At 59.7% G+C, this 69,561-nt stretch overlaps 1 protein-coding gene across 1 annotated transcript; it reads left to right on the plus strand.

Moving 5' to 3' along the window:
* The first annotated feature begins 722 nt into the window (after positions 1-722).
* ZFAT (zinc finger and AT-hook domain containing) lies at positions 723-41,126 on the plus strand. The gene is made up of 16 exons (XM_036437524.2): positions 723-1,104; positions 9,920-10,096; positions 14,244-14,495; positions 17,986-18,174; positions 20,137-20,287; positions 23,460-24,874; positions 25,586-25,818; positions 30,651-30,738; positions 30,842-30,991; positions 32,188-32,361; positions 32,578-32,666; positions 34,767-34,905; positions 37,875-37,993; positions 38,280-38,406; positions 39,363-39,493; positions 40,214-41,126. Exons 1-16 carry the CDS (start codon positions 930-932, stop codon positions 40,451-40,453), a joined length of 3,849 nt encoding a protein of 1,282 aa, XP_036293417.1. The 5' UTR covers positions 723-929; the 3' UTR covers positions 40,454-41,126.
* The last annotated feature ends 28,435 nt before the right edge of the window (positions 41,127-69,561 follow it).

Consider the following 69,561-nt stretch of genomic DNA (forward strand, 5'->3'; position numbering starts at 1 on the left):
GCAGGCTCAGCTCGTTTCTGGGACTAACGGGTGGCCAAAGGCGAGCCACTGAGAAAAGCCAGTGGGAGGCAGTGATGGACACGATGTAGAAAAGTCCAAGTGACTGAGGTTCCTAGAGGGGTGATGGGGGACCCCCTTGGAGATGTCATGTGAGCAGATCTGAAAGGTGGCAGAGCCAACCACCACCTTGGATTTGGCGCTTTGCGGGGAGGGTGTGTGGGTAACTTGGGTGACATTAAAAAACAAAACAAAACAAAAAAACAACCATGAAAACAAGGTGATTGCATCTCAACTAGATACCACTGCTTGCAGAAGGCGTGTGTGAGCCCAAGGAGGGAAGGACAGAGGTGCACTCACACCCAGCTGAGCCTTTTTGCAAGGCAGCCAGGAGGGTGGCGAGAAGGCGCCCCAAGGTGGTGCAGCCTGGTCCTGTCTGCATGGACTCCATTAAGCCCGGTCCCTCCAGCCCAAAGCATCCACCTGGGGAACCACTGACTTGGGTTTATGGTTCCCTTGTTCACCCATTGGCACATTGGTGAACTGGGACCAAGAAGAGTTGCCCGCTGCCCCAGGTTAGTTGGTAAAGGGCAGAACGGGGGCACCAGCTCTGAACTATGTCCAGGCCTCGGCCCCGCACTAGCCGGTGGAGGCACAGGCTGGCAGGGAGCAGAGCTGGGGAGGCTCCGAATCCGGGGATCCGCCCGCCAGGCCTCCGGACAGCCGCCTCCCTGGAGCGCTTCAAAACGCGGAGGGCGGAACCTGCGGGACCGGATGCCCAGCGCGGCCCCAGGCGTGAGCATGCGCAGTGGCCCGCGCCGGCCTCGCCGCGCCCGGCGCTGGGGGCGGGTCCTCGGAGGCGGACGTCCGCCGCCACGCCGGCGTCAGCCACGCCGGGAGGAGGAGGGCGACGACCCCAGCCGCCATGTTGGATGCCGCAGATTCGCCATAACCTCGCGGGCTCTTTTCCTAAAAAAATAAAAATAACCACCGAAGCGTCAGCGGGGCGCCCCGCTTGGTCGGTGGGTGCGGGACGGGGCCCGGAAGAGCCCCAGGCTTTTTTTTTCCTCCGCGGCGGGGGCGTTGCCATGGAGACGCGGGCGGCAGGTGAGCGGGGCTGGGGGCGGGGGTGGGGGCGGAGGGGCGCGGGGAGGGGCGCGGCGCGGGCGCCGGCCGCCGGGGCCCGGAAGGAGCGCGGCGGCGGCGGGCGGCGGAGGGATCCGCGTCCGGGCGGGGAGCGCACGCAGCGGCGCCCATCGGCCGCACGCGCCGTCGCTGGCAGTATCCCGCCGCCTGGAGCTTTTTTTTATTAAAAAAAAAGAAAAAAAAAAGAATATGGAACCAGGGTGCTGGCGGAAGCGGGGAGGCCGCGTCTGCGCGTGCGCGAGCCGTTTCCAGGGCGACGGGTGGGGCCGGGGCGCGCGCCAGCGAGGGATCCACCCGGTGGCGGCCACGTGGACGGGAGGTTCGAATCCGGGCTCTGCCAGCTCTTTGGCCTCCTGGTGGGACCTCGACCTTGCCTGGCCTCAGTGTCCTCCTCCGTGAAATGGGTAGCCACGTAGGGAAGTGCCCACGTGAGGGGCACTGACCGGGGGGGTGGACAGACAGCCCGAGGTAGGGACATGATGGTTGGATGTGGTGACTGCTTCCTGGCTCCTGTTTAGAGTCAGGGTCAAGGTGATGCCGGTGGAAATAGGGGTCCTCCACGGAGTCAAAAGACCCAGGCATGGGAGGATGAGGTGTAGTGGTGAGATTTATTGGGGCAGAGCCCTGGCCGGTGTGGCTCAGTGGATGGAGTGTCGGCCTGCGGACTGGAAGGTTCCTGGGTTCAATTTCTGTCAAGGGCACATGCCTGCGTTGCAGGCTCGATCCCCAGTGGGGAGGTGCAGGAGGCAGCCGATCAGTGATTCTCTCTCATCAGTGTTTCTCTCTCACCCTCTCTTTTCCTCTCTGAAGTCAATAAAATACATCTATATCTGTATCTATGTCTGTATCTATATCTCTATCCACAAAAGATTCTTTGGGCAGAAATGGAAGACTGCCCGCAGGGCCCGGAGGCGGTGTCTCAGGGCGCAGGGGGCTCAGCTCCCCCCTGGGGTAGAGGCTGGCCTCCGTTGTCTTCCTCAGCCAGCAGCAGGGCCCGGGCCAGAGCTCAGTCCAGCCCGACTATTCTCACACACACACACACACACACACACACACACACACACACACACTCACACACACACACACACACACAGACACTCACACACACACACACACACTCACACACAATCACACCCCCCCAATCACACACACACACACACACACACACTCACACACACTCACACACACACACACACTCACACACACACACACACTCACACACACACTCACACACACACTCACACACACACACACACACACACACACTCACACACACACACACACACACTCACACACACACACACTCACACACACACCCGGCTGGCTTAGTCCGTGCTCCCCGCCGCCCCCGGCCGCCGCTGTCTCCCACACCCAGGCCTGTGCCGGGCCCACGCGCGGAGCCGTGCCCGGGCCCAGCCCTGCCAGGCCTGCGAGGCGGCTGCGGAGGAAAACCGGGGGACGAAGGGGCCGGTGCACACGCATCGTGGAGAGGGCCCTGTTAGCTTTATGACCTGACCTTGGGCTTGGGGAGGACCAGACCAGCTCTTTCCTAATCCTTTGTGGCTTGTGCCGCCCTCCCCCTAACCAGGCCGGTCTTTCCCCGATGAGGCTGCCCCTTGGCTCCTGCACATGTGCCTGGCAGAGGGATTTCCCCTTTATTTTCTTTCTCTCCCTGGCCCAGTGGTCGGCAAACTCATTGGTCAGCAGAGCCAAATAGCAACAGGACAACGATTGAAATTTCTTTGGAGAGCCACATTTTTTAAACTTAAACTTCTTCTAACGCCACTTCTTCAACATAGACTCGCCCAGGCCGTGGTATTTTGTGGAAGAGCCACACTCAAGGGGCCAAAGAGCCGCAGGTGGCTCCAGAGCCGCAGTTTGGTGGCCACGGCCCTAGGTAATCCCAACTGCCTCCTACACGCTCGCAACTGGGGCGTGTGCCCTGACCAGGAATCGAACCCGTGACCTCTTGGTTCGTGAGTGGTCACTCAATCACCGGGCCACATCGGCCGGGCTAGAGCTTAATAGGTAATTACAACAGTCCCCCGCTTACCCGCGGTTTCCATTTCCATGGTTTCCATGGCCATCTCACCGTGACCCAAAAATATTGAAGGGAAAATTCCAGAAATAAACAGCTCGTGAAATTTAAAGGGTGCACCGTTCTGAGGAGCGTGATGGAAGTTCTCGCTGGGTCTGTGAGTGACCCCTTGGTCCACCCACGTCTCCCTGCTGTAGACTCCCGCCTGCTCCTCACTCAGCAGCACCTCGGGGACCAGATCCCCTGTCGGGGTGTCCCAGTGGGTGTTCATAAGAACGGCCCCAAAGGGCACAGACTGGCCCAGGTGAAGCTGGCCATTCGGATGCCACAGGGAAGCCGCAGAGCGCTTCCTTTAAGGAAGAGGAGAAAGCTCAGCTCTGACGCCAGCACAGGGAATGTACCGTATTTTTCGGACCATAAGACGCACTTTTTTCCCCCCCAGAAGTGGGGGGAAAAAAGTCCCTGCGTCTTATGGTCCAAATATAGCCTACACATATACTTTAAAAAAAAAGTTTTTTTACTTGCCCGGCTCTGTGTGGTCTCTGTGTGCTTGCCCGGCTCTAAAATGGTTCTAAATGCTGCTGTTTACTTTACAGGGTTGATTACATGTGTTTATGACTGTGATGTTGGGTTTTAATGCATATAAAATATTTTAGGACACTATTTGTTTCAGAATCTTTTTTTCTTCATTTCCCTTCTCTAAAAACTGGTGCGTCTTATGGTCCGAAATATACGGTAGTCAGTGATGCGGCAGGAACTGTGGTGCCAGGAGGGTGCCAGACTTATCGGGGAGTACGCTTCCTAAGTTATATAAATGTCCGGCCGTATGCTGCGTTCCCGAAACGAAAATGAAGTCATACTGAATGTCAACTGTAATTGAAACATAAAAAAATTAAAATCCTATAGGAAACATATTTGTTGGTGACACAATGAAAGCTTTCTTTTTGAAATGAAGAATAGAATAGGAATGCTTTTTATTGTCACTTCTCTTTCACCTTTAAAAATGAATTTATTAAAAAATAAGTTTTTATTGATTTCAGAGAGAGGAAGGGAGAGGGATAGAAACATCACTGAAGAGAGAGAATCATGGATCAGCGGCCTCCTGAATGCTCCCTACTGGGGATTGAACCCACAACTCAGACACATGCCCTGGCCAGGAATCGAACCGTGACTTCCTGGTTCATGGGTTGATGCTCAACCACTGAGCCACACTGGCCAGGCTGTATTTCATCTTTTATTGAAGATGTTAGCCAATGAGAAAAATATACCAAAGACATAAAAATGGGAATAAACAGATACAGTTTTAGTATTCACAGAGAATATGACTGTATATGGGGGAGGGGGAAAATAATAAAACTCATTTAAAAAATATCTCCAAAAAAAAGTAAATAAAAAAATAACTGCATTAGGAAAGAACAGTTGTATGGGGGCCGTGGGGAGCCCTGCCCTCCCCGGGCTCCCTGAACCCTGGGCTGAGGCTGTGGGTTGCGGTCAGCGGGAACCTCCCGGGCGGGGACGGTCAGCGGGGACGGTCAGCGGGAACGGTCAGCGGGAATCGTCCGGGCGGGGACGGTCAGCGGGGACGGTCAGCGGGGATCGCCCAGGCGGGGACGGTCAATGGGGACGGTCAGTGGGAATCGCCCGGGCGGGGACGGTCAGTGGGGACGGTCAGCGGGAATCGCCCGGGCGGGGACGGTCAGCGGGGACGGTCAGCGGGAATCGCCCGGGCGGGGACGGTCAGCGGGGACGGTCAGCGGGGACGGTCAGCGGGGATCGCCCGGGAGGTTGAGGAGGAGGAACATGGGTGCTCCCTCGCCGTCGCCCCCACACTGCAGGTGGCAGAGTGGCCAGTGCGTGGTTAGCGTGGAAAGGGCGTTGCAGCTGTGGGCGGGGGGCGGGAGGCGGGAAGGGAACACGTGTCCCGATGATGGCAGGGTGTGCAGGAAGCTTGGGGCCTCTTGAGCCTTCCGCAAGGGGTCCCCCGACAGAAGAGATCCGCGTCCCTGGCTGCGGTGAGGGATGTCTGCACACACCCGGGTGGGCTGTCACTGCCTCATCGCGTCATCGCAAGACGAAGCGGGGTACGGGACAGCGGGACATGGAGCACGACCCCATTTCCCAACTCCTCCCTGGTTGTGAGTGTCGTCCGCCTCCCCCCAGCCCATGTACAGGGGCCCGCGTCTGCGTGTGCGGGACAGACAGCGTCCGTGTGTGCGGAGCAGACAGGGTCTGTGTGTGCAGGACAGACGGTCCGCGTGTGCAGGACAGACGGTCTGCGTGTGCGGGACAGACAGCGTCTGCGTGTGCGGGACAGACGGGGTCCGCGTGTACGGGACAGACGGGGTCCGCGTGTGCGGGACAGACGGTCCGCGTGTGCGGGACAGACGGTCTGCGTGTGCGGGACAGACAGCGTCTGCGTGTGCGGGACAGACGGGGTCCGCGTGTACGGGACAGACGGGGTCCGCGTGTGCGGGACAGACGGGGTCCGCGTGTGCGGGACAGACAGCGTCCGCGTGTGCGGAACAGACGGACTGCGTGTGCGGGACAGACTGTCTGCGTGTGCGGGACAGACTGTCTGCGTGTGCGGGACAGACTGTCTGCATGTGCGGGACAGACAGTATCGGTGGGTCTGGCGCAGACACCCGCTCCCCGGGGGCTGGGCTCGTCCCCCCTCATTGCCTGCAGTGGGGGTGCTCATTGGGACAGGGCTCCCTTCATCTGTTCCCGTTGGGTTTTTTTTAGGCTCCCCCAGACTTGTCTGTTTCTTACGTTTTGAAGTATGAATTTCTAGAGTGAGAGTGTGTCTTGTGTTTTAGGTAAAGGAATGAGCTCTGCTTCTCTTTTTGTGGGGGAGGCTGGTGTGAGCTTCCGGGGAGGCGCATGGTCCTGGGGAGTCTCGGGGGTCCAGAGGAGGCTGGGGAGGGGGTCCTGGGGAGATGCAGGGACGGTCCTGGGGAGGCTGTGGGGATCCAGAGGAGGCTTGGGAGGGGGTCCTGGGGAGATGCAGGGACGGTCCTGGGGAGGCTGTGGGGGTCCAGAGGAGGCTGGGGAGGGGATCCTCCTGGGGAGATGCAGGGACGGTCCTGGGGAGGCTGTGTGGGTCCAGAGGAGGCTGGGGAGGGGATCCTCCTGGGAGATGCAGGGATGGTCCTGGGGAGGCTGTGGGGGTCCAGAGGAGGCTGGGGAGGGGGTCCTGGGGAGACGTGAGGGCGGGGTGGGGGCTGGTCCTGGGGAGACGCGGGATTGAAGTGGGGCTTGCCCTCTGGCCGAGCCCCTGCTCCCTCCTGGACTGTGAACGTCCTGAGCGTCCCTCCTGCAGGCCGCTGGCTGGCCTGCTCTCCCTCCCGGGGTGACTCCACTGCACAGACAGGGGGCGCTGGACCGGAGGGTTACATGCTCCCACTCCCTCCGCTGGGCCCGGGCCGCCCCTTCCCTCCCCGCACTGCCGGGCTGTGCGGCCAGGAGGCCCGAGTTACCGCGGGGCTGACCCTTTCCCAGGCAGCTCCGTGGCCTCTGCTCCTGACCTCGTGCGGAGCACACGCGTGTCTCTGTTTACGGCGGATGTCCTTACTGCCGTCGTCATCCAGCTCTTTGAGCCTTGCCTGTATTTTCAGTTAAGTGGTACTGATGGCTTTGGAGCTTCTCATCTCTTCGGGCAGATCAAACCCGTTAGTACGGCGTTTGCTTCCCGCACCCTCAGAGCTAAGCGCTCACCCGCGGGGTCCTGCTGGCACTGAGCGAATGGGGCTGCTCCTGCTTACAGGGGGGTTTGGGGGGTTCCCCGGGGGTGGCAGGGTTCCCTGTGGGCTGCTCCCCGCCAGGGCCCTCCCGGGAGCGCTGGGAATAAGGTGGAGAGAGTGATGCACGTGCAGCTCGGAGGAAGTGTGGTGCGGAGAGAAAGCGCCAGGGGGCCCGGCCTGGTCCCAGAGTGTCTCCGTGACTGTTAATCCAGGCTCAGCAAAGGAGCGCTCACAGGATTTTTCTCTCATTTTTATTCTTTTATTTTTTATTTTTTTTTGACTTCTCAATAGATGCATTTTATTTTATGTTTTTTTAATCAATCTTTATTGTTCATATTTATTACAAAGGTTCCTCATTTCTTCCCCCCTCCACCAGGTTCCCACCCCACCCTCCGCCCCCTCCCCATCCCCCATTGTCCTCATCCATAGGTGCACAGTTTATGTTCAGTCTCTTCCTCCTTCCCTTTCCCCGATAGTAAATCCCTTTTCAGATAGTAAATCAGTTACTTAGCATTTTCTCATATCAATAATACCTCCACATGCCCAAAGATACACTTCACACAAAAGACATTTCCAAATAGGTCAACCAGCCTCATCCAGGCCCCACCCAAGTCACTCACAGATCAACACCCTAGCGCTATACTAACTCAACACATCCAGATCTAAGCCTTCATCACTTGATTCAGCAGACCCTCAAGTTCCCACAAAAGTTTCCAGCCATGTCTGAGAGGCAGCCGTGGGGCAGGGGCAGACGAGGAGCGAGCTGTTCCGGGCCTGGATGCTCCGGGACTGGCCTCTGTTGCTCTGGTTCGTATCTCTCTCATTTTCAATAAAATGTTAACTCGGGAGCCGTGGAAGCCAGCACACTTGTCGGCATTTATGAGAGGCGTGTTGATAATGCCATGTATTGGGGCAGTGTTTCCCAAACTTCTCTCATGATGAGAATCACCCGGTGGAGTTGTTAAACTACAGATTCCTGAATCCCAACCAAGAAGTGCTAAACTAGAGTTTTTGAGAACATACAGGTAAAATTGTATACTTAAAATTTGTATAACTAAGCTTAGAGCACTAGTTAAGTATACAATTTTACCTCTATGTTCCCCAAAATTCTAGTGTAGCACTTCTTAGTTGGGACTCAGGAATCTGTAGTTTAACAACTCCACCGGGTGATTCTCATCATGAGAGAAGTTTGGGAAACCCTGCATTAGGGCATGCACTTATTGGGACCGCTGCCCTGAGCCTCCCAGCTGGGGGCACCATGGGGATTATTGGGGGTGGGGTGGGGGTGGGAGGTGGGGGGACAGGTGCAGAGGGGCCCCTCCAGGCTGGAGGGAGGAGGGTGCTGGGTCGGGCTGCCCCGCGTCCTGGTGTTGGTCCAGGTGACTGACCATCTGTCCACACACTAGCCTCTGGACGAGGCCGGAAGACCAGCTCCACGTTAAAACATTCGAAGGCCACTTCTGTCAGGGCCCCTCATCTTCCAGAGGGAAAAGGGAGGCCGAAGGATGCCCAGAGGCTCACTCAGTATCCCCGACACTGGAGGCGAGCCTGTCGGGGGTTGGGAGCCCGGGGCCCTGACTCAGGCAGGTGCCTGTCCAGCTGATTCTGGGAGGTCCCTGAGTGACACATAGTACCCCGCGCTGTGCCGACGCGGACACGGAAGCTGCAAGGGCCAAGTGGCTGTGTCGGGGACTCAGCTGCTGGGCCTCAGGGCCTCTCACTCACCATGTCTTTAAATACGATTCACCTGCGAGTCCTGACCAGTTTGGCTCAGTGGACGGAGCGTCGGCCTGGGAATTGAAGGGTCCCGGGTTCGAATCCAGTCAGGGGCATGTACCTTGGTTGCGGGCACATCCCCAGTGGGCAGCTGATGGATGTTTTTCTCTCATCAGTGTTTCTGACTCTCTATCCCTCTCCCTTCCTCTCTGTAAAAAGACAACAAAAAACAAAAACAAACACACACACACACACACACAAACAATAAAATCTATTTAAAAAAAAAAAGGTTCATCTATTAATCAGAATCTGTTCCCCCAATAACTTCTACTTCAAATGTCCCCCTGTACTTTTTTTTATTACCTGATATGACTGCCCTAGCTGGTGCTGCTCAGTGAATAGAGCATCAGCTTGCAGACTGGAGGGTCCTGGGTCTGATTCCTGTTCGGGGCACGCGCAGGAGGCACCCGGTCGATGTGTTTCTCTCACATCGGTGTTTCTGTCTTTCCCTCTCTCTCTCCCACTCTCCCTAAAAGATCAATGGGAAGATATCCTTGGATGAAGAGTAACAAAAGTAAAAATTAAGAAATTGATGACTTACATGCAGAGAAGTGTGTGCTTCTCCAGTGAGTGCAGGGTGTAGTGCCCCGGTCGGCCACCAGAGGGCACCACCAGCACGTGTATCATGCCCGCCCATGAATGAATGAGGGCTCTGTGCTTCTGGTGTTGGTGTTTTGTTTGTATTTTCCCTAGAAAAGCTGTTTGCTGTGGGTGAGTGGGTAGCGTCCCCTTCCGGCACTTCCGTTCTCCGGCTCCCTGCTGCCTGCGGCGAATGGCTGCAGTAAATCTAACAGGCGGGGAGCAAAGGCCCCCTTTGCAGTAGCTTCCCTTCTCGGTGTAACTGACTGATGTGTCTCTGTAACCATGCTGCCAGCTACAGATCGGGGGCCAAGGCTTGCACTCCTCACAGGGATCTGCTCGCCTATTACAGGAAATAGGCATTTTTCCCTGGCACGGTGCTGGCCGCCGGTGGGTGAGTGGGCAGAGATGCGGTCACCTGGGTGAAGTGTGGACTTCTATCAGGCGGGGCTCCTTGGCAGCCCAGGGACGTCTCTGAGCCCACGTTCTTCTCTCTGAAATGGGGAGACGGGGTGGTGCTGGGTGTGGGGGTGGGGTGATGATGGCGATGGCTCAGAGGGGCAGCCTTCCGGGTTCCTCTTAGGTGGGGGGGTGGGGTCACTGTTTCTGGGAAGGTGAGAAACGTGTGCACTTCTTCTTGCAGAAAGCCCGGCCATCTTCATGTGCAAATGCTGTAACCTCTTCTCGCCAAGCCAGTCGGAGCTCCTCTCCCACGTGTCTGAGAAGCACGCGGAGGAAGGGGTGAATGTGGACGAGATCATCATCCTGCTCCGGCCTCTGAGCACCCCCGAGCCCCCCCAGCCCAGCAAAGCCGGAGACGGTAAGGGGGCCGGGGCCGGGCGGGGCGCCGCACCCGGGTGTGTGTGTCTGTGACGGCGGTGCTGAGTTGCTCTCAAATCCTCTGATTCTGGGTTTCTGTCTGGCATCTGGTTTTTGTCTGATGGGCACAGACACGTGGAAAATCTAAGTCTCTAACCCAGAAGCCACGGTAACGGTCTAGTTGTAGATCTGCCCAAATAGGATGGTGTTTGAATCCCCTGAGCCTGAGGTACCTGGTCAGTAGATGGATGACCGATGGAATGAATGAATGAATGAATGATTGAATGAATGAATGAATGAACGAACGTTTGACTAAACAAATGAACGATTGAATAACGAATGAGCGAGTGAACGAATGAATGAATGAATGATGGCATGAATGAATGAATGATTGAATGAGTAGATGGATGGATGGAGGTGGTGCCATCCAGCAGAGTAAAAAGCACGCACGGATGTCAGACAGGCTCCGGCACCATGAGCTGCGGTCCCTGGAGCCCCCTCGGCCTGCCTTCGCTCCCTGGAAGGGGAGGGCCGGTGGGCCCGGCACAGGCGGCCGGAGGGGACGCAGAGAACACGGTGCAGCCCCCGGCGGCGCCCGGCACCGAGCGGTCACGAAGGGGAGCTGTTCTGGGAACACACGTGATGCGTCACATGCTCGCTGCACAGTAAAAACAGATTCACATCGCCCAAAGCTTCGGTCCGCACAGACCCCTGTGGGCGGGCCGGTGTGCGGGGCGGGCACCCCGGGTGCCTGTCCGGATGTCCCAGCCGGAAGGAGGGTGGTCAGAGGAAGCGTGCAGGCCGGGTAACCACGTCCCCACAGGCAGAGCCGGCGGTACGGGAGGCGCAGCTGCAAACTGGCGTTGGCCAAAGGCCCCCCCAAAACCGCTTTTATGTGGGGGACAGTGAACAACCAGTCCCCCCGGCAGCGGGGTTCATGGCCTCACTAATGAGCGGCTGCTCTTTCCTGGGAGTCATTCAGACGCGTTTCCAATCAGCAGGCTGGCTGATTGACCGCCTGTCTGACTCAGGCCGAGGGGTTAATGAGTCCCCGGGCGGGCGTTCCCGGGCTCAGAGCCGCGCACCCGATGGAGCGGGAAGTCGCCGAGACAATCGGAGAGCTGTTCTGGCCACGGTCAGCGCGTCGGGTGGGCGCTGGGAGCCCAGCGCTGACCAGTCAGGGCACTTGAGGAGGATGAGCCGTTTCCATCACCGTCACCGTCCCTCAGCCCCCTGGCCTGAGGTCCGTCCTCCCCACCGGGAACGCCACCGAGCGGTCACACGGGATGCTGTGCTTTGGGGAAGGCACGCGGGCAGAGGTCTGTGCTGGGCACTAAAACTCTACCCAATAACCCGATGACAAATGCAGGCCAGGACCGGAACGGACCTTTTCCCAAGGATGATGTCCACATGGCGACAGGTATATAAACGGTGCCCATTACTGGTCATCAGGGCGGTGAGAGCCAGTGCCACCGAGAGACAGCGCCCGGCACCGGGGAGAACGGCCATCAGCAGCCGGGCGGGCGATGGGGGGCCGGCGAGGGCGTGGGGGGTCCCTGTGCCCGTGGAGGTAGGGTCCTTGGTGCAGCCGCTGCGGGGAAGACGGTGTGGAGGGTCCTCGGAAAATGAAAGACAGGCCGCCGTGTGGTCCCGTCCCTCCGCTGGGCTTGTGTCCACTGGAAATGGAATCATCCTGTGTCCACTGTGTGTGAGGCACAGTAGACGAGCTATGGAAACTGCCCAAGTGTCAATGGCGAGATGAGTGGGTCTGGAAGATCACACACACACACACACGCACGCACGCACGCACACACACACACACACACACACACACACACACACGGTATTCAGCCATTAAAACACAAGGACCGTCTTCCTTTTGCCACATGGACGAACCTGGGGGACATGATGTCAAGCAGAATGAGCCAGACGCCGAGAGACAGAGCCCGTGTGGTCACACACACACACACACACACACACACACACACACACACGGATGTAAGCTCGCATGTCCATGGGACCACAGAGCGGGACGCTGGGGGCCAGGGGGCGGGGAGGGGAGGTGCTGACCAGGTGTACAGGTTTTCAGCCCTGCTGGTGTGCCCAGTGGCTGAGCATCCACCTAGGAACCAGGAGGTCACCGCACCATTCCGTCAGGGCACAGGCCCGGGCTGTGGGCTTGGCCCCCGGTAGGGGGCGTGCAGGAGGCAACCGATCCATGATTCTTTCTCATCACAGATGCTTCTATCTTTCTGTCCCTCTCCCTCCCTCTCTGAAAAAAAAAAAAAAATTTAAAATATATGTGTGTGTGTGTGTGTGTGTGTGTGTAAAAGATAAAAGCACTTCAGAGTGTGCAATACCTGCCTTGGGTAGAACATCTGTAAACTCAGGGACACGCATCATCTCTCTGTAAGATTCATAGCAGAGAGCAGTCTTCAAGATTCCCATGGAAAGAACTTTGCGAAATCCCGTTACAAAGCTGCTGGTTCTCCTCGTATCCAGCTCTGCCGATTAAGATTTTCTTCCTGCTAAAGTGGGATGTGAGTCAGAGAGAAGGCAGTGTGAATTCTTCATTCCGTTTGTAGATCATAAGTGAATAAGGGACAATAGGGAAGATGCGTGTCACGGGGGATGCTGTGTGTGGGTGTCCTATAAGGCACACGTGTCCTGACGCCCCCTCCCGCTCCTCACTGATGTTGGTCAGGGTCAGCCCTGCACCCCGGCCTTGGTCCTGGACCCTCCTCCTCCTGGGGGCCCACCTCCCCCATCTCTCCCACTGTGAGCCCCCCGAGCCCAGGGCCTCCCAGTCCCATCCTGCAGGCTCTGGCCCGTGGCTGCCTGGGGGCCTGGCAGGGTGTGCCGGGTTCCCTCTCTGGGAACTGGGCCTGAGGCCTGAGGCGGGGGTAGGAGGTCTCTCTGGGCTCCTGCAGCCCCACGGCCGCCACAGTTCTGTCCCCGCGGGCGCCTTCCGTCCCTGCCCGTCCTCCGCTCGGCGGGAAGGCTGTTGCCGCTCTCTGGCCCCAGGTGTGATCCCGTTCTCACCGATGAGCTACTTCCACGATTTATTTTCCTTATGAACTAATCTGCTTCTGACTTAATTCTCCGGGAATGCATTTTCTGTACGAAGCGTGGCTGCCTGTGTCGCTTTTTAAAAAAGGTGTTTCTTGTGCCCCGAATGGCTCAGACTCTTTAATGCGAGAAAACGTCTTCCAAGGCTTCTGGTCAGAACCCCGCCCGCCGCCTCTCCCCGCGCGGGTCCGAGAAGCGTGAGGCTGCGAGGCCTCGCTCCTCTCCCTCGATTTCCACTCCGCTCTAACCTTCGCCGGAGAGATACCTAATTACCCTCTCACTGAGCGGTAATTGATTGATCATCCTGGTCTCCCGTTACAACGCAGAGGGCCCTAAGTCCTCGGTTTATTTTATAGCCTTTTAATCTGATCGGGCTGCCTGAGAGCTTTCTTCTTCCGCTTCCTAATCAGTCTGGCCCAAGGCCCAGAAAAACGGCCTCACGGGCCACACGCTCTCCCTCCTGTGCATGGTGTGTGTGAGTGCACGGGCGGGTGTGAGTGTGTATGAGCGAGTGTGTGATTGTGTATATGGGGGTGTGTGTGTGAGTGTGTATATGGGTGAGTGTGTGTGAGTGTGTGTGTGGGTGAGTGTGTATGTGTGCGTATATGGGGGTGTGTGAGGGTGTGTGAGTGTGCATATGGGTGAGTGTGTGTGAGTGTGTATATGGGTGAGTGTGTGTGTGTATATGGGTATGTGTGAGTGTGTATATGGGTGAGTGTGTGTGAGTGTGTATATGGGTGAGTGTGTGAGGGTGTGTGATTGTGTATATGGGTGAGTGTGTGTGTGTATATGGGTGTGTGTAAGTGTGTATATGAGTGTGTGTGTGTGTGTGTGTGAGTGTACACATTTGTTTGTCCCGATGGGGCCGGGCGCTGGGCTTGCTCCAGGAGGAGTGTCTGTGGGTCTCGGAGAGCCAGCCCTGTGTGGCTCCCATCCACCTGCTCCTCTCAGGGGCTTCAGTTCAGGGTCGGACACTGGAGGCAGGAGCCGGGTGCCCCCCCCCCCACCTCTCTGCAGGGCTCAGAGTCAGGCTTTGTGCCCGGCATAGTGCCCGCATGACCACAGCGTCTCTCCCGCAGAGCTGTCCGTCACCAAGAGGAAGCGGGGCCGGCCCAAGGGGTCCACGAAGAAGCCCAGCGCGGAGGAGGAGCCGGCGGGGGGCACCATGGGGGTGAGCGTGGCCCCCCCGCGGGCCCCGGAGGAGGCCGGCAGCCCGGCCCCCGGCTGCCTGGAGTGCCCCAAGTGCGCCCGCAAGTTCTCCAACCTGCGCCAGCTGCACAAGCACATCTGCATCATCGTGCTGAGCCTGGGCGAGGCCGAGGGCGACGCAGGTAACGCGGCCGTTAGGCGGGGCGGGCGCCCTGGGCTCTCCCCGCCCGGGCGGCTCTCCCCAGCCCCCCGTTCCCTGGGAAGAGCACGTGTTTATACCCTCTCCCCTTGGGGAAGGGGCTGGTTTTGTCACCATCGGGGGGATGACCGAGCGGAAGCTTGGATTGGACGTGCCCTCGGGTGGTGGGTGCCCCGGGAGCCCAGGTCACAGGGTGACTCAGCAGGTGGGCTGGGGGAACAGAGGGTAAGACTGGCTCCACCCTTAGTGAGGTGAGGGAAGTGCATATCCCGTCAGCAGATTCCGGCAAAGGAGTGATCTTCATGCCTGCAGTTTGGTCGATAAATATACTGAGTGGCCAGATTATGATGATCTCTGAAAGCATAATAATCTGGCCATCAGTGTGTGTGTGTGTGTGTGTGTGTGTGTGTGTGTGTGTGTGTATCTTAGAGGCCCGGTGCATGAATTTGTGCAGGGGTGTGGTCCGACCAGCCTGGCCAGGGGGAAGAAGGGACATGGGCGATTGGCCGGCCTGTCTGCTGGTCGCACTCCTGGTCGAGGGGACCATTTGCATATTAGCCTTTTATTCTATAGGACACACACTGGGTGGCCAGGTTATTATGCGTTCAGAAATCATCATCATCTGGCCACTCCGTGTATTTCCAATCGTGGGGTCCACAGAGAAAAGAGAGCAGCCTGGGTCAGGGTCTGAGAAACCCTTTCCGAGGAGAGCTTTGTGCTTTGCAAAGAGCTCATAGGAAGCGGGGAAGACCGGAAGGAGGCCTCATGTACATGCCCCCCCCCCCCCCCCCCCCCCCCCGTGACTGCATCTCACATCACCAGGCGCAAAACCAGGGCCTGGCCAGGGAGTTGTGCCTGCACGGCCCTGTCATCCTCACATGTGTAGCCACCCCTGCCGGGAGGAGACACAGGGTCCCGTCACCCCAAAATCTCCCTGCGCTCCCGCTCATAGTCACCCGCCCCCAACCCCATCCCCATCCCCATGCCCAGCGGCCATTGATGTTCTTCAATTTGCTCATTTTGCCATTTCCAGATCAGCTGAATCCCACATCACGTGACCTTCTAAGATTGGCTTAGAAAACCCCCTTTTCAGACCCGGTTTCAGGATTTTATCATTGAGGAAGTCGGGGTCCCCATGGGCGATCGGCCAGAGCCACACTCCGTCTCCTCCACCTGCCCCGCGGCCAGCCGCCCTCCACCCACTCATGTCATAACACCAGGCCCCTTCCCACGTCGAGGACCAGATGGCGTTCATTGTCGGGCGCCCCTCGGCAGGGGTGGAAATCGCGCTCCCGGCGGCTCCGATGTGGTTTCCCGCGCTGTAGTCAGTGAGGCAGGGTCTGGGGCCCTGGCAGGCACGGCCCTGCCTAATGAGGTGATCAGCCTCCTGTGGTAACGCCCTGTCTGGAACACCGGCCTCCAGTTGCATTGATTTGAGCGACTAAATAGATGGGAACAAACACCGGCTGGAAACGTGGAAGCGCTGGGTGCCTCTCCCTCCCGGCCGCTGCCGACCCTCTCTCGTACGCAGAGACGGCCTGAGGCTCCCTCCACCCGCCCTCTCCTGACGCCCTCCCCTCACCTGAGTGCGGGTTCCCTCCGCCTGACCCTGAGGCCCACAGCGGCTGCTCTTGCTGCTCTCCGTGTGCCAAGCACCATATCGCACTCGGGGGGACTCTCACCTCATTGTTTTCATTGTGCTCTGCAGAGAGCCGCTCAGCGACAGTTCGCACAGCCGGCCTTGGCTCTCGAGCTTGTTGAAACAGTTAGAGGAATACCTTAATCAATCAGGAAAGAAGGGAAGAAAAATAAAACAACGGTGAGAGGAAAACAAAATACACTTCCCCCCTGCCCCGAGCCATGGCGAGCTCAAATGATGCTGTGCTGTGCACTCGGCCTTCACTTTGTTCTGCCTTTGAGTAGGAACCAGGAGAGCAGGTTCCTTCTGAGGCCCTTCTGTGCGGCAGCTGGTGCTTCTGAAAAGCATTGTGCAGCCCCAGAAGCCGGCATGTGGGGCTTGTACAGGGGCCCCTGACCCTCCCCGGCTTGTCCTGCCGGGGGTCACGTGTGCAGCATGGCAGAGGGCTTCCTCTCGTTGAGTCCTCCTTAAAGAAGAAGGCACCCAGGGGAAGATTTTACCTGAGATGCACTTGCAGCCTTCATGATGATTCTTTTTTAAATGTTTTTGTTGAAGTCAGAGAGGAAGGGAGAGGGAGAGATAGAAAAATCTATCTATATATATATATATAAAAGCCTAATCTGCAAAGTGTCGCCTCGGGAGTTTGATCAACGGGAGTTTGATTGCTCGCTATGACTTATGTCGACCACCAGGGGGCGACGTGGGGTGAAGCAAGGGAGGCCCTGGCCGGCAGCTGCTACGGCCCCTTCCGGTGCATGAATTTCATGCACTGGGCCTCTAGTCAATGATGAGAGAGAATCAGTGACCAGCTGCCTCCTGCACGCTCCTCACTGGGGATGGAGCCACAACCCAGGCCTGTGCCCTGACCCAGAATCGAACTGTGACCTCCTGTTTCATAGGTGGACACTCAACCGCCGAGCCCCTGGCTGGGTGAGGGGAGACCTTCTTGTCCGGCTTCTTGGAGGCCTGCCTGGGGCTGCATTGCTCAGTGACCACGTGGGGGAAGCTGCCCCATGGGCCTGGGAGGCAGAGGGAGCGACCTCTTGCATTGGCTGTCCGAGACCCAGTGGGTGCCTGCTGTGTCCTGCGTGGCGGGACCTGGTGGCAGGTGACGGAGCTTGAGACACAGTGGCTTTTAAGGGACGGTTCTCCCCAAGACACGTGGTCGCTGGTTATAACCCCGGTTTGAAGAGGAACGCTCTCTCCCGTGACAACCGATTGCTGAGAGTGCTGAGTGATGGCCCTGGCGGCAGCCGGTAAAGCCGGGCGGCATGCCGCTCCGCCTGGTGCTCCCGGGCGCAGGAGCTGGCGCAGCAGATGCCAGGGAGGTCCTCGCCGCCTCCTCTCCCTCCTGCTCCTGAGTGTCTGCGGGGGAGGACAGAGAGGGGAGCAGATGACAGATGTGAGGGCAGGGCGGGCCCATGTCTGCAGGGGGAATCGGGGAGGGCTCCCAGCCTGGCATTGTGGGGGCGGGAGGGTGGGGAGGGGAGGGAGGCATTTTCCCCTCCTGTCAGTTCACCAGGAGCCTGCAGCCTGGGGCACGGGTGCCCTTGGGAATGCTGGGGTTCTCTGCAGTCAGGGTGCAGGGAGACAGGGTCACGTGGAAGACAGAGGCCGTGCCCGCCTCTGCTGGTTTCCCTGCCTCTCTCTGTGGGGTCATCCTCAGCGCCAGGGCGCGCAGGGTGTGAGCAGGCCTGGGGTGGCTCGGGCAGGGTGACTTGGATGAGAATGAGGAACCAGAGACGATGCCGGAGCTGACGCAGGGGAGGGTCACCGGCGCCTCCCACTCCCTTGAGCTGTGATCACCTGATCCCTCTTGCTGCTTGCTCGTTAGGGAACGAGTCTGACCTTGAGCTGGAAAAGAAGTTTAAGGAAGAAGACCGAGAAAAGGCCCCGCGGCGACCCCGGACGCAGAGGACCGAGAAGGCCCAGAAGGTCTCTTCCGGAAAGGAGGCGGCGCCGGGGCCCAAAGCCAAGAAGCCCATCGTCAGCGTGGTGCTGACCGCCCACGAGGCCATCCCAGGTGACTGCCCCGGGACCCGTCCCGGGTGACCTACCCCAGGTGAACCATCTCAGGTGACCTGCCCCAGGTGACCCGCCCCAGGTGACCGTCCCCGGGTGATCTACCCCAGGTGACCTACCCCAGGGACCAGTCCCAGGTGACCCGTGATCCGCCCCAGGTGACCCGCCCCAGGTGACCCGTCCCAGGTGACCGTCCCTGGGTGACCTACCCCAGGTGACCCGTGATCCGCCCCAGGTGACCTACCCCAGGTGACCCGCCCCAGGTGACCGTCCCCGGGTGACCTACCCCAGGTGACCTGCCCCAGGTGACCCAGGTGACCGTCCCCGGTGACCTACCCCAGGTGACCCGCCCCAGGTGACCTACCCCAGGTGACCCGCCCCAGGTGACCGTCCCCGGGTGACCTGCCCCAGGTGACCTGCCCCAGGTGAACCATCTCAGGTGACCTGCCCCAGGTGACTGTGACAGTTGGGGAGTGACACCCCCAGAGTCTCTGGGCAAGGCTGTGCCAGGCTGCCTGGGATCCTGAGCTACAACCACCTCTCTCCCTCCCTCTCCCCTCCCCATCAGGAGCAGTGCCAACCGCAGGCTTCTCTTTGCACCACCCGCCCTCTCCGGACGCCCTCCCCTCACCTGAGTGCGGGCTCCCTCCGCCTGACCCGGGCGCCTTTTAGCGGCTCACCCAGTGCTTACAGCCAGCTGGCCATTTCCGTCTCCTCTCCTCTCCCAGAACGTAGCAAGGGGACACACTTCACTGCTTTTTCCGAAAGGGTCTCTTCCAGGAAGGGCTGGAGCAGAAACAGTGTGTGATCGTAGATTCCGAAGTAAAATAACGGTGTGTGTTTTTGGAGTGATCGGTGTGAAATAAAAATTAAGTTGAGGGTTTTAAGAACAGCTGCGGCCTTTTAAGCACCCATTTTCAGTGCTAACAGTGACTCCTCATTTAACGTGAAAGTGCTGAGTAAATGCCTCCTAAGACCTCAGAGCTGAGGACAGGGGACAAGGAGAGAGTGACCCTGATAAAGCTGGCGACTGGAACTTTCTGGAAAGCCGTGTTACCTGCCTCTCCCCCCTCCAAAGAGGTGTGGGTCTGGGAACACGGTCCCCGCACAGAGGCTCCTGCCTCCGGCCTCTGCAGGGAGTCTCTGCGGTGACGTCTGAGGAGCTGACCCTGGTTCCTGTGAGCAAGTGGAAGGGGCGCTTCGTCTCCTTCGCTGTCACAGAACCGGGGCAGACCGGACGGAGCCTTCCTTTACTGCATGGATACAGGCATGTGCGTGTGTGCACATGCATGCACATGCGAACGAAGTGCCTGCTGCTCTCAATGGCCTTTGGCCGTTTCCCATGTAGAACTGCAGGGCAGCCACCTCTGCGTGATTCCTGGGCTGAAGCAGAGGCCCCGCGTGGGGGGGAGGTCCTTTGGGGGGATGGACTCCAGGCTGACCAGCTGGTCCCACTCCTTACACTGTCTCAATGCCAGGTTACTTCCACGCAGAGTCCCACACGAGATTTCATGTATCGCCCGCGGGTATACACACGCGTGTATCTATCGAAGTGTTTGTGTTTTTAGTTAATAGATCAAGTGAAGATGGACCTCCGCACGCTTGGAAAGACTATTAGAAAAAGTGCCAACCCCAAACACACGCACACATGTTACATGTATGAACTGAAGGGAAACTGACGCAGGGTACAGGGCAGTAAGGAACCCTGCTCCCCAGGCTCTGCTCCTGCAGGGGGCCGAGGCATTGGGAGGCATTTACTCAGCGCTTTCACGTTAAATAAGGAGTCACTGTTAGCACTGAAAATGGGTGCTTAAAAGGCCGCAGCTGTTCTTAAAACCCTCAACTTAATTTTTATTTCACACCGATCACTCCAAATGGACTGGGGAAAACACACCATTATTTTACTTTGGAATCTACGATCACAAACCTCTTTAACACGCGGTGCCCTGTGCCTCCACCTCAGGTGCCACCAAGATCATCCCAGTGGAGGCGGGGCCCCCAGAAACAGGAGCCACGAACCCCGAGGCCACCTCCGTGGACCTGGCGCCCCGGAGAGGGTACCAGGAGTACGCCATCCAGCAGACACCATACGAGCAGCCCATGAAGTCCAGCAGGTACCGTGCCAGTTCTGTGTGACCCAGGGAGGCTGGGCACCAGTGTGCCCACTGAGGGCGGGAGCACAGCACGCTAGGTTGGCAGGGCCCTGCTTTGTTTGGGACGTGTTTTTTGTTTGTTTTGTTTTTAATGGTTATTGATACTTAGAGAGGGGAGTGTGAGAGTGAGAGAAACATCTGTGGGAGACTAGAACAAACATGTCAAAGTCGCAGCTGGCTGGCTGCATGCCTTAGCCGTACGGCCCACTGGCCGCGAGTTTGACATGCTTGGAATGGAACATCGAACAACTGCCTCCTGCACGCCCCCTACCGGGGATTGATCCTGCACCCTGAGCACGTGCCCTGACCTGCAACCTCCTGGCCATGGGATGATGCTTAACCAACTGAGCCACACCGGCCAAGCAAAGACATCGGTTTCTTTCTTAAAAAATACATATTTTTACTGATATCGAAGAGGAAGAGAGATGATGAGAGAGAATCATGGAATGGCTGCCTCTTGCATGAACCCTACTGGGGATCTCCCTGCAACCCAGGCCTGTGCCCTTGACTGGAATGGAACCTGGGACCCTTCAGTTTGCAGGCCAACGCTCCGTCCACGGAGCCAAGTCGGCAGGGCAAGGCGCCTTCATTGGCTTCTCGACGTAACGTAAAAGTCAAGCCCGCTGTGGGGCCGGTCTGCCGCACAGGGAGGGAGTGTGGAGTGTGGTCTGCCCAGGCCCGGCCCGCCGGCTGTGTGTGGGCCTGCGGGGCAGCACGCCGGCTGTGTGTGGGCCTGCGGGGCAGCACGCCGGCTGTGTGTGGTCTGCCCAGGCCCGGCCCGCCGGCTGTGTGTGGGCCTGCGGGGCAGCACGCCGGCTGTGTGTGATCTGCTCAGGCCCGGCCCGCCGGCTGTGTGTGGGCCTGCGGGGCAGCACGCCGAGCTCCCAGCGGTGCTCCCGTGCCTGCGGGAGGGGCAGGAGGCGTGCTTGCAGAGAGGACGAGCGTTAGTGCCACTTGGACCTGGCGGCTCTGGACTCTCTCCTCGAGGCCAGCACAGCGGAGGGAACGCCTGTGACGTGTCAGGGTCGGGGGGTGAGGATCTGCGGCTGCGGATGCGGCGTTTGCTCTCCTGTGACCGAGGCCGGGGCTCGCCTCCGAGCCCGCGGCACCAGCCGTCAGCGCGTCCAGGAGCCTGGCTCAGCGCAGGGGGGGATGGGGGATGAACGACGTGGCGCGTCTGGCGTGTGCGGTGCTCTCGCTGCACCAGAACGTGCTGCGCGGCTGCTGCCTTCACCTCCAGCCTCAGTCCACCCTCTCGCGGGCGTGAACATTTATCCATTTATCGATGGCGTGGCGGCCATACCCATTCCTGCGGCAAAGCTGTAATGGGGTTCAGTTGGAAGGCCATTCTGGTCTCAGCTCGGGGTGATTTGCAGACCTGAGCTAATTACCTCCATCATATTTCAAGGTCTGTTGTGAGGGCTTCAGCTAAACGCTAGCTCAATTTCAGGGAGGTGTACTCAGTATCTAATTAACGGGTCGAGGCTGTGTTTCTACTGCCACGTGATTATAGTTACGAACGGCTTTTGTGTAAGGTAGGGGTGTCGAACTCAATCAGAGAAGGGGCCAAAATCTAAAATCCAGCCTAAATCGAGGGCCGAATGGTTTACTGAACAGTCATAAACTGTCATTGTGATGGAAACGCAGCGGAGTGCAGTGATGACAGCGCGGTGCGGGCCACATTGCAAGGCCTGGCGGGACGGATTTGGCCCGCGGGCCTTGTGTTTGACACATGTGGTGTAAGGTGACCAGACGTCTGCTTTTTAATAATTTGTAAAAAATCAGGACTTTTTTAAAACGCCGTGGGACGTGGGACAAATTGTTATAAAGCGGGACTGTGCCGCCAAAAGCGGGATGTCTGGTCACCTTACTTTTGTATGATGATTTCGCTTTATAAAATACAAACACTTTTAGGGTACAGCAGCATGTCCATTAGGTGTGTCAGTTAGGTTCTCATACAGATAGGGTACAGATTCATTATTATATAGAAAACTTTGGAAGTCCAGAAAAGTATTTAAAAGAATCATTTGCAATCTCACTACCCTAACATGAGCACTGTTAACATTTTTAATGTATTTCCGTCCAGCCCTTTTTCAGGCCACATATTTGATTATTACTTTTAAAATAACAAACATGTATTGGTATCACTTGTAGGCCATATGTTTTATAACATTGAGGCTATATTTTATGGGGAACCTTGTATCTTGGTTTTTAATTTGTTATTTATTGTTTTTTAGAGAGACAGAGGAAGGGAGAGGGAGAGAGAGAACCATGGATGTGAGAGTGACACACTGATGGTCTGCCTCCTGCACCACCCCCGTGGGGGATTGAGCCCACCACCCAGGCCTGTGCCCTGACCAGGAATCGGTCCAGTGACCGTTCAGCTCTTGCATCACAGGAGGAAACTCCGTGGTGTGTAACTCAGTCAGCGCCATGAACCCAGGACCCCTGCCTCCGGGGCGCTCTGCGCCGAACCCAACGCCACCTCCGGGATGCCTCTGCCTTTGAGGAAGGCCCGAATGAGTCCGCTTCCGTTAGTCTTGTGTGCGGGCGGCCAGCGGCGTTCCCATCTGAGTGTTTCCATTACACCTGTGAGTGGTGCCCTCCGGCACCTGCAGGCCATTTACATGTGTTTAACGTAAGGACAAGGCAGCCTGTGTGGGTCACACTCGGCTGGTCATGGTGCACGCAGTGAGCAGCACGTTCCCCTCCCGCCTCCCGCCTCCTTGTTCTGGGCCTGGACGCAGACCTCTCTGCTCCAGCACCTCCTCATCTACCTCACCTAGGTTAGCTGTCTCTCTCTCTCTCTCTCTCTCTCTCTCTCTCAATCTCTCTCTCATTCTCTCCACCTGCTCCCATTGCTATCAACACACCCAGTGAGTGCTGATCTCCTTTTAAACCCCCCACCCCCCAGCCAGCCCCTAGGAACAGCGCCCCCTCCCTCCTGTCCCCAGAAGTGCTGCTCCCTCTCTGCTCCTCCAGTCCTGCCAGCTCATGAGCGTGTGCTGTGTGCGCGTGTGCGTGCCACACCCATCCACGCTCCGTCCCGCGTGGCTTCCCTCCGAGCCCTCGCCGTCCGCTTCAGGGGGGCCCCAGGCCCCGGCGGTCACGGTGCTGCCGTGTCTGTCCGCAGGCTCGGGCCCACGCAGCTCAAGATCTTCACCTGCGAGTACTGCAACAAGGTGTTCAAGTTCAAGCACTCGCTGCAGGCGCACCTGCGCATCCACACCAAGGAGAAGCCCTACGCCTGCGCGCACTGCAGCTACGCCAGCGCCATCAAGGCCAACCTCAACGTGCACCTGCGCAAGCACACGGGCGAGAAGTTCGCCTGCGACTGCTGCGCCTTCACCTGCCTGAGCAAGGGCCACCTCAAGGTGCACGTGGAGCGCGTGCACAAGAAGGTCAAGCAGCACTGCCGCTTCTGCAAGAAGAAGTACTCGGACGTCAAGAACCTCATCAAGCACGTGCGCGACGCCCACGACCCGCAGGACCCGCAGGTGCGCGCGGCGCTGGACGGGCTGCGCCTGCGGACGCGCGAGGGCAAGCGGCAGCTGCTCTACGACTGCCACGTGTGCGAGCGCAAGTTCAAGAACGAGCTGGACCGCGACCGCCACATGCTGGTGCACGGCGACCAGTGGCCCTTCGCCTGCGAGCTGTGCGGCCACGGCGCCACCCGGTACCAGGCGCTGGAGCTGCACGTGCGGAAGCACCCCTTCGTGTACGTGTGCGCCCTGTGCCGCCGCAAGTTCGTCAGCTCCATCCGGCTGCGCGCCCACCTCCGGGAGGCCCACGGCGCCGAGGACGAGGCCGAGGCCGCCGCCTTCACCAGCTCCATCAACCAGAGCTTCTGCCTGCTGGAGCCCGGCGGGGACCTCCAGCCAGAGGCGCTGGGCGGCCGGCCGCCGCTCGCCGCCGCCGCGGGGGAGGGCTGTGCCTTCCCGGGGGCCGGCGCCCCCCAGGAGGAGGCGGAGCCCCAGCCTGAGCAGAGGGATCCAGAGGCTCCGGCGCTGCAGGTGCCTGAGCCGCAGCCCGGGCCCTCAGAGCCCGCCCCCCAGGCCGGGGACATGGCCCTGCCCCCCTGCCAGCTGGGAGCCGCGGGGGTCCCCTCAGACCCCCCCTCCCCAGGGGCGGTGTCGGATGAGCTGCTGTTGAAAAGCGGGCCCTCCGAGGAGGAGGCTCAGCCTGATCTCCGAAGGACCCTGCACCCCCAGCCCGGAGGCCCCGCCCAGGCTCAGGGCACAGAAGGCACCCCCCTGCTGCCCACGGCCACCCAGGACGCCCAGGGCGCCCCAAGCCCCGGGACCCACGGGCCAGAGCCCAGCGGGTGCCTCGGGTCAGACGCAGCGGAGGCCCCGGAGCCCTCTGGGGTCCCCGGCGAGGAGGCCGAGGCCCTGGGCCCGCCTGACCTGGGCGGCCCCGGCCCCGAGCGCCGGGCCAACATGAACGCGTTCCTGCGCATCCTGGACGGCCTGGCCAAGAGGCGCATGGACCCCGGGCTGTGCGAGCGGATCCGCAAGGTGTACGGGGACCTGGAGTGCGAATACTGCGGTAAGAGGGGCGCAGGGCGCGGGGGGCCTCCCGCCACCTGCTCACCCACCTCGCCGGGGTCACCTGTCTCTCCCGAGAGCCCACCCTCCTCTCCAGAGCGATGGTGGCCCCCGTGGTGAGGTCCCTGTGCAGGCGGCAGGAGGCAGCCAGGTTGACGGGACAGCGAAGTGTGGGCTCAGACAGAAGCCCTGCCCGCCTCTGCCAGGGGGTTACCCAAGGAGAGCATTGTGCTGGCGTGGGCCACGGGTCACCCAGGGCTGTCCATGTGGCTGAGGTCCAGAGGAGCAGAGGACACGGGCATGGCTGCAGCGCTGTGCAGGGAGGCCCCCGTAGAACCTTCCAGGCACAGAGCAGGCTCGGCCTCAGCCGAGAGCTGGCAGGGCAGGAGCAGGCGGTCCAGCTGTGGACCTGGCCCCCGAGGCCCTGGCCCTCAGAGACCCTTGGAGATACGCATGTGCATCTAGTGGTCGGCACCCACTGGCCCTCCTCTCCTGGCTCTGAGCTCAGGCAAGAAGCTAGCAGCGTGAGTGTTCACAGGGTCCCGCCCGTGGAAAGTGAACGCAGACAGAAACGTGGCGGAGAGCGCAGAGGGTCGCTGGGACTAGCAGGAGACAGATAAATACAGAGGTTCCTCAGGAGTAGGCAGGTGGAAAAGAATCAAGCTCAGTGTAAAAGACACTTCCTTGTTCTCACGTGAACATGTTTTTTTAGGCAAACTTTTTTGGTACCAAGTGCACTTTGACATGCATGTCCGCACCCACACCCGGGAACATCTGTATTATTGCTCCCAGTGTCATTATTCCTCCATCACCAAAAACTGCCTTAAACGCCATGTCATTCAGAAACACAGTAACATCCTGCTGAAGTGCCCCACTGATGGCTGTGACTACTCGACTCCAGATAAATATAAGCTGCAGGCCCACCTTAAAGTGCACACAGAGCTGGTAAGTAGAAGCGGGGGGCAGCCCGTCTCCCCTGGGTGCTCCTGGCTTGCTCACTCGCCTTCGTGCCTATGGAGGTGTCCCCGCTTGGTGCCCATCCGGTGCGTCAGCGCCCACCCTGAGCCCAGAGAGGCCTGCTCACCACGCCGGCTCTCTGCCTCCCCGGAGCCTTCCCGGGAGAGTCTCCCGTGGATGAAAAAGAAAAAAGAAGAAAGATGAGAGGGAGGAAACTTGCTTTCTGTGCAGAACGTTCAGCAGGGGGGAGAGTCTGCAGAGGGAGCTCTGCGGAACAGAAGTAAGGAATACTAATGACAGGAGTGAGGGAGCCCCCGGAGCTGCCGCCGGAAGATGTGGTGGGATCTGGTCCGGTGACGCCTGCCCAGTGAGGATAAGGCGTGGGGGTCATAGCAAGAGCCCAGTGAACCGTGACGGCCACGACTGTCTGTGTTATTTGTAGGAAATCGAGACTATCGGTGAAGCAATTTTATTTTGTTTTTTAACATTTTCATATGGATTGCAGAGAGGGAGGGAGAGAGAGAGAGAGAGAGAGAGAGATCAATGAGGAGAGAGAATCATTGATCGGTTGTCTCCTGTATCCCCACTGGGGATTGAGACATCACCCAGGCCCGTGCCTGACCAGGAATCGAACCGTGACCTCCTGATTCCTAGGCCCACGCTCAATCACTGAGCAAAACCGGCCGGGCAAGCAATTTTATTTTTAAAAAAGCGATGTGTTTATTCCAGGTGCGGTTCCTACTCACGGCGGTGAATTGTTTACTTCTGTGGTGGGGGATGATGTAACAGCGCAGGACGGTTTATTTTTGCGCTCGCTCATCGAGCTGGAGAGGCTGACAGTGGGGAGTGGTTTGAGACTGTGAGACGGGTGTCAGGGGCGCAGCCGCCCGGGTGGGGCTCGTTTCCATGGCAACCTTCCTGTGCCTCAGGCGGCACAAAGCGGGGCTTCGGAGGCTGGGTGTCATGCCACCGTTTCCTGGCACCACCGTCAGTGACACTGGCATGTGGCCGCTAAGGCTGAAGTCAGGGTTCCCAGGTTTTGAGGGGAGGGGATAGCATGCCCTGTGGGGTTAGAAACCTGGGTCCGAGTCCCGTCTCCCGCGCTGCACCGGCTGTGTGGCCTTGGGTGAGTCCCTGTCCTTGCGGAGTGGCGTGACGGCGCTGCCCCTTCCTCCGAGGTGCACGCGAGCTTCGTGGTGGAACACGGCGTGCAGGCAGACGCCGGGCGGCGGGCAGGCTGCGTGGGGAGGGTGCCGTCCTGAGGGGGTGAGTCCTCCAGTCAGCCCGGGACGCGGTTCTCACTGTGACCCTCGGCGCTGAGGCCGGGCGTGCGGGGACCCCCCCTTCGATGCAGGACTGGCCTGTTTTCAACATCGAGTCCCACGCAGGGCGAAGTCTGAAAGGAGCCCTGCCCCCCTAGGACCTGTACCCCGTCTGTTCCCGCTGTGGGGGGCTCCGGGGGGCTCGGTTTCCTTCCCGGGGGACTCGGCTGTTTCTCAGCTCAGGGTCCACCCGGGGAAGGAAGGTGTGTACCCCTTCACGCGGTTCCCGCCTGGCACCCCGCCCTCCCGTTAGGCTGCCTTGGAGTCAGGAGGTGGGGAGGCCTGCTCAGGGTCATGGTCGGGGACATGCCTGGGCCGCTGTGCCCAGGGGAGGAAGGGGAGTTTGAGGAGGTCTCTGTTTGTACGGGAGAGGGGCGTTGGGGTGTGGCAGGCTGGAGTCAGACCCCGCGTCCACGTCTGGGTCTAGGGCGACAGTGCAGCCTCCTTGAGCCTTCCTTTTCTCATCTGTGAAATGGACACAACGCCTCTGTCCTGTTCTCAGGGCGGTGAGGGTGAAGCTAGGGAATGTGTAGAACAGCCAGGTCAGCGTGTGTTCCGGCCTGGGGCCGACCCCTTCCGGTCCAGTCCGGGGCGCTCGCTGAGTTCGGTGGAGCCCGGCCGCTCGACCTTACACAGGGGAGGGAATAGAACAGAACAGAAATTCTCAGCATTACCGCCCCCACCGAGGTCGTGTTATTTCTGAGACCTTTGTTTCCGTACGTGTACATGTCCGTGTGTGTACATGTATATGCGGGGAGGCGAAGGGACATGTCCGTGAGTCCCTGACCTGTAAGTGCGCTCATTTGGCTATAAAGGCAAACGCATGTAAAAAACCTCACCAGGGATGTGTGCCCGCCGGGCGCCGAGGAAGGAAGGGGCTGCCCAGTGCCCCTCTGGGCGTAGTGCCCGTCCCCGGGGCCTCCTTTCTCTAAGTGGGGGAGAAGCTTCCAGAGCCTGAGTGGCGGGAGACACTGTTCCTTTCCCGGCTGCGGCTGAGCCTTTCTTACCGGGTCACAGGCCGGTTTGTCCCCGGGCCCCAGAGTGTCCCCTGCACAGAGCAGCTTCCTGGCAGCCGCCCGGGCCTGGACCCCAGGGGGCGGCCTGGGAAAGCAGAAATGGAGCTGAAATGGAAACCCAAACGGAGCCCGATTCCAGCTCCTTCCTCACGGCTCAGTCCCAGCGCCGCTGTCCCTGTGGAGCGTCCGGGGTGATGGCCGGGCCCAGGTGGCGCTCTCCCTGCCGTGGCTCCGCGTCTCCCGCCTTTGTCCTCGCGGTGAAGCTGGGCACAGCGCGGCCCCCCGGGAGGGCTGAGCCCCCCGAGGACGGCGGTGCCGTAGACACAGCCTCTAATCCCCGAGACAGTGGTCCGAGTGCGGCTCCCACTTGGGTTTGTAAGTGAGTTTCCAGGTGCTTATAGGTGCTTAGGCCAGCTGATCCAGCCTGAGGCACTGGGTGTAGACAAGGCGAGGGGTGAGGGGTGCTCAGAGTGGGAACGGGGCTCTGAGCCCCGGCCGGGGGCTGCACTGCATGCCGTGGCCGTAGCCCTGGCCTCCGGTTGCCGCCTCCCTCCTGGGAGAGCCTTGTGCTGCTCTGAAGGTCATTTCCCGGGACCACAGCTCTGGGCCCCGGCTCTGTCCCCATCACGGGTGCCGCCCGCACAGCTGCCTCTGCCGGGAGCGCCTTCACCGCCGCGCTTTTAAGTTTGCTTCGTCCGCCCGTTTTCATCTCCGCGCAGAGCGGGTGGAGGTTTTGAAAAAGGCATCAATGTGTCTGAGAGAGCACCTTCCAGCCGCCCGTGTCCTTCCGCCAGGCTTCAGTGGCACCGGGGAGGGAGGGGCCTGATAAGCTCCGAGATAAATTGCTTCCGGACGATCAGAGATTAAAAGGAAAACAATCAAACAGCAGGGACTCGGGGGAGATCCCCGCCGACTCCTTCAAGCTTCTGAGCTCCTCCGACAGCGCAGGACGTGGGCGGGACAGGTCTCCTCCGGGCGGGCGCATCCTTCAGGTGTCACCGTGACATGGTGTGCGATGCGGAGGCCGAGGTGACCTGGGGGGGGGGGGGAGGAGGCAGTGACAGGAGCACGCGGAGAAGCCGTGAGCCGTGATGCCATGGGGGCGAAGGCCTGGCCACTGGCTGGGCCTCGCTCGCGCTGGCTGCCTGCACCCCGGGCGTCCGGCCCGGCGGGCGGTGCTGGAACCCAGGAGGTGTGAAATGCACCCACACCAGTCAGCTGTTCAGAGGGACTTTGCTTTTTTTATGTTTTATTTTTATTCTTGTTAATCCTCACCGAGGATACTTTTCCATTGATTTTTTTTTTTTTTTTTTGAGAGAACGGAAGGGAGGGGGAGAAGCAGACGTCCATGTGACAGAGACACGTCAGTTGGTTGCCTCCTGCACGCACCCCAGCCAGGGCCGCTGGGGAACCTGCAGCCAAGGCTCGTTCGTGCCCTTGACTGGAATTGAACCCGGGACCGACCCTTCAGTTCGCGGGCCGATGCCGTGGCCACTGAGCCAAACCGTTTTGTTTTTAAATACCAAGGACCCTTTTCTTAACTGTACTCCGGGGAGCACCAGGCTCCTGGGACCTCCTTCGAGGCCACCAGGCAGTCTGGAGGTACGCTCAGCTCAGTCAGACCCCCAGGCGGTCCCCAGGGCCGGAGGGTCTGCGCTCCGAGGCTGAGCTGCAGCAGCGATGGCCTCATTCCTCCAGCACTCGCTGTGCTGAGCACTGTGTGTGCCTTTTGGACACACTTTACTTCGGAGCCGTTTTAGGGTCAAAATGAGCAGAACGCACACACTCCCCGTGTGCCCCTCCCCCACGCGCCCTGCCCACCCGGGACGGGCCCCACGGGCCCGCAGGGTGAGTTCCTTCAGGTCCCGTTGGGTTGGTGTGCTCACGTTCTGTTCAGGTTTGCGTCTGTGATCAGGGGCGATGCCGGCCTGTGGTTTTCTCTTCTCCTATCGCCTTTGGTTTGGCATTAGGGCTGGCGGTGAGGCGGCGGCCGCGCCGGGGAGGGCCTCACCGCAGCCCAGGAGGCGGGAGGAGCCCAGCTGGGCATCGGCACCCTCGGGTCCGACCTGGGCTCTTCCTGGCAGCCCTCAGCCTCAGTCTCGTCGTCTGTGCCGTGGGCACGACAATGGCCGTCCACGGAGAGCCTCCTGCACCCTGTGCGCCGGGCCCTGAGCGCTGGGGACTGGCCGGTGTGAGCCTCGAGGCCGCGCCGTGCCCTGCAGCCTGGCCACCTCCCACCGAGCCCGTCCCTGCCCTGCCACGGGGTGGCCGCGCTCCCCTGCCCCATGGAGCCAGCCAGCCGTGTAGGCAGATGTGAGCCGGTGCGGGCCGTGCGGGGCAGGTATGGGCCGCACACGCGTTCCGGGACGGGCGTACTGCGCACCCGGCTCCCTCATGGTGGCGGCGGCGGCGGCGGGCGGTGACCTCTCCTCCGCGCCCGGTGACTCCAGGCGGCCGTTGACTGCGCTCTCTCTCCGCTCAGGACAAAAGGAGCTACTCGTGCCCCGTGTGCGAGAAGTCGTTCTCGGAAGACCGGCTGATAAAGTCGCACATCAAGACGAACCACCCGGGTAAGGCCATGCCGCGTGGAGTGGGAGAGCCTCCTGGGGGCTGCCCCGTGGGCCCGGCTGCCCCTGGGCCCGGCTGCCGCGGTGACGCCCGCCTTCCTTGCAGAGGTCTCCATGAGCACCATCTCCGAGGTGCTGGGCCGGCGGGTGCAGCTGAAGGGGCTGATCGGGAAGCGGGCCATGAAGTGCCCGTACTGCGACTTCTACTTCATGAAGAACGGCTCCGACCTGCAGCGCCACATCTGGGCTCACGAGGGTGAGTGTCCGCCCAGCCGCGGGGCGGGGGCACGCTTCCATCAGGAGCGAGGCCAGGGGCGGCCCTGCCTTCGGGTCTCTGCCGGGAAACTCCTCTCGCACACCGCGAAGCGTGTCCCTCCGTCCCTCCAACCGGGGGCTCAGCTGTGCATGTAGTTGCAGTTGTGGTGGTGAGCGGTGAGCGGCTCTTCATAAAGACATCCCCAGGAGGCCCCGCCCCAGGCAGCCGGGCCCCTCAGCACAGCAGTACCGCCGCTGCCCACAAGGGGGCGCCGTGCTGGCACTGCTGAGCAGTGGTGGTGGTCTGACCCCAGAGCCCTCTATTCCAGGAGTCTGATCCGGCCCGCCAGGTTTTTTGGGCAGTGAGCGCAGCCGAGGTGTTACAGTAGGAATTAGTAGTTCATATAGTCCGGCCCTCCAGCTCTCTGAGGGACCGTGATCTGGCCCCCACTTTAAAAAGTTTGAGGACTCCTGCCCCACCCACGGGGAGGATCTGATGGTGGAAGAGTTGGGTGCAGATGAAGCCCCAGGAGGAGGGATGGAGATGTCAGAGAGGAAGGGAGAGGGGGAGAGAGCGAAGCATCCGTGATGAGAGAGAATCATCATCCGCTGCCTCCTGCACACACCACGGGATGGAGCCCACAACCTGGACATGTGCCTTGGCAATGAATTAAACCGTGACCGCCTGGTTCACAGGTCAATGCTCAACCCCTGCACCACGCCGGCCGGGCCCCGTAGGTTTTTACGAAGGCTCTGGGTTGGTTAATTTTGTTCAGTTTAAGGCGTTGGAGTGGATTTGATGAGCATCTGGTGGGTGAGCTGCCCAGGGCTGTGGGGAGAGATGTGGACAGCGCCCCGCAGTGGCCTGAGCCGCACAGTGGGCTGAGCCCCCGGGGCGTGGGCACAGACAGGGAAGCGGGGATGTGCTTGAGGAGGAGGGATAAGGGAGGGGGTGCCGAGGGGGCCTGGGAGGCTCCGGAGGAGAGGGCGGCCCAGTCGGGGCGCAGCCGGGAGGAGTGGGCGTGGAACTTGTGCAGCGAGTGTAGGGCAAGCACTGCGCTGCTTTGGTCAGGATGGGGGTGGGCGTGTGCACACGCACACTCACACATACACGTGCACACATGCGCACGCACACGCACGCACATGCACGCACACATGTACACGCGTGGGCACAGATGTCTGGCCTCTGCTCGGCAGGCGTGAAACCCTTCAAGTGCTCGCTGTGTGAGTACGCAACGCGCAGCAAGAGCAACCTCAAGGCTCACATGAACCGGCACAGCACGGAGAAGACCCACCTCTGCGACATGTGCGGCAAGAAGTTCAAGTCCAAGGGCACGCTGAAGAGCCACAAGCTCCTGCACACCGCGGACGGTGAGTCCCTGCCGCCCTCCCGCGAGGCGTGCGGCTGCGCCCGCGTCCGGCAGGAGCGGCGGGTGTCCGGGCAGGGGCGGAATTTTCCTTCTGAGAGGTGGCGGCCTGTGTCCCTGCCGGCTCCCCCGAGACTCCACGCTCCCCATGACAGGCGTCCTCCGGTGCCCGGGGCCCCGGGCCTGGCACTGCCGCTCACCCGCCCCCCCTCCTCCCCAGGGAAGCAGTTCAAGTGCACGGTGTGTGACTACACGGCGGCCCAGAAGCCCCAGCTGCTGCGGCACATGGAGCAGCACGCCTCCTTCAAGGTACGGGCGCGGGTGCACGGCCTTCCCTCTCGAAGGGGAACCAGGCAGACCGTCGGGGAGACACGGGGACGTGGCATTTCGGTGCGATGTGTGTTTGCCGCCAGCCGATCCTCAGTGAGCAAGGCGTTGCCGTTGTCAGGTTACAGCGTGCTCAGTTCTAGCATCTTCACAAACCCCTTGAGGGTGAGTGGCGTTGCTGGGGTTCTGCCCGGTCTGTGTCCGACGGGCTGGTCTCCCTCCCGCAGAGGGAGGGGCGGGGGGCCGTCCCCGCTTCCCTCGCTGCTCTGAGCACCCAGCCCGCAGTGGCTGTCCGGTTACCCAACGCAGGCGAACCCTGAGCGCTTGCCACTGCGGGTCAGCTCAGCAGCCAGAACGTGTCCCAGGTCCAGCGGCGTCCCTGGGCCTGGGGGGAGGGGGGTGTGTGTGGGCAGGACAGGGCTGGTGTTGTGTCTGCTTTCAGCTCTCAGCTGGGAAGGAGGGAGGGTTTGAGGTCACAGTCCCCTCTCCCCCCGAAGCTGTGTAGTTAGAGGAGAAGGAAGGGGCTGGCAGGACCGGCGGGTTATTAAATGGTTAGAGCTGATACGTCTCTGCTGAAACCCTTATCCGCCCTCTGCTTCCTTGTGTGCGAGATGCTTTAAAGCACTTCTGGGGGGGGGGGGGGGGAAGAAAAAGAAAATTGGATCGACTTATGTTAAATTAAAACCCTGCCTGTCTAATAACTCGTGCTGTCGCCTCCGGAAATACTGCATTTTTGACAGCGCCAGTGATTACACAGAATCAATGCTGGGAGAGCCCCTGAGCCCCGGGCGAGCAGTGGTTAGCTCGGATGGACTCGCTGCTGCTGGCGGTGATGAGTGCGGCCTCCGTGCCCCCACTCTGAGCCTGTGGTGCCCGTGGCCTCACGGCATCGGCCCTCCTGGCTGTCGCCTTAGTCTCTGCCTTACTTTACAGCAGAGGCGGCTCTGTGCTTGCTGAAGGGCGGAAAGGCGGGGGTGGCCCAGTGGTTGAGCTCCTCATCCTGAGGGTTCCACCTGGGCCGGGCTCCCCTGACCGTCCTCCTGGCCCCACCTTCCCCTGGCCGTCCTCCCCGTCCCCACCTTCCCCTGACCGTCCTCCCCGTCCCCACCTGCCCCTGACCGTCCTCCCCGTCCCCACCTTCCCCTGGCTGTCCTCCTGTCCCCACCTTCCCCTGGCTGTCCTCCTGTCCCCACCTTCCCCTGACCGTCCTCCCCGTCCCCACCTTCCCCTGACCGTCCTCCCCGTCCCCACCTTCCCCTGACCGTCCTCCCCGTCCCTACCTTCCCCTGACTGTCCTCCCCGTCCCTACCTTCCCCTGGCCGTCCTCCCCGTCCCTACCTTCCCCTGACCGTCCTCCCGTCCCCACCTTCCCCTGACCGTCCTCCCCGTCCCCACCTTCCCCTGGCCGCCCTCCTGTCCCCACCTTCCCCTGACCGTCCTCCCCGTCCCTACCTTCCCCTGACCGTCCTCCCGTCCCCACCTTCCCCTGACCGTCCTCCCCGTCCCCACCTTCCCCTGACCGTCCTCCCCGTCCCCACCTTCCCCTGACCGTCCTCCCCGTCCCTACCTTCCCCTGGCCGTCCTCCCCGTCCCCACCTGCCCCTGACCGTCCTCCCCGTCCCCACCTTCCCCTGGCTGTCCTCCTGTCCCCACCTTCCCCTGGCTGTCCTCCTGTCCCCACCTTCCCCTGACCGTCCTCCCCGTCCCCACCTTCCCCTGACCGTCCTCCCCGTCCCCACCTTCCCCTGACCGTCCTCCCCGTCCCCACCTTCCCCTGACCGTCCTCCTGTCCCCACCTTCCCCTGACCGTCCTCCCCGTCCCCACCTTCCCCTGACCGTCCTCCTGTCCCCACCTTCCCCTGACCGTCCTCCCGTCCCCACCTTCCCCTGACTGTCCTCCCCGTCCCCACCTTCCCCTGACCGTCCTCCCCGTCCCCACCTTCCCCTGACCGTCCTCCTGTCCCCACCTTCCCCTGACCGTCCTCCTGTCCCCACCTTCCCCTGACCGTCCTCCCCGTCCCCACCTTCCCCTGACCGTCCTCCCGTCCCCACCTTCCCCTGACGGTCCTCCTGTCCCCACAGCCTTTCCGCTGCGCCCACTGCCATTACTCCTGCAACATCTCGGGCTCCCTGAAGAGGCACTACAACAGGAAGCACCCCAACGAGGAGTACGCCAACGTGGGCGCCGGGGAGCTGGCCGCAGACGCGCTCGTCCGGCAAGGTAGGCGCACGCCGGCCCGGGGCCCGCGCAGCCCCCGCCGCCTCTGCGCGTTTCTGCGGAGCCGTGACCTCTGGCCGTGTAATCCTGTCCCTGAACGAGCCGTTAACGCTTCGTCGTCGCCGTGTCTCCCCCCTCCTCCTCCTCGTTACTGTTCGCCGGCGCTCCGCTCCTTGTTGGCCGTGTTCGAGCAGCCTCGATGGAAGTGTGAAAGGCAGCCGTCATAACGTCCCCACAGCTCCCCTCCGCCCGCCTTCGTCTGCGTCCGGCCGCCCTTCGCACCCCCGGGAGTCACGGCGTCCTCTCTCCATTGCACACGGACTGGCTTCCTTCTGGTCCTCCTTGTCTCTCGAAGGCTCTCTGTGCTCAGCCCCGCCCTGGGCCGCTCGGACCCGTCCCCGCTCCTGCGGCCGGCCGTGGGGTCCAGGCTTCTCGTGTATTGCAACTGCAGAGACCGCTGCGGCCAGCGTGTCTATAGGGGGCTTCTATAAGGGGCTCAGAAATGGTTAGCGAGTCCTCAGAGTCTCACCCTGGAAAGGAAAAACCGCCCAGAACATTCACCCTGAGGAGGGTGGAGGGCGCCTCTCCTGTGATGGAGACGTTGGGAGGTTTTGGCTGCTTTTTTCAGGGATCGGTCCCGTGTTCCCGCGTGGGAGGGGTTAGCGCAGATGCTGGTGTCGCACAGAGCAATGTCGTCCGGCTTGCCTGCGCTCTGTTAGTTCAGTGCCGCAGCCTGCAGCGTCCGCTGCTGCTCGTCCCCGCAGGTCCGAAGTCCCAGCCGTGTCTCCTCGTCTCCCGGGGGAAGGCAGGTGTGCCAGCCAGTGTGTCGCAGCGGCGCTGGTGGGAATCCGTTTCCTGGCCTCCGCCAGCTCTAGGGGCCCCACACTCCTTGGCTCCAGCCCCCCTTCACCTTCAGAGCCCCCGATGGCCAGTGCTGGGCCCCCTGCTCCCTTGGAGGCGCCCTGGGGTTACACCGGAATCCTCACCCTCTCCAGATCCTTCACCACATCCGTCCTGCAGCCCTTTGCCACGGAGGGCACGTCCCACCCAGAGGGCACATCCCGCCCGGAGGGCACATCCCCCCAGGGCACGTCCCCCGGAGGGCACCCCCCCAGGGCACATCCCGCCCGGAGGGCACCCCCCAGGGATAAGGATGCAGTGCCTGGGGGCCGCCTGCCCCGCTGTGGGGCATCACCATTTCACCTCGGAGAGAACTCCCTCCCCGGAGGTTCAAGTGGCTCTGGGCCCAGAGAGCCAGCGCACATGGCGGCCTCCACTCCCCAGCGGGGCGGGGCGTCCCGGGAGATAGACAGCTGAAAATGAAACTGGAGTCGTTCTCATCAGCCACCACAGAGGAGCACGGTGCTCAACGCCTGAACTCCTCCAGGATAGATTCCGTTCCTAAAAGAGCACGGGTGCCACGATCGATTTTGACAATTGCTCCTGAGACTCTGTTCTTCCGCCCGGTCCCGGGCCTGAGGGGACGTGGTGGGGTGGGCGTGCAGCTCTCAGGTGGGCACTTCCCATCAGCCCTCCTGCCCCCGTGGCCCCTGACCGTGCTGTGCCCGGCCTGGGAGTGCCGGGAAGTAAGGTCGGAATTCATTTCTCTCAGCTCTGATGGCAGCTCACGGCAGAGTGACGCCCTTGGTCTAGCCCCGTGGACGGCAAACTGTGGCCCGGGAGCCACATGCGGCTCTGTGGCCCCTTGAGTGTGGCTCTTCCACAAAATACCACGGCCTGGGCGAGTCTATGTTGAAGAAGTGGCATTAGAAGTTTAAGTTTAAAGAATGTGGCTCTCCAAAGAAATCCCAATCATTGTGCTGTTGATATTTGGCTCTGTTGACTAATGAGTTTGCCAACCACTGTCTAGATTACAGACTTCCACTGGTTCTTTAATTAACGTCGCTGTGGCTGAGGTGGAAGCTTTAATTAATGTGGGGCATTATCATACTAATTTTAATTTAAATGTAAGGTAAGGATGTTTCCTCCCTCAACTAGTTTTCTCTAAGGAATCTTTTTTGTTGCCGTCAATCCTCACCCGAGGATAGTTTTTCCGTTGATTTTTAAAGAGAATGGAAGTGGGTGGGGAAGGGAGGAAGAGAGAGAGAGACAGACAGACAGACACATTGATTGGTTGCCTCTCACAGGTGCCCCAACCAAGGGCCAGGGTTCGAACCTGCAGCCTTGGCATGTGCCTTTGATCAGGAATGGATCTGCTCACCGGCCTTGGCTTTCATGTGAGCGCCTGCGTGCAGCCTCAGGCGGTTTGCTCTGGTTGGCTGCCTCATTCTTAGTCTTTCTAGAACCAGCATCCGTTTCACCAAGAAGAAGCAAAGGTGACGGGTCTCACACCTCGGGGAGTTTTAAACAGCGATCCTATGAAAATGTGGTTTTAATAGATGGTTAATCAATGATAACAAAGCTTTATTATCCTCTGTCCGTGAGAAGTCAGGCTCATTAGGTCTCGCCTAAAAAGAGGAGAGCGCGGACCATTGGGATACAGCGTCTCTCGGAGCCGCCTCTCCTGGGACGCAGGGCGGAGAGCTGGCGCCTGTGGCTCTCGCTCTGCCGGCTCCGCCCGCGGGGCCTGGCGTCGAACCACCTTTGGGCACTCAGCGTCTCGGGCCATGAAAACGCCGTGTTGTTTGAGGAATAGTGACACAAAAAAGAATCTGTGCAGACACAACCGTCATAGTTGACTGCCTAGCACACACTACAGTGTGTCTTTAAAAAATGGTATTTTCCACCCGTGGTTGGTTGACTCGGGCTGTGGAACCCTGGCTGTGGGTGGCGGACAGATGCGTGGGCTCTGCAGGTGCTCCTTCGTGAGTGGGGAGGACGCCCCCCATTGAAAAGCCTCTGCCTTAGCAAGCGGGCCTGTGGCTCTCGCTCCAGCGCCAGCGAGCGCGGCTGGAAGGTGAAGCCCGGGAGGGAGGAGGCCCCGCTGACCGTGTGTCTGTCCCCTCCGGCAGGCGGCCTGAAGTGCCCCGTGTGCAGCTTCGTGTACGGCACCCGCTGGGAGTTCAACCGGCACCTGAAGAACAAGCACGGCCTGAAGCTGGTGGAGACGGAGGGGGAGCCCAAGTGGGAGGTGAGGCTCAGCCGGAGCGGCCAGGCCCCGGCTGCCAGCTGCTCCCGGGCCAGGGCGTGGGCAGGGCTGCCCACCAGAGCTGGTAAAGGCTCCCCGTTCACAAAGGGAAGTTTCTCCCTGGGAGATGGGTTTTTATCGGAGCAGCCGCTGCCTCAGGGGAAAGGGGGAGGGTGCAGAGAGCTCTGGTTTTGTCTGCTGACCTCATCCCGGGACGGGGGTGGGGTAGGGTGCAGGGGAGGGGCAGGTGGCCATCAGGAGGTCACGCGGGTGTCCTGTGTTTGCTCAGCCAGCGACGGAGGCCGCCGAGGAGCCGGCCGCCCAGTACCTGCACATCGCGGAGGCCGAGGAGGACGTGCAGGGCACGCAGGCCGCGGTGGCCGCACTGCGGGACCTCAGATACACCTCCGAGAGCGGTATGTGGGGGCCTGGGGGTGCGTGTCCGAAGGTGGTCAGGTCACGGACATCGTCGTTGCCACGGTCATGTGCCCCATCCTGCCCTTTACCCAGTACCTGACGCCCCCGCCTCCCACTGCTCCCCGCAGGGCAGACACCGCCCTGATGGCGAGGGCAGGCAGGCAGGGGTCTCAGCAGTTCCCCTACCCCCCCCCGCCCCGATGACATGGATTCTAAAAATTTTTATTTTTATTTTTAATTTTTATTTATTTATATATTTTTTAGTATATTTTATTGACTTTTTACAGAGAGGAAGGGAGAGAGATAGAGAATTAGAAATGTCGATGAGAGAGAAACATCAACCAGCTGCCTCCTGCACACCCCCTACCAGGGATGTGCCCGCAACCAATGTACATGCCCTTGACCGGAATCGAACCTGGGACCTTTCAGTCTGCAGACGGACGCTCTACCACTGAGCCAAACCGGCTTCGGCTAAGCTTTTAATTTTTAAAGTATATTTTTAAATTGGTTTCAGAAGGAGAAGGAGATGGAAACATCAAGGATGAGAGAGAATCATTGATCGGCTGCCTCCTGCACGCCCCCTACTGGGGACCAAGCCTGCACCCGGGGGAATCGAACCGTGACCTCCTGGTTCACAGGTTGACGCTCAGCCACTGAGCTTACCGGCCGGGCTGCATTCGGGTTTTTGGAGATGATTCAGGTAGTACCCAAGCTGGAATGGGTTTGGGACGCTAAGCCCGTCCCCTTGACAGTGAGACCTCCCTGGCTGTTCTGCCAGAGCCTGTGCCACATCTTTGGCGCCGAGTGCCTGGCCCCGCCCGGGCCTCTGTCCTGAGGGGCGGTCCCGGGCCACCACACTTGGGCTCCGAGCATCTGGGCGGAGCTCCGGCTGTGGGCCTTCAGGGATCTCCAGGACCAGCGGCCTCAGCAGTCCCCCGTGTTTCTTCCCCGAAAGGCGACCGGCTGGACCCCACGGCGGTGAACATCCTCCAGCAGATCATCGAGCTGGGCAGCGAGGCCCACGATGCCACGGCCGTGGCCTCCGTGGTGGCCATGGCTCCGGGCACGGTGACTGTGGTGAAGCAGGTACGGCCCTCGCCTCGCCGCGTCCCTGTCCCCTGGGCGCTCGCTCGCTTCCCGGGCGGAGCCCAGCACGCGGGTCTGTCTCCCGCGCGTCCGTTTCTCCGTGGTCATCACAGGCTTGTTTTCCCCATCGCCCCGTGGGTAATGCCGCTCCCGGAAGCTCGCTGGCTCCTGGTGACTTCTGTCAGCGATGCGACTCGGTGCTCTCCCAGGCCTCCCCTCTGTGGAGTCCGACCCCCGGTGCCTTTCCAACTCCTCTGAGCGCGGCCCCTGCCCGCGGCCAGGCCCCTGCCCACAGGGAGCGGTCTAGTCGTGGGGCCCAGCGGGAGCGTGGAGTCTGGCGTGTCACGGGGTGGGCAGGGAGGAGAGGCCCCGTGCTGGCTGGGAAGGAGGCGCCATGGCCAGGAGCTGTGGGAGCAAGCCCACCTCCCCCCTCTCCCCTGGAGTCCCTGCCATCTTCTCACCTGCCCTCTGCCCTGGCCGCCCGCCCCCCTGCCCTGCGCCCCTGGTGGGAGCGGCCCAGCCCTGCACCCGTGGCTCTCTGCGCTGTGTCCTCCCCAGCACACTGGTGTCCCATGGGCACCGGGCCCTGGGCAGCTGGTGGGCCGTTGTCCACGCTGCACCTGTCCCGGGGGTGAGGGCACCCGTGGAGGGGGTGCTGTTGTCACGGCCGGACCCAGAGGCAGGCCCTGCGTGACGTGACCTCCGTCCTGCCTCCCGCAGGTCACGGACGAGGAGCCCAGCGCCAACCACACGGTCATGATCCAGGAGACGCTGCAGCAGGCGTCCGTGGAGCTGGCCGAGCAGCACCACCTGGTTGTGTCCTCGGACGACGTGGAGGGCATCGAGACGGTGACGGTGTACACGCAGGGCGGGGAGCCCTCCGAGTTCATCGTGTACGTGCAGGAGGCCATGCCGCCCGCCGAGGAGCCGGCCGGGGGGCAGCCGGCCCCGGAGCTCTGAGCTCGCACGCGCAGCCCAGGGCCCGGTGCCAGGCTGTGCGGGCGCCGGGGGGCCGGGCGGGGCGGCTGCCGCCGGTGCTGTCCTGGCTGCTCTGCTCTGTGCTCCTCCCACCCGCCGGCCGCCACGGGGCTCTCCTGGCCCTGCAAGGTGACGGGCATCCACCGCAATATGGGATTCCCATCCCCAGCACAACCCCCTCCCCCGCCCCCCGAATGATCTGCTTCTGGGAAGATTTCTGCATCAGTTCTTCAGACATGGCTCACACCACATCGGCCCTTCCTTTCGCATACACCCCCCCCCCATTCCCATCATTCTCTTCCCGAATCCCAGCCCCACTCCTGACCCCACCGAGGTGCCGAATCTGCACTCGGGACTGCGTGCAGCCCGCTGAGAGGCGGCACCACAGAGCCAGGGCCCCCTGGAAAGGGTGGGCAGGCTTATCCCCGAGTCCACCCCCCTTCCCCCGAATCACAGTCCCCCCTCCCCCGCATCCAGGCGCTTATCATGGGAGTGACCACAATTCCATGACTCTGCCCCCGTCATTTCGGGCCGGGGTCTCAGCTTATAGTCTTGGCATTCTTTGGCTTTTTTTAAAAAAAAGAAATGCACTTTTAACCCTTCACCTCCTATTCTAAGGAGGCAGGTGGATGGAATAAAACCAGCCTCTGCCTGAGGACTTAGGCTGGGTGGTTTGCGTCTCCGCTCCTGGATACAGACCTCAGGTTTGGCGCCCACCTCGCCCCCTTCGGTCCGCAGCCCAGGCCCCTGAGGCGCAGCCCCGGTGCTCTCTCCTGAAGCATTTAGACTCGCTCTGGGGCCCAGTGTTGGGGGCTGGCGTCTGTGCCAGCATTTGGCTTGCCGCCGGCCCAGACGTGGCAGCACCTTCCCCTCTGTCCACTTGGTGCCCACGATCAGGCCTTGCGGACACACCAGGTGTGACAGGTTCCAGTCCAGGCGCTCAAGGGTAAGGCCTGCACCTCTCTGAGCCCCCGCCCTGTGCCCAGCACCGGTGACATCTAGGCGAGTCCTCCTGCACCTGCCCAGCCTGGGCCGCCTGACGTCACCACCACCCAGCTCCCCAAGGTCAAGGTCCGTTCCCTCTAAGGACCCTGTAAGGCCATCCCATGCAGGTGTATCAGCAGGTAGAGAGATGCAGTGGTCGTTGGTGTGGTTAATGAGGGTGGAGTCCACAGCCCCATGCACTTGGCCTTCACTGTTGCCATCCGCTCGCCCTCCCCAGCAGAGCCTGGAGGCTGCTCTAATAGGAGGAGGAAAGCAGCGGCCTGTCCTAAGCCAGGGAGGGAAGAGGGCGTCAGAGGAAGAAGGAGTGAGCTGAGAACTTCCTGGAGGAGGCGGCCTGTGATCAGGGTTTGCGGACTAGATAGGCGTTGCACTTGCAAGGACTGGGGTCAGGGAAGGGAATTCCAGAGAAAGGGATGTGGAGCTGGCCCCTGGGGCCGGGGCAGTATGAGCACAGGCACCGAGCCATCGGCATCCCCTTGGCTGGTGGGTAGCTCTAAGGGGAAAGGGACAAAGATCAGCCAGAGACAGAACCGAGAACAAGCTGAGAGGCGATGGGTACTGATGTACTCAGTAAGCCTGGGGCGTCGGCCACTTGCTAGACCCAGGGTGTGAAGGGCAGAGCAGTACCCCAGAAGAGTGATCTTGTCCATGCACCAGTAGGCTGTCACATAGTAGGAACACAGTATTTCCCTTCCTGCTGTCCCTGGTGAGTTCCTAGGGGAGCCCCGTGACAATGGCAGCCCAGCCAGGGGTGTGTTGTTTGCTCGCCTGTGAGCAGAGTGAGGTTCACACCCAGTGCTGCCTCACCGAGCACCTGCATTGGGCTCCGCTGTCCTCCCGCTCCGGCCCTGCCACAGCGCCTACTCTGTGCTCACTCCGCGCTGCAGCAGAGACTGACCACCCCCAGCAGCCAGGCACCGGGCTGCGAACTGGGAACACAGCTTACCGAGGACAGTCTGGGCCTCAGAACCCCACCGCAGTGCAGGCAGGGGTGGAAAGGTGATGGGAAGCTGTGAGGGTGTCGGCAGGGGCCGGGCAGGCTCACTAGCGTGTCTCAGGGTGGGTACCACACCCTCGGGTCTGGGCAGAGAAGGGCCAGCGTCAGAGAGGCTTGGATAAGGTGACCAGATGTCTGCTTTTGGCCGGGACAGTCCCGTGACGTTTTTAAAAAGTCCTGATTTAATTGGGACTTCTTTAAAACGCCTCGGGACTCAGGACAAATTGTTAAAAATCGGGACTGTCCTGCCAAAAGTGGGACGTCTGGTCACCTTAGGCTTGGACTAACATGACCTGCCCAGGAAATGGCAAGTGTTGACCTCAAGAAGGAATGCACCTGTCCAAAGCACTCTCTAGGGCAGTGGTTGGCAAACTCATTAGTCAACAGAGCCAAATACCAACAGCACGATTGAAATTTGAGAGCAGAAAACCGACTTATGTGCATGGACCACAAAGTTTCAATTACACTGTACGTGCACACCCGCACGTGGTATTTTGTGGAAGAGCCACACGCAAGGGGCCAAAGAGCCGTAGTTTGCCGCCCAAGTTCATAGTCAGAGGTGGACAGCCCTCATTTAGAGGCCGTTGTCTGCTCAGCACCCCTGCCCACTGAGCCTGAACCTTATAAAGGAGGCCCTGGCATATCTGACCAATAGGCTGAGACTTGCTCCTCCCCCGACCCAATCAAAGGGCACAGCTACATCATTTGCATCTTCACCGACCAATCAGAGTGGCTCCATCATGACCAATCAGGAGGCATGATTCTGACCAATCAGGACAGTGCTAATTGGACCAACCCCAAGCAGGCACTTCCGGTTCTCAGAGGAGAGCGCCCTGGGTTCCATCAAAGGCTGTTTCCTGTTTGCAAAGTGTTTACCTGAGCAAAGTTTCTCCTTTCACCCCCCCCAACACCCCAGAGAGGGGCTCCTGGTGGCATCAGGTGGGTGGCTGCCGGTTAGTTGACCTGAGCAGTAAAGGCCAGAAAGACATGTGGGCCTGCCAGCCCAGTGCCAAGCTCTCCTGATGGCATCCCTCCCGTCACTGACTCCGCACGCAGCCCATGGGTAAGTTCCAGCTCGTCCTCGGCCAACCGGGCAGGACACGCTAGGCAGGAGGGTAGGAAACCAGAGCTGCAGCTAGAAAGAGGCAAAGCCAATGTCGGCCTGGAACCCGCACCCCTGCCCGCACCCTGGCTTGCAGCCGGAACCTCAGGGGTCTGGGCATCTGTCCCGGGAGAAGGCCCAGAGAAGGCAGGCCTTCACAGCGTTCGTAGGCGCTGCGGACTGTCCCCTTGGGAGCCATTGGCTCACCAGGCGGCTGGGCCCTCGCCCTTACCCGGTGGGGCTGGCCAGGGCAGTTGCTCACAGCGTGCTGGCCAGCAGGCTGTTTATCTGGTTTTCCTCCCCCTGCCTGCCCCTGCATCACCGCACACCCTGCACGTTTACTGGCCTGTGCCCCAGGGCTCCTGTGTTTTGTGTGTTTGGGGGGTGGGGCAGGGCAGGGTCTGGCTTTCCAAGATTCTTTCCTGTGGAAGGGCTGGCTTCTCTGATTCACGTGGTTCAATTAAAGCAATGAGCTCCCCCTGGGCCTTTTCCTCGGTACCATGCCATCCGCCTGTTGGCTCAGGACTTGGTGCCTCCTTCCTGTTGCAGTGTGTCCTTTGTGCCAGGCCCCGTGCCAGGCTCTTGAATCTCCCGTCCACCCGTGTCTTACGACGGAACCCTGGGCACCAAGACAGCCCTCGCTCGATGCAGGACGGGCGTTCTCGTTTCATTCTCACTGCAATCCTGCACGTTAGACGCTGCTGTCCTCAGAGTGTCATCGACGGGGACTGTGGGCACAGAGAGGTTAAGGAACTTGCTTAAGGTCACCCAGGAAGCAGCAGCGCTAGCATCTGAGCCCAGGCCAGATCTGCGCTCAGCATGGAAGCGCTGTGTGCCAGCTCTTCCCCCTTTTACCCCGAGGAGGGGGTGGCCCTCCCTGCTGCCTCCCTGGCTCCAGAGTTTGCATTACGGAGAAGCCTGCGCCTCGTTTTTATCGTCTGTATCTGCAGGGCCAACTTAGCAAATTAATTTTCCTTGTGATAAGTATTCAGCATTTATTAGCTGTTCCACTGCTCCTGTCGGGGGTCCGGGCGGGGAGAATCTGGGTCACCTGTGGACCCCTCTCTGTCCTGATAGGAAGCACCCCAGTCAGACCGGCTCTGCGGCTCCCAATGCCCATGCTGCCCCGAGGAAAAGGAGACGCCGCTGTGGCTGTGGAGGGCGGGACCTGTAATTAAATCACGGGGAGATCAGGAGGATGGAGTGACGGGAGGCAGAGGTGAGGCGGGGCCGGGTGTGCTCTCCGTGGATTAATTAAGACGCCGCCGGGCTCCCTGCTCCCCAGGACGGGAGCTTGGGCACCAGAGGCCTGACCCCCAGGAACATGTAGCCGACCCACGGGGCCTTGCTATGCGTGGCCGCTCCCCGACCTCTCCTCCCCTCCCCTCCCCCCGCCTCCTGAAGGCCCTGCCAGCAGCTGACAGTGCTCACAGGGAGGCTGTCTTAATTAAGTGGATGTTCGTTCTGGAGCTGCAAAAGCAATTAATGTTTCCTGCCTGGATCAGGGTGGGGGAAGGGCTGCCTGGGGGTGTGCCCAGCGCACCCCACCAGGACCTGGGGCGGGGTGGGGGTGGGGGGATGCTGGAAAGCTGCCCCCTGAGTCCTGCCCAGGGCCACTGCCAAGTCTGGGCCCTCTCCACAGGCAGCCACGGGGCCGGACACCGGGTGGCTGCTGCAGGACGGCCTGTGGGGACTGATCCGTGCTCCGGGAGACAGGGCAGGGTGAGGCCAGGGCAGTGAGAGGGAGGACAGGTCACCGCACTGCAGCCAGTCTGATGGGGGCGGGGGTGGGGGTGGGGGGAGGAGAGGCCTGGGGGAGAGAGTCGGCGTCTGTCACAGGCTTGTCAGGCACCGTGGTCCCAGGCGGAGAGAGGCACGGGTGGGCGGTCCTCAAAGGGAGTTCCCTAAAGCCTGTCCCCCTGAAATTTCTCAGCCACATGAGCACTTAGTTCTTTAAAAGGAAAGGTATTTATGTGCAAAGCCACATCTCTCAGAGGCCCTGGAAGTAAATCTCCCTGTCGCCCAGGCTGCATATGCAGGGGTGACCTCATCTCTCCCTGGAAGACAGAGTGTGGTGGGGTGAGAGGGACCCCAGAGAGTCCCTTTGCCCCTTCCGCCGTGCAAGGACACAGCTGGGAGACAGCCATCTGTGACCCAGAGGCCCCGGGGCTGTGGAGGGTCAATGTCTGAGAACCCTTCAGCCCAGATGCCTCCCAGCCAGGCCCTGGCCTCGCCCTGCTGACCCGCCTGGGTGGGAGTTTCCTCTCTCCGGAGGTCAGGTTCTGATAACTGAGTCGTCAGCTGTCCCGCCCTCCGGCTGCTGGACAGGAGAGCCCCTTGGCCTGCGAACCAGGAGGTCCCGGTGGTCACATGGGCTCCCCCTCCTCGCCAGTTCATCCCTCTCACCCGATACCAACCTGCCGGCACCTTGATCTTGGACTTCCAGCTGCCAGACGGGAGGAATGCATTTCTGTTGTCTTCGATATTTTGTTATAGCAGCTGAACTCGGACAGATACCGAGGGCGAGGAGTACCGGCCCAACGAGATCAATGCATTTCCTCCTCATCAGAGGGTGTGAAGTGCCTCGGTGGGTGTTGTCACTCGCCAGCGAGGTGACTTGGGGCTTGTATCTGGTCTGTGCCTCCAATTCGTGTGTGCAATAATCCCTTCTTTCTCTCCTTCGATGAGTGAGCACGAGGGGATCCACTCGGGAGGTAGCGGGGAAGCCGTTGTGAAGGGTGTACCCCCGAGGCACCGGCCTCTCTGCAGCAGCAGCTGTTTCTGCAGATATCTAATCATTTCGGCTCATCACGGAAAAACATTTTCCAGAGCCCTTCGAATGACATCCCCGAGGCCGTAAAATTATACATCCTCTTGTAATTCTGCTCGGGGAACCTTGACAGATGCCCGGAGCATCCCAGGCACATTTGTGTGCTACGTGGTCGTTAAGACAAAAATCGATAAATGGCCCGCGGAGCATTAAGTAAGGATTGGATGCGGAGACATGGCGATTACGCTCCCTGGAGGACGTCACAGTGTCCCGAGGCCCGTAACAAGCTGAAGCCGGGCCGTCTCTGATGGCGTGGACTCTGGACGCCCCTGGGGGGGGCCCACCTTGGGGTGACCATTTGCTGGGGGAACGCTGGCTGCTCCCGCCTCACTCTGCAGAGTTCACGTCGAGGTCATCCCCTCCCCGTCAGCTGTCCGTGACTCCCTCCGCCCCAGCAGAGCAGCACCAGGTTATTCCTGAGTTTTTGGGGGCTCACATGTCCTCAGAGACAGTTCTCGGGGTCCCTCTCCTTTGGTCCGCGCAGCTGTAGGCCACTGGTTGGCACTGCAGAGCCTGCGTCATCATCAAAGCTTCAGGCTTCTTATCGGTAAAATGGGGCCACTGAAGCCGCTGTGCCCGCTTCCCAGGCTTGTGTTACATGAGATAACTCACAGGAGGTTTTCTTCCTAAAACCCCAGGCACAGGCACACACCTTCACCTTCTCTGAACGCCATCACCCAAATCACTTACGTCCTCGGCAGGGGGCAGGGGCCTTCCCCGTGCCTGCTTGGGGCCTAGCGTCTCCCAGAGCCGGGCGGTGTGGGGGTGAACTTCCCTGGGCTGGCGCTTCCGCACACCAGTGATGAGCGGGTGGGACAGCCGCTGGGGCGACTGCTTTACGTGTATTGTCCAATTTCATTGCCACACCTTTTCAACAAGCCCAGGAAGTGGGTGTTTTATAAACTATTCCTGCTGACAAACAAGGAAGTGAAGGCCTGGGGAGGCCAAGTTACGTGTCCTTGTCACTCCCTCCGGATCCCAGCCCAGCTCCCTCCAGCCCCCGGCGCCTGGCTTCTGGTGTGTCACACCCACTGCTCTCACCAAATCAGCTCCGGCTCCTCCTCAATGCCAAGTGCACGGGTTTACCCAGCACATTCTGGAGCGATTGCCGGACCTCCTGCGACCAGGTTGGCGTGATCACCCCCACCCGCCGGGGGGGGCCGTCCAAAGACTGTTCTGGGTGACAGCGTCAGACAAGGGTCCAGTGCCTCGCACGCTGTCTGACACAGAGGAGGGGGTCAGCAAATGGCACCTGCTGCTGTTATTGTGTCAAAATTCTCTGCTTAATGCCTTTGTCCTCCCCGAGAGCTGGTTAGTTCTTTTCCTGGCCACTGAGATGGTTTGAAGCAAGCTGTGTTTCAGAACCGCGGACAGCTCTCCACCCCCAATGGCAGCCAATGCTACCAACCACCAGCCAGGGTCTTCTACCCAAAGGAACAGCCTCTCATCTCCCACCTGCTGCCCCCACAGGCTTGGACTTTCTTGAGCTTGGGCCCCGAGTCCACTCCGCCTGCACACACTACACGTTAGACCACTGGGCACTGTCTTTATCCTTCTTCCCGCCGACTCCTGTCAACAGGGTCCCAGCGTACCCTGCAGCCAGCAGAGCCTGCGTTATCTCATTTGAGGAGACACAGTTGCTAGCTAGCACATTTGCTGCTCTAATTAGGCTGGTTTTAACAAGCTCTGGAACTTTGTGTTAGGTTTTTATCTCTGAGATGATTTAAAGCATCATAAAGCTGTGAATTGTCACGGGCAGGGTCACATCTCCGCCAACATCCATCTGCTTCCTCGGAAAACGAACTGTCCCAACCTCAGACTGGAGCATGCGAGGCAGACAATAAAGAGAGAGTGTCCTCAGTTCGGTTCATTTTTTTTTTTTTTCATGACAAACAGGTTTTTTTTTTCCAACCAGCTCTTGAGTTCTTGGCGGTGTACTTAAATCACTGTTTTGACCTTCCTTTCATTTCCAACCAATAAAATAAAATTAACATGCTGGCTGTCATTTTGGGTGATTGCCTTCAGAGTAGGTGAACGTGTTTGCCTGGCGCCTGAGGTATTACAAAGAAAATCTCATGTGCATTATCTCATTTAACACAAGCCTGTGAAGCAATGCACAAGCTTGTGTTAAATAGCGCTTATTGGTCCCATTTTACAGATAAGAAACCTGAGGCTTAAGGCAAATGCAGGTGGGAGGATAAATTAACGAAAAGAGGCATTTATTGAACGTCCACTTTACTGCCATCGGTGGTGAGAAGGTACCAAGTATAATAAAAAGATCACTTGTAATTTCTCTAGGGTGTCTTTTTTTCTTGCAAACATGTTGCTCTCATGTATTGAGTTTTGATCCGAGTAGTTTGCCTCAACAGAACATCTTGTCATACTTACTAAGGTCACACAGAGGGGCTCACAGTGAGATCAGCCACGTGCAGGTGAAGTCATTAAAGCTTTCACAGGTGTTTTTTGTTTTGTTTTGTTTTGTTTTCCCTCGAATTCCTCCACTAGTCTTGAGTCAGAACAGGCTTGTTCCTGGGCTGGTCTCTGATGAGCCTGATGACTGAGTCAGTGGCTGCGGCGTGGGGAGAGATGCCGTTTGGGGGCAGGGCGCTCAGTAGATACATCGGGCGGCTCATCACTTCCACCTAAGGCCATGGTCGGCAAACTCATCAGTCCACAGAGCCAAGTGTCAACAGCACAACGATGGAAATGTCTTTGGAGAGCCACATTTTTTAAACAACTTCTTCTAACGCCACTTCTTCAACATAGACTCGCCCAGGCCGTGGTATTTTGTGGAAGAGCCACACTCAAGGGGCCAAAGAGCCGCATGTGGCTCAAGAGCCGCGGTGTGCCGACCACTGGTAGGCCCTAAGGAAAAAAAGGAAGTCCCTGGCTGTGGCAACCACGAGGGTGGGTGTACCCTCCGCTGGGACAGGACTGGGGGCTCCGCTCAGTCCCTGTGGGCCCAGCCCTGTGCTGCCTCCCCGCTACCTCTGTCCTCTCACACAGCTTCCCGTCCCTGCGCTGGCTGCGAGGCGCTCCCGGTGACATCCCGATGAGCGTAGCGACCCCACACTGCGCTCAGGGTTTCCAGCAGAAGTCCCAGGAAGGACGTCACTGAGCAGATTTTGGATGACCTCGAAGGAGGCCATCAGAAGGTGGCTCGAAGGCGGGACTCGAGCCGGCAGAGGCTCCCTCCACTGCTCCTCGGAAAGTATGCTCTGCCGGCCGTCCCCACACGGGAGCCGTGTTCAAGGACGCAGCCTCGAGATGAAGGCGGCCGTGACCAAACCCTGGTAAGGCCTCTACGTGAACTTTGAAGATTCTGGCTGAGATTGGGGAGATCTCCTCCTCTTCTGGCCCAAGACCATCCTCATATGTAAGTGTCCTGCCACCCGCCCATCCGGACGGGAGAGATGGAAGGACGCTCTTCCTTCCATCTCTCCTCCCCTTTGCGTGTGGAGCCAGTTTGGGAACCAACAGGTCAGAATCACGGGGTCCAACTGAAGCTATCGCTGTTTTAGGGGGCGGAGTTTCCCCAGGGCTCAGGCCATGAGATGTGCCAGCCTCCACGGCCACCGTGTGTCCAGCCCCGAGGGAGCCCCCAGGGCTGAGGGGGCCAGAGGGAAACCGCAGTGCATGCAGCTCTCTCTCCGCAGCTGGGCGACCCCTTTCTGCCCTGGAGGGTATCGGGCACACGCGTGGCAAACGGCAGGGCCGTGAGCTCCAGGCCACTGGCCAGCTCAGGGCAGCACTGCCCTGACAGTGCTGAATGCTGGGCTCCTTAAGAAGGTCCCCGTGTTCACCTGACGGCTCTCAGGACGAAGCCAGGCTCCCAGGTTTATAACGGACAGGCTGGCTGCTCATTTTGGAGGTGCGGGCGTGTCCAGAGGCCGGCCGTAGGCCGTCCGCGCCGCCATCTCCGCCAGCCTCCCGAGCTTGGGAGCTTGGCTTCCGCATCGTGTCACCAGTCCTGTCCATTTCTAGGCAGGTGACCTCACCCCAATCTCTTCGGGCTGTTTCTCTCCTTACATTCAGGTTATTTCCGTGGACAAGGCCGGTGGCAGGCGTACGAATATTGTTGTTTGCCTGCGCGTGTCACTGCGGGGAAATGGTTTTCTCGCTGCGAAGGGAAATTGACTTTCCATCTCTGGTGGCCAGCTGGCGGGGCGCCCCCTCCCCCCTCCTGTGTTGGAGGCATGGAGGGGTGGACGTGGCGCTGAGGACCACGTGGCCAGCTCAGCAAGGACATGCCTCTGAGAGGGCTTTGGAAGGATGATTCTAGAAGGTATCCATAACACTTTCTCGTTTAAACAACGAGTTGTCAAGTTGCTAAGCTTTTTATTCGCTGTGTTGGCAGGGCCAGGGAGGGAGAAAACCCTCTCTTCCTGATGGTCTCAGTGCTCCTCGGTGACATGCCCCGCACACCACGCCGTCTGGGAATGTCTGTGCGGTCTGGGTTATGGACTCGAGAGCACTCACCGTTCAGCAGTGAACTTGGCGCTGTGATGTGCGCCTGGGTAAGAGGCACGTGCAGAAGACACAATTTTGGGGGCGATTAAGGTTGCAAGTTCCTTTTGGCGACTGGGGCAGGAGGAAGGGCAGGACAAGGAGGCCAGTGAGAAGGCTCCATGGGACCCGGGATGAATGCAAGAATGGATGAACGAATGCTTTGACTTTTCCCCTAGGCCAGTGGTTGGCAAATTCATTAGTTCACAGAGCCAAATATCAATGGCACAACGATTAAAATTTCTTCTGAGAGCCACATTTTTTTAAACTTAAACTTCTTCTAATGCCACTTCTTCAACACAGACTCGCCCAGGCTGTGGTATTTTGTGGAAGAGCCACACTCAAGGGGCGAAAGAGCCACATGTGGCTCAGGAGACGCAGTTTGCCGACCACGGCCCAAGACCATGTGACTGTCAAGCACTATTGAATTCAAACACCTTGAATTCCTGCCGCAGCCCCTGAAGTGACAGGTGATCTTTATAGCCCCCCTTCCCTGTCTCCATCCTCTGCCTCCCCTTCTCGGGAACTTCCCTCCCCACAGGGTTTTGCATCCTCGGGTACAGAGAACACAGTGCAATGTCCCCTGAAAGCAGTTACACTAGCAGGTCTGGCCACAGCGGGAGCTTCTGCTTAAGGCTTTCGCCAAATCCCAGGAAAGCAGAGCAGCCTCCTGCAGAGCAAGACTGGGCAGGTGCTCCTCGCTCCCAGCGCCAGCTCCTCTCGGTCTTCCCGGGCTTGTCAGGAGGAAGGACAGGGTCCGGAACGGCAGGGGAAGGGCCAGCGGGCTGAGGCTAAAGGAAAGCCTTCAGAGGATGTGCGATGGAGGAAACATTTTCATATTCCTGCCGAGATGTTTGGACAAGGATTCAAAACTGCGAGGACGTATAAATGAATCACGGGAAGCTTTAAAAATAGACCCTGACATTTTTAAAACGATATTCCAGGTGGACCCAGCCGCGTAGGCAGAGGGGCCTGTCTTCTCTCTGTAAACAGCCTCGGACACGACTGGGGGAAGCGGGTTCCGTTAACTCCAGCCTGGCCGCTCCGCTCGGCTCTAAGCACGGCCGCCGCTGCCTCACAGGCCTGCTTTGGGAGTCGGGGCCGGAGCCGCCGGGAAGCAGCCAGCCCTGAGGCCCGTGCACAGAGGCACAGGCTTCTCGAACCCTCTCGCCGAGAGCGCCTGTGTGGGACTCAGCCAACCAATGCCGTCTTCCTATGGAGACCGTACTTTAGTCTCCACATGGAAAGAGTCCCGTCTCAGAACGCGCTTTCTTTCTTTCTTTCCTTAAAAAAAAATATATTTTATTGATTTTTTACAGAGAAGGAAGGAAGAGGAATAGAGAGAAACATCAATGAGAGAGAAACATCCATCAGCTTCCTCCTGCACACCCCCCCACTGGGAATGTGTCCGCAACGGAGGTACATGCCCTTGACCGGAATCGAACCTGGGACCCTTCAGTCCGCAGGCCAACACTCCATCCACGGAGCCACACCAGTCAGGGCAGAACGTGGTTTCTTATACAGACCTGGACCAGCCAAGGCGGACGGGATCCGATTTGCCAGGAGAGACAGTGTCGGGGACAGGCTCGCTGAGGAGCCAGGGGGTCCCCAGCTCCCCAGGTAGCCAGCCCCCTAGACCCTACAGACCAGCAGAAACGGGTGTTTGGGGTCACAGGATACGGATTCTCTGCGGAACCCGCATTTGCTGGGCTGTGCTTTGGTTTGATGCCATCAGTGTGCGGGCATGGGGAATGGGGACCAGCCCGGGTCACTCCCTGAGCCACTGGGAGCCATGATGGGGAGACAGGCCACTTCACGCTGGCTCATCTTCCTGAGGATCTGGGGGACAGGCCTCTTTCAGCGCCAAGAATGGCTGGACCCCAGGCTTGATCTGCTTTTACCTCACGTTGTACCAACCGAGCACCTGCTATGGTCCAGGGCCTTGGCTGGGTCATGCAGATGCCATGTGAGTGAAAGACAGTCCGTCTTCCACAGAGCTTCCGGCGTATGGTGGCACCGGCGCCAGCTACCTCACAGCTACAGAAGAGCACGTTTCCAGAAAGCTCAGAGCTGCGATTCTGGCAAACGTGCGCGTCCTTCGCGATGCGCGTGTGATGATGTTCACGGCTCCACTTCCTCTCCCCACCGGCCTCGGCTTCCTCCTTCCCTGCTCCTCACAGAGGAAGCTAAGTTGTCTGGGAAGCTTCCTTCGGTCTCGCAGGCGGGTTGGAGAGGGAACCCACAGGAAGCCCGTGAAAGCTGCCGGATGAGAGCGGCTCTCAGCTCGCCCGCCCCGGTCCCCCGGAGGGACAGCGCGGACGGGCGGCAATGCGCTCTCTGCCGAAGACGGACGCGCGATGCTTCTGCTCCGGCCGGCAGGGCGGGTCACGGCTGAGCGCTCCTCTGGGAGAGGCCCGTGTCCATCCTGCCCGTGGCTGGCCATCAGGCCCAGCCCAGGCCGGTGCCCCGTGCCGCCCCTCCATCCTTGTGGACGACTTCATGCCGCCCGATGCTGCTCCGGACGCTGTGATTTACACAGCGCGCTCTGACCTGTGGCCCCGGCAGTCCCTCTTGTATCAGGGTCATGCCAGCTGCTGTAACATACAGATCCCGAGACGTGGGCTCAGATCCAGCAGCAGCTTACTTCTTGTGTGCGCGCATGGCTGTGCCATGAGGACATTCCTGGTGGGTGTTTGGCTTTGCTCCGTGTGGTCGGTCAGGGCCCGGATCTCACGGTGGCCGGAGCCTCGGCCAGGCCTGAGCACGGCACCCTGCTTGCTCTGCCAGAGATCGGTCTCCGGGTTACACACAGAGCACGGGAGGGCTGGGAAAGGGAGGGCTGAGTGAGCAGCTCATTCCCATGACAGCTCTGTCCCCACCTCTGCCACTGGTCTAGTTTATGTGACGTCTGGCAGGAAAGGGATTGGCCAGGCTCGAGTCCCAGAGGAGAGGGGTGGGGTCCCTGCGCACGGAGCTGAGGCCCAGCCGGGCTGGACACCCCGCAGGACACAGCGGGCCGGGGGCCACAGAGCTGTCTCCGTTCTGGGCGCAGGGAGGTCGCACCTGCTGCTCATGCAGAAGCTAAAGGAAGCCATTACCCCGTGTGGCCCCAAAAGACATCCTCAAGGCACCTCCCGGGTAAGGCAGAACCCCTAGTGGTCTGATCTGTCTGATCTGGACTCTCGTTGATGCTTATTTTTCAAAAATGGAACATTTCCTCGTTTGCAGAACTTGCCAAGCACTTTCCCATTTCTTGGCCTTTTGTGTGTGTGTGTGTGTGTGTGTGTGTGTGTCCATGTCCATGCATTCACTTGTGTATGTGCTTGTCGGTGTATATGTATGTGCATGTGTATGGACATGTCAAGTGTGCATGGCCATATCTGTGCACACGTCTGTGTACCAGCGTGTGTCCATGTGTGCACGTCCGTGTGCTTGTCGGTGTGTTTTCCATGTGCACACATGTGTGCATGTGTGTAGTTCAGGGCAGGGGAACGGGGCATGCTTTAGCTCTAGCCTGTGCTTTGTGGCCCCTTTCCTCCTCAGCGGCTGGCTCTCTGGTTATTAATTATCCGGGAGTAGCAGGGGAGCCAGGAGGGGCCCTTTTGGTCTCAGTTTTGCCCGCGGGAAAGCACAGCCCTGCTGTCCGAAATGATTTAGCCTTTAATTATTCAATCACACAGCGCAGCGGGCATCGAGGGGGGGCCTTGGTCTCCGTTTTGGCTGAGACATCAGAAGCCAGTGCAATCAGTGCCAAGCACCCCTCCCCCCTGCTTGGCACGTGGGTCATGCAGGGCCCCGGGGAGGCTGGCATCGGCTCCGTCACCCCTGGCAACCGGACCGCCTCTGCGGCGGGGAGAGGGGTGGAGAGGGCGGGTTTCTCTGGAGGGCCGTTGGAGTGCTGTTCACCCCGCACCCCGACCCTCTGCCTCCGCGCTTGCTCCTGCCCTGGGGCTGGGAGTGCGGGCCTCGCAGGGCGCTCCTGGCGCCGCCTCAGAGGCTGTGCGGATGGAATGGGGCTGCGGAGGGCTGTGCCTGGGATGGCGCCCGGGTGTCGGTTTCCAAAGCTGCTCTAATGAGTCCCCACACACTGGGTGGTTAAAGCCACAGGATTCACTCTCCCGGTGGTGAGACGGGAGGTCCAAACCCGAGGCAGCAGGGGCCCGGAAGGAGGTGGGGCTACGTCATGGCCTCGTAGCTTCTCGGGCTCCTGGCCGACGGGTGCTGCTTGGCCCAGAGCTGCTCCCTCCCCGCTCTGCGCTCCCGTCTGGCCTGTTCCCACGTCTCCGACCGGGAACGGAACCGCGACCTCCTGGTTCTAGGCAGACGCTCACCCACTGAAGGGCGAGGAGAAACATTCTTCCCAAGGAAGAGCAGGCCCAAGGAGGGAGTCGTGACCCAGACAGCGTGCGTGCCCACAGGGGTCTGTGTGCTTGTATGTAAGTAACTTCGTACATTTCACTTCAGTATGTAAACCGTGCCTACTCCACCGGGGGAGGCGTAACCCAGTGCCGGCAGGTGCCGGGCCAAAGCTTCCTGAAACGGATGGGCCAGCTCCCCCCTCCCCCCCCCTTCCTGCCATGTTCCTCTCTGCAACCGATGCACCCTCTGCACACGAGTTGGCTCAGATGAACTTGACCCCATGACCTTGGATGCATGCTCCCTGTGAGCCAGCGCTCTGAGCCGGCAGTTCTAGGCAGATGGCTCTTCAAAGCCAGTGACCTCGGGGTCTGGAGCAGCCATCACCCAGATTGCAACCTCCTTCCCGACACTGTCATGTCTCCATCCGGCCTGTCCGGAGAGTTGGGGGCGGGGGGCTCCTGGTGCCCCCGGACGGCTCCTCCTCCAGTGGCCAGGCTGCCCCGCGCTGCCCCAGCGGTTTCAGCTGATGCTTTCCTAACGGCTCCTTGTCGGGCTCCCGGGAATCCCTCCCCTCGGGGTGAGGAGCCGGGTGAGGAGCGGGGTGAGGAGCGGGGCAGTCCTGCTGGTGGATGACGCGCCGATGCATTAGCATCACGCTGTGCCGTCCTTTTCTGCCTGCGATTATGTGGGGTTCCTGACAGGAGGGGCCGAGTGGCAAATGGCCATGAGCCGCAGGGGGAGTCGGTTCTAATTGAGCAGCGGCAGAGGCGCCTGGAGGAGATGGCAGCAGTGACAGTCACACACCCAGCCCCCCCCCTCACCTCCCAGCTCCTCAGAGGCCCCGGGACGCAGGGCGGGGACGCCGTGATCAGACCTCCGGGCGCCCCTGGTGGAGCCCAGCAGCGCGGCGGTCTGAGGATGCCCCCGAAGCGCTTCGTCCCCGCAGGCGTGGTCGCCCGTCCGAACACGGCCGCCGCGGCCGCTCCGGTGCCCGGGGATGGGCGGGCGGGCACCCAGCGCCGCCCCCTGCTGTGCAGGCCCCGCGGGCGCCGGCCACCTTCTCGGGGAGCCTGGTGGCGTTTGGAGCTGAGCGGAGGATTGCGGGAATGCCTGAGTCGGTGCCGGAGCGTGGGCAGCCTCAGTTATTTTGCTGATTGGGCCCAACGGGAAGGGCAGGAACTGGTTCCCCTGCCAGCGCTTTAGGTCCAGGCTCCAGGCGGAGGGGGAGCGGGAGAAAAGAGGAATGTGTGCGGAGCAGGGTCAGGGGGCGAGACACAACACACACCCACACCCACACCCACACACACACCCACTCACACACACCCACACTCACACACACACACACACACTCACACACCCACACACACCCACACACTCACACACCCACACACTCTCACACTCACACAGGCCAATACACATTATACACCCACACACCCACACACCCACACACTCACTCACACACAGGCCAATACACATTATACACACACACACACACTCAAACACACATTCCCCCACACACTCACACACGCCAATACACATTATACACACACACACACACACACACACTCACACAGGCCAATACACATTATATACACACACATAGACCAACACACGTTATATATACACACACAGACCAATACACACATATACACACACAGAGACCAATACACATTATATCATACACACACGTGTTGTTATACTAGTAATTAAGCAAATTGCATTTTTAGTGGAGGGTATCATTTTAAAAACTGGAAAGATCAAATTCTGCCAGTGAGTTGTGGGGGACACCCCCCCGCCTGCTTCACCAGGATGGCAGCACAACCCCCCTTTGGCCCTTCGGAGTTGCAGCACATGCTCCAGATGGCTGCACTGCGCCTGCGAGGCAGCCCGCAGACTATTCTAGAAAAAGAACGTTCTCGGGAAAAGGAACGGAAGTGTGAATTTCCGACATTCCAACCCTTAAGAAACGGGAGGCGCCTCGCACTTCTGTGAAAGGAGGCGCATGCAGAGCCCCCAAAGCTCGGGCTGGGTCCCAGCCTCAGACTCCACACGGGCACCGCCAGGGGTGCCAGGAGGCGGGCGGGAGGAGACACGGTCCCTGAGCCCAGGAGCCGGGGTGGCATCCACACCCGGTCAGCACGCCTTGCGGGCAGTGGTCAGATCCAGTTGTTTTCCGTTGGAAGTGCCAGTGCAGAGGAGACTGGCAGTGCTGCTGAAGGACGGCTTTGGGGTGATGCTGTTAAAGCTGCCCCTGGGGCGTAGCCGGGGGGGGGGGGTCCAGGCAGGACAATCCTCACGGAGCAAAGGGATGCTCCCTCACTGGCACGGCCCTCAAGCTTGGGGTAAGCTTGTCAAGAGTCCCCATATCTCCACATGCACCTCCCATCTGGACCACACGGGGGCACTCTGCAGGCAGGTGGCACAGTCTCCTGACCCCCCAAGCTGCCTGTCCTGCCAAGCCCCTGTCCCCTCCCCTCCTCCCAGGACACGACAGCTAAGATGGGGGTGCCAAGGGTCCCAGGGCCAGCTCTCTCTCCTCACGAGTGAGCGTACCCTCAGCACAGTGGTGTACGCTAGGGGTCCCCCTCCCTCCTCCAGGGGCACCCGCTTCCCACGAGGACGTACCACCCCCTCCAGCCCCCCCGGCCTGGTGTGGGTCCGAGGCAGATCATCGAGCCTTTCATCCACGTAGACGCCTTCCTCCAGCCCGGGGCTCCTCAAAGCGGAGACTGGTAAGATTCAGCGACAGAGAATGTTGTCACGGAAAATCCTGGGCCCCGGGCCAAAGCCTCTGGCTCTGGGGCGGCCCCGAATGTGCGTGTCTGACAAGCTGCGAGGAGGCCGGGACCACACGCCAGCCGGCCGCCCGGCCCGGGCTGTCAGTCATGCTGAAGGCCGCCTGGTCGTGAGGGTGGAACTCACGGCTCAGAGCCGTTCAGGGGCCTGGGACACCTCCCCCTGCTCCCCGGCTGGGCCGGGCCTCACCTCACCCGGCGCCGGCACCTCACCCGGGCGGAGGACCGAGCTGGTTTGCCGTCACCGGCTGCAGAGCCTCGGGGTGCGGATTGCATTCGCTGGCCACGGCTGCCCTCACACAGCGCCGCGGGCTGTCGTTCGTGTTTGACTTTTCCGAGGCCGGGCCCGTGGTAATGGCTTTCCTTTTCGAGGGGACAGCACCTGCTCGGAGGGCTGCGGTGGTGACAAAGGGAACGGGGACGCTCACAGAGACTCATCAAGAACTACAGCCCGGCGTTGTCCAGACGCCCCCTGGGTTCCAGGGAAGAAGAAATGGTGGTGACGACGCTTTGTGTGCCCGGGGCGGGGGAGGTCGGGGGGCGGCGGGCATCCTTGGGACTCTGAGAGATGAAGTGATTCACCCGAAGCCACGGCGGGAAGAGGGCAGCGCTAGAGGCCGGCCCAGCTCTGCCGACTGGACTGCCCTGGTCTCCACTGGCGCCCGGCCATCATCCTTTCGCCCCGAGGGTCCCGATGTGGGCATGGATTTCATGGGGACGTCCTTTTGGAGTTTAGGCGGCAGATACAACCGGGGTCACACCCACAGGCTCGAGGGCTGGATACAGGGCTTTGCGACAGGCCTGGCAGGAGCCTCTGTGCACAGCCCTGTGAGAGCAGCCTGCACAGCGTGAAGGAGAGGCGACATCACCTGGAAGCCTGCAGAGAACGCTCACCAGAGAAGGAGTGTGTGTGTGTGTGTGTGTGTGTGTGTGTGAACATAGAAATACCCAGTTATTGCCGAAACCGGTTTGGCTCGGTGGATAGAGCATCGGCCTGTGGACTGAAAGGTCCCAGGTTCGATTCTAGTCAAGGGCACGTACCTTGGTTGCAGGCACATCCCCAGTGGGAGGTGTGCAGGAGGCAGCTGGTCGATGTTTCTCTCTCATCCATGTTTCTAGCTCTCTATCCCTCTCCCTTCCTCTCTGTAAAAAAATCAATAAAATATATATTTCATATTTATATATATATATATATATATAGCCAGTTTCAAGATTTGGAAATAGAGATGTAGTTTCCGTTTAAAAAAATCATTTCCCCATTCTGGAAACGCTCCTTTGCTGGATGCACACAGGCATGTCCCAACGTCCATGGCGAGCCATCCATCAGTGGAAAAGGTTAATGCTGGGAGGGATTAATTTCTCCTTCCCTAGCAGCCGGACCTAATTAAATCCTTCCAGAAGCAGATGGACAGTCCCGCCTCCAGGCAGGGATGTTTATGTAAATATCACTGAGCTAATTGGCACTCAGCTGAATCAGAGGAAGGTAAACAGCAGGCCCCCCTCGCCCCCGCCCCCCAGCCCAGGGCCAACATTGAGAGTTTGTTTCCTGCTTTAATGACTTCCTGGAACCAGCTGCTGCCCAGGGTGGGAGGGTCTGGGATCTCATTATGTCCCTGATTATCGCCTCGTTGAGAGGCAGCCCTGTTGACAGGAATGGAGCGGAGGGGGGGGGGGGTCAGTTTGTGCAGGCCCCTTTGGCCCGGGGATCGGGGTTCTGCAAGGTCAGGGACTGCTTATGTGGACGGACCGAGGGGCCCCCTGCCCTTGGGCAGTGACTCCAGGAGTCGAGGCAGCCTGGGCAGGGCAGAGTGCTTAGAGTTCAAGTCCAGCACCTGGACTCATTTCTGCAGAGCCAGCCTCGCTCTGCTCCTGCCCCTTCCCCAGCTGCCTTTTGCATCTTTCAGAGTGCGGAGGGGCCTGCTGCTGCCCCCATTTGGGACCAACGGCCCCCAATCTCACGTGACACGGACAGCCTCCTTCGGCAGCATTCGTTACACAGCCGTGTTGCTGTGACGTGTTCCTCGTTGGCCACGGCTGTTCTTTGCCCGGGAATTCCCCCCTCCCCCTCAGTTTCCCTGTCTTTGTGTGTGTGCTTCTACCGTAGATGGAGTCGCAGGATGCCTGCCCTCCGAATGGCCTTCCCTGCCCCTGGCCCACCTGGGGATGCTGCGGAAACAGGTAAGTCCTGTCCCATCGCCCGCGTGCTGAGGGCGAGGGGGAGCCCTGGCGGGACCGTCCTCGCCGCTGTGCGGTGCCCTCGCTGGCGCGGGGGAGGCCCACCCACAGCCACGAGGCTGCTGTCCGGAGAGAGGGGTGCGTCTCATGCAGCTGTGGTCACGGTTGTTTCTGGGTTGCAGATGGGGAGACTGAGTCTCAGCGAGGCTGGGTCCTCTCTGAGGTCAAGCTGCTTGTAAGGGCAATGCTAAGAGGGTCCAGGATAACAGGTGGCAGATGAATATGGTGTAAGGGAAGGGGTCATTGCCCTGGCCCAATGGCTCAGCGGGTTGGAGTGTCATCCCACACACGCGCGCACGCGTGCGCGCGCACACACACACACAAATAAAATAAAATACAAATAAATAAAAGAAAAAAGGTTTGGAGTTCAATTCCCGGTCATGGCACATGCCTCGGTTGCAGGCTTGATCCTTAAGACGGTACAGGAGACAGGCGATAGATGCTTCCCTCTCTCGTTGATGTTTCTCTCTCTCTCTCTCCCCCTAAAAATCAATGAAAACATGTCCATGGGCGAGGATTGAAGAGAGTAAGAGGGGTGGTTGGACCAGGGAGGCTCTGCGGTTGCTGTTTGAAGGCTCTGGCCCTGTGACCTGGGCAGGTGGCTTCCCCCTCCAGCTAAGTGGTCCCTGAGCTCTGGGTCCTCACCTGTGGGTGCACTGATGTCCTCCTCAACGTGCTGTGAGCTCTCTGTCTCAGCTCCCTCCCCTGCCGCCGCCTCTCCATCTTCCTAAGCGCTAAGCACACACTGGCCTTCTCCCCGGGGGCGTCTGAGGGGCGTCTGGGACCAGCACAACCATGGCAGACCCACTGCTCTTCCTCTCCAAGGCGCTCCCCCTGCAGGCCTTCCTGACCTTGACAAGGGCCCTGCCTTCCCGTTAGGCCTGCTCTTTGGCCTGGGACCCCTTCTCTCCCACGGGGGATCCCGTCTGTGTCACCACCTGGCACACTCACTCACCACGCTCCTCTCCCCTCCACAAACTGGTTCTGTCTGCTCCACCTGCCTGCAGCCTGGTGCCTACGCAGCGTTCGCCAGAAGGAGGCACTGCATGTTCTTTTTATAGGCAGTTCAGCCCTGGCTGGTGTGGCGCAGTGGATAGAGCACTGGCCTGCAGACTGAAGGGTCTCAGGTTCGATTCCGGGTCAGGGCACATGCTGCCTGGGTTGTGGGCTCGATCCCCAGTGCGGGGTGTGCAGGAGGCAGCCAATCACTGATTCCCTCTCATCATTGATGTTTCTATTTCTCTCTCCCTCTCCCTTTCAGAAATCAATAAAAATATATTTTAAAAAAAATAAACGTAAGTCAGACAATGTCAGCCTTTCTCTTAAAACCCTTCAGTGTTTTCTCATCGCTCTTAGAACAAGATCCAGCGCTACCCCATGTCCTGGCCTGCTCTGAGCCACACCCCCGCTCACTCCCACCACCGCCTGCCTTACCGGGTCCCCCTTCGGCCTACCGCCCAACATGCTCTTCACACTCCGAGGGGCAGCCTCGGTCTAATGCTCAGCCCGGTACTCAGGGCAGCGTTTGCTAACGGGAGGGTCTGGGGCACTGCCTGTTGGCCTGGTGGGATGGGGGGCGTGGGCAGCAGGGTGTCTGACACGCAGTAGGCCCAGGGGACTGTGTTTAGTGCCTGGAGCGTGTGTGTAGACGTGGCCGCGGGGAGGACGTGGTGAGGAAGCCGGGCTTGTGGTGTGCTGTCTGCTCAGCTTCCCCGGCGCCTCCTTAGAGAAGACAGATGCCCCTAATTCTCTCCTGCTCCCCTCGAGGGCGATCCTTCCAATTCCCCGCCCGGGTGGCATCTGCCAGCCTGCGTTTCAGGGGAGGCAGAGGCAGGCAAGCTGGCGACGGGCTGCCTCTCCCTCGGGGAGACTCGCCGTTCGGTCTGGCTCCCGCCTCCGCTCCTGGCCACAGCCCGGCAGCTCAGCCCTCGGCCACACGGATGGACGGCGGTCCGAGGAGATGAAGACACTTGTGTAAACATCACCGGGCACACTGGGCTCAGCTGGGCGGGAAGGAGGAAACAGCAGGAGCACGGGGTCAGCAGCTGGGAAGGTACTGGACCCCATTAACCACTCTTCCCGGAGGCTGCTGGCCGGCGTGACACGGGGCACACGGCGTGTGCGGGTCCCGCTTGTAAGTCACCGGCCCCAGAGGGAGGCCGGGGCTCACATCGGGGGCTCTTCCCCGAGGTCGGGCATTTGGCGGGATTTCAATACTCTCGTTCTCAGGCCAGGCGTCTTTTGAGAGCCATCTGAGCACCACTCTCTGCCCACTGGGTGCCACTCAGTCCACTGAGTGCCACTCTGCCCAGTGGGGACTGACAGGCTAAAGAGATGCGGCCAGTCGTGTGTGACGAGGTCTCTCTGCAGAGAGAGTTGTGACTCGTACCGCACAGGATTGTGGAGACCTCGGAGCAGGGTCCGAGGGGGAGGACAAAGGAGGTGGTGATCGCCTTGGGACTGGGCTGGGCATCCTGCAGGCTTCGTGGAGGAGGTGACACTTGTGAACATTCCTAAGAACCGAGGGGACAGCATGAGCAGTCGAGTTTGGGGAAGTAGTAGGATGGTGATGGGATTTTAGGATGATGATGGGATGTAGGGAAGCAAGGGGGTTCTGGGAGCTGAGCCTGGAGAGATGCCCTCACCTGGCTGTGTATGTGTGGGGGGAGGGGGTTTGACAGGCAAAGCAGGTAGGACTGTCCTCCCCGGGTATGGACAGCCCACAACAAGCGGCGGTGATAGAGGACACACAGCACCGCTGGGCTGCCTGTGGAGGTGGATGTGGGCGTCACAAAACCATTTTTGACAAATTAAACAGGAGGAACAAAGGGGTGAGACATAAAGAAGCGGGTGCCAACAGGGTTGTACGTACGTGGTCTTTTTCTGGAGCCTGGGGTGTGAGAAATGCATCTACAATAGAAAGCGGGTTGTTGGACAGGCCAAGGGGGCTGGGTCCTGAGAGGTGAGGCAGACTGTCCTGGGGGATCTGGTCCCATGTGGTGGGTGGGCTCCATGCTGCCCTCCGGAGTATCCGGGTGGTGCCCTAGAGAGCATTTTAAACACCCAGCCAGGTGGTTTGAGGTAGGTGAGGAGGAGGTCACAGCGAATCATTGAAAACATATGGGAGTCACTGAAAACACCGGGGCTGGGAGTGGCTGGATCTGGAGGGGGAGGGTCAGGGCTAGGGCTAGGGCTAGGGTTAGGGTTAGGGTTAGGGATAGGACTCGAGTTAGAGTTAGGGTTAGGGTTAGGGTTAGGGTTAGGGCTAGGGCTAGGGCTAGGGCTAGGGTTAGGGTTAGGGCTAGGGCTAGGGCTAGGGTTAGGGCTAGGGTTAGGGTTAGGGTTAGGGCTAGGGCTAGGGCTAGGGCTAGGGTTAGGACTATGTTCTTGCCGTCCTTTCCTCATGTTTCTCATGTGTCCTCCACTTATTGTGAGAATTGTATAAGCTTCAGTGTGTGCTATTGCCAATGGAAAGTTGATCATGTTGACCGCTGGGTGGGAGCAGAAGACATTTCTCTGAGGTACAGCATAGATCTCATATAAGGCTAGGAAGCGACCCAAGCCCTCTGGCCTTCATTTGCAAACAAGGAATGGAACTCATTTTGAGAAACCCATTGGGTGCCATGGGGTATTTATGGGTCCCTGCGTTTTACTCAGCGATCGCATCCTCATTTACAAGTCTGCCTCCGTTCCTGCAGCTGGCGCACCTTCCCGCCTCCTCCTCCTCCCAGTTTCATGCCAGGTGCCGGCTGAGTTCTGCTGGGATTTCTCACTTCTCCCCGGATGTCCTGGATGACGGGTTTGGTCCTCGGCCCTCAGGCACCCTGCGTTTATCTGGATTTCCGTGCCTCCTGTGGCTGGAGGCGTCCGGGGACTGGGCCTCAGAGGCAGGGACGTCTCTTATGAACTATCGATAGAACGCGCAGACGCAGCACTTCGTTTGATCTCTTCCTTTCCCGGCGAGGCCCGGGAGGAGAGTCACTGGCCCCAGTGTGTCTTTACAGGCACCAGCCCTCCTGGTCACCTTTGCATGCTCTTCCTTTTTCACGGGAACAGCGCCAACAAACGAAGGGCGGACACCCAGTGGTTGCGTCTCTCTCCCCCAAGGCCCCTCTGCACGCTCCCTGCTGCCTCTTTCTGGAAGAACATCAGCTGTCTTGGATGAGGTCATCACCCTTATGACCCCATTTGACCTTAATTACCTGTTTAAAGACCCAGCTCCAGCCTGGCTGGTGCGGCTCAGCGGTTGAGTGTTGACCGATGAACCAGGTCAAGGTTCAATTCCCAGTTGGGGCACATGCCATGGTCGTCAGCTGGATCCCCAGTGTGGGGCCTGCAGGAGGCAGCCAATCGGTGACACCCCCTCCTCATAGATGTTTCTATCTCCCTCTCCCTTTCTCTCTGAAATTAATAAAAATATATTAACACACACACACACACACACACACACACACACACACACACACCTCTGTCTCCAAATACAGTCCCTCTGGGAGTTGGGGCTTCAGTATAAGAGTTTGGGGAAGCAGTCGGTCACTAACCACTCTGCTAGGGGGCGGCAGAGGGACCAGGGAGACTCCTGGGGAGCTTCTTCTCTGGAGGGTGGGCCTTTGCTGGGCGGTGCCCACGCCCAAATGCTGGCGTCTTCCTTTGGCCTCTGCTGCCCGCCTGCTGTTGGGCCAGGGCCGAGCCCCCTGGAGGAGGAGCTCCCTCTCCCTGCCTCTGCGTCCCCCTGTCCTGCTCGTCATCACGTCCTCAGACTCACAATGGCCGCAGCTGGAGATGGGAGAGGAGAAGGAAGCGTTCCTTCGCATTCCAGGCGCGTTAAAAACGCACCCACCGCTCTGTGGGTGGGCATCGTTGGGCTGATGGCTGACTTACCGCCAGGCTGTGCAGAGACCAGCCTGTCTGTCTCCTTCAGGGCCTCCGGGTGACAGTGACGCCCAGCGCCGGGGCCTGTCCCAGAACCCGCCACTCGGTCAGTCGATGTCCGAGCCCCACAGTCAAGGGCATGTGTGAGAGACTCTCTCAGCCCCCCGTTCTGCTCTCACGTGTAAGAGAGGACTCACCTCGGTGCTGGGTTTAGGAACAGGTGCTGTGATTCCAACAAGCCTTTTGTTTGTCACTGAGGAACACAAAAAATACAGAAATGATAACAGTTCTAAAGGCCAGATTTACACTGAGTCCGTTTTTAGAAATAGGGCGGGCTCACCACAGGACAGTACTGTGGACAAGCAGGTGGACAAGCAGAACGCAGTGATCGAGTTTTAAGTTCAAGGACACCTGTGGTCCTTAACGGAAGGACTAATAGACACAAATCCCCCCTGAGAGCCAGGTTCATCTCTGCAGAACGCCCTGGAGCATGTTTCCCAGCTCTGCCGTCTGTACGGATGAGGGGCCTGCACTGGGGCGGAGGAAGAGGACAGCTGAATGAATGAAGGGGCCTCGGGTCTCCACTCGGAGTGACAGGGATCCCCCGCCCGTGGTGGAGGAGCCCGCCAGGGCCTCTCCTAGAACTTCCTTCCTCCTCGGGAGGTAAGCTGTTCCTGTCGGCCTCAGGGCCAGCTTCTGGGCATCGATCTTTGTCCTCAAGAAAGAGCAACTACAAGTCAGAAGTGGGCTTGGCGGGGCAATGATCTCCAAGCCATTTGCGTGTGGTTTACCTTTAATTAAAGTAACCTTCACAGAGAACCCCACATCTGTTTTATATCCTGTCTTCCTAGGGCTGTGGTCGGCAAACTCATATCAACAGGACAACGATTGAAATTTCTTTTGAGAGCCCAATTTTTTAAAACTTAAACTTCTTCTAATGCCACTTCTTCAAAATAGACTCGCCCAGGCCGTGGTATTTTGTGGAAGAGCCACATGTGGCTCGTGAGCACAGTTTACCGACCACGGGCCCAGGGAATGAGGGTGAGCATCGCCATCAGAGCCATCCACAATACCCACCCTCGTCTGTCTCGGTTACCTACGGCTGCGTAACAAATCACCTCCAAATGCAGCGGCTCCGGCAATAATGAGTGTTAATTAAGCTTCAGATTGCTGAGGGTGGGCCATTGGGCCATGGCTTAGCTGGGTGGTTCTGGCTTAGGGTCCGACCTGGTTCTCTCAGACTTGGCGGGGCTGGACGGGGGTCCACGTGGGGCCAGTCCTTGGTAACGTGGGGGAGAAGTTCTCCAAAGGCCTGGGAGCAGGCAGCAGGGACGACTGGGGGCCACTGGGAGGCCGTCACCCCACCAGCATCACACACGCCGGAATGAAGGGGTGCCTTAAGAAACGAGGAGCGTACGGACCCTGAGGAAGGCTGTCCTGGAGATGAATGGGATGGAGGGAAGATATGTTTGCAGACGCCCTTTCTTCTCTCTCCACCCGCGGTTCTTTCTTTCGTTTTTTTTTTTTGTGGAAACGGGCAACAACGTGATGCCAATTCCTGCGTGTTTACAGACAGCAGCTAATCTCACATGATAATGGATGATAATTGCTTCCTGCTCTAATTGGGATGTAAACAAGACGAGGTACCGAGAATGCAAACACCCTTGGGAAGGAAAAGGGAAATGGAAGAAGGAAGTCTGTCACGTTAATTTACAAGCTGATAAGGAGCTGACAAACCCAGCCCACACCTCTGCAGCCTGCCAAGCAGCGAGGGCGAGGGCGGCTGGTGCCTCCTGGGAGCCGGCAGCCTCCTGGGAACCGGCGGGAGTTGTGCGGAGTGCGAGCTCCAGGCTGGCACCGCCCGGGATGCTGCTGGCATGTGTGCCCTGCCCCACTAACCTGGCGTGCTGGGGGCTGAGGTGTGCGAAGGCTCGCAGTGTGCGAGGCCAAAGCAGGCCTAGCAGCGGGAGATGGGAGGGTGCCTTCCCTCCGCGGTGTCCTGTGCCTTCTGGAGAGAGGCTAGAAGCGCAGGGGGGAGGGGGTAAGGGCTGGGGGTGTGGGGAGGGGAAGGCTGGAGGTTTGCACCACAGCTGGGGTGGCGGGGGGGGGGGGCACTGTGAGGAAGGCACCTCGCTCAGGCCAGCCATCCAGGGGAGCAGGGGAGCCTGCCTGCCTGGGTCAGAGAGGATGAGGGGCCAGTGGAGAAACGGCTGGAAGCCCCACTGAATCCCATCGGACGGCAGGCGAAGGCAGGGGAAGTTAGTTCGCAGCAGTGGGTCCCAATACCGAGGAAGTGCAGACAGATCCAGAAGTGTTATCCAGGATGGGGACGGAAAGCCAAGGGAGCCCGGCCCGCACGGCTCCGGGGGTGAGCGTCCACCAGGAGGTCACAGCTCAACTCCCAGTCGCAGACTCTGCCACTTCCCTGTGGGGTCCCGCACTGTCTGTCCCCGGGCAGCTCAGAGCCCTCCCTGGTCTGGCCTGATACTGTTCCACCCGAAGCCAACACTGTGAAGCAGGCGTGAGTCTAATGAGGAAGGAGATAGGAGGGGAAGAGAGAGAGGGAGAGAGAAAGGAAAGAGCGAAAGAAGGAAGAAAGGAGGGAGAGGGGAAGAAATATCCGAGGCATGGAGGAAGACACGTTTACAGATACGCACGGATGTGCAAGGCGTGGACGGCTCATGGGAAAGGAAGGCGGAGGCCCCTCCTCCGACCTCGGGGTCCTCAGGTGGCCCTGGCAGGCCTGCACCCGCCCCCACGCAGCCTGCCCGCTGCGGACGGACGTGCACGGGGAGTGAGAGAAACATCCCCCGGGAAAGTCGATAAGCGGCTTACTAGGTGGCCACCTGAGTGCAGTTTTTGTCTGACACGCTGTAATTGCATGTAATAGCAAGCCCTGCTCACCGAGACGCTAATGAAGAACAGATTCCGTTATCTCCTGTTCACGTCAGTCAGGCCTCTCTCAGATGCCTCTGGTTCCCGCTACGGGCGCTAGGAAGGTGACTTTTCTCCCTCGGAGCCCGCGCTCCCCTGGTTGCCGTCGGAGGAAGTGGCTGGTCTGGGCGGGGTGGTCCGGAACGTTTTCCCGAGGTCTCTGTCTGGGCACCGTGTTCTGCCCTCGCTGCCGGGATGCACTGCAGGCTCCCGGCTCTCCCGCTGGACTCCTGGAAACAGAATAATGACCTTCCGGATTACAGGGCGCTCAGGGGTGTCCGTGTGGCAGGACGTCTCGGAGCCCCGAGGGTCCTGCTGTGCTCTGTGCGTCGCGGAGAGGGACAGGAGGCCACTCCCCAGACTGCTGCCCGGAACTCCCTGCAGGGCACCCTGCAGCCAGCGCCTTGTTTGCCCGGGAGATGCCCTCCTTTTTGCAAGGGTTGGCGAGGCCTCGCCTGGGGAAACCCTGCTCTCACCCGGCCCCTCTCCTAGGTGTCCTGAGCCCCACTCTGCGCCGTGGCCGCACAGGATTTATCACATCCCCCAGCACCTGCTGCCCCCCCCCCCTCACACTGTGCAGACTTTTTTTTTTTTCTTTAAAAAAACCCCAACATTTTATTGATTTTTTACAGAGAGGAAGAGAGAGGGAGAGTCAGAAACATCGAGGAGAGAGAATCATTGATCAGCTGCCTCTTGCACACCTCCTACTGGGGATGTGCCTGCAACCAGGGCACATGCCTTTGACCTGAATCAAACCTGGGACCCTTCAGTCCGCAGGCCGACGCTCTCTCCACTGAGCCAAACCGGTTAGGGCTTTTTAATAAAACGGAGATGCTGCTGCATAATTAAGAGGATGGTGATGTGTTGTAATGTCCCGTTCAAGTCAGCCTCGGCCTCCCGTTGTGTGTGACCTTGGGCAGGTCCTTGAAACCCTCTCACTCTGTCTCCCCATCGATAAAAGCAGAGGTAGCGATTCAGAACAATAAATCCTCTCCTATGAACTGGCCGTAAAGGATTAATCTGCGGGGCTGCTTTTGCTAATATACCACATAAAATGTAATTTATGTTGGTGTTCACGGCCCTGGCCACTGAGGGCAGAGAGGAGGGGGGAGGGAGAGGAGGAGGAAGGAGCGGGTGGAGAGGGAGGAGGCCCCCCCCCCCACCCGGCTTTCCATCCGTTAAGGAAAGCGGTGCTTTTGGTCTCCACGCCCAACAGCTGCTCCCTCCACTTCCCCGCAGCCACCTGGCTCCTCAGAGCAGTGTGGTCCTCACGCAGGCAGTCCCTGGCTGATGGGACTCAGTCACGTCTTCAATCTTGTTGAAGTGCTTCCCAGAGAGGCCCCCTGAGGCGCGGGGCTGATGGAGAGTGTGTCCCTGTCTGTGTCCCGTCCCCGTGCACCAAGATGCATTAGGATTCCCGTCTCCTTGGCAACAGTCCCAGGGTGGACCCATCCA

Source organism: Pipistrellus kuhlii, unplaced genomic scaffold (genome assembly GCF_014108245.1).
Source record: "Pipistrellus kuhlii isolate mPipKuh1 unplaced genomic scaffold, mPipKuh1.p scaffold_m20_p_14, whole genome shotgun sequence".
Taxonomy (NCBI): domain Eukaryota; kingdom Metazoa; phylum Chordata; class Mammalia; order Chiroptera; family Vespertilionidae; genus Pipistrellus; species Pipistrellus kuhlii.

Excerpts from the sequence above, each read along its gene's own strand:
- ZFAT (XM_036437524.2), top strand. The coding sequence starts at position 930 with ATGCCGCAGATTCGCCATAACCTCGCGGGCTCTTTTCCTAAAAAAATA. Across the intron at positions 10,097-14,243 it reads GCCCAGCAAAGCCGGAGACG|AGCTGTCCGTCACCAAGAGG; the intron begins GTAAGGGGGCCG and ends TCTCTCCCGCAG. Across the intron at positions 39,494-40,213 it reads CGGTGACTGTGGTGAAGCAG|GTCACGGACGAGGAGCCCAG; the intron begins GTACGGCCCTCG and ends TGCCTCCCGCAG.